This window comes from Carcharodon carcharias, chromosome 17 (genome assembly GCF_017639515.1).
Source record: "Carcharodon carcharias isolate sCarCar2 chromosome 17, sCarCar2.pri, whole genome shotgun sequence".
NCBI classification, from domain to species: Eukaryota; Metazoa; Chordata; class Chondrichthyes; order Lamniformes; family Lamnidae; genus Carcharodon; species Carcharodon carcharias.
In genome coordinates, this window is record NC_054483.1 from 74,337,079 (window position 1) to 74,409,167 (window position 72,089).

Below are 72,089 nucleotides of genomic sequence, written 5' to 3' on the forward strand. Positions count from 1 at the left end.
CCCTGATCGCGGGCAGAGATCAGCTTCCTGACCACTCCTGCCCGCCCAACGAGGGCAAAATTCTGCCCCACATATAGACATTTCCTAATATTAAGAATATCAGATTCATTTGACAAGCACTGCACCAGGCTTCTACCTTCTAAATAAAAACTTAATTTAAAAGCTTCATTTTGTAGTTGCTGGTGGCTTTACGAAAGACTGGTACTGAGATATGCCATGAAAAGCACTGAAGTTGATACCAGTGTTGTATGAGATAGTTGGGGGTAACTGTGTCCTCAGACAACCTGAAAAAGAGATATTATTTTATTGGAAATATGTTACTTCATGGCCATGAGCATATTGATCACCATAAATTATCTCGGCAATCAAGCTTTTTTCAAAATCATCAATCCACTTTATAACATAAATCCATCAACATAATGTTTTGCAAAATTTATTTAATTAACTGCACACTATTATCTCAACTTGGACACTCCCTAATACAAAATAACTTCCCATCATGCCCATTAAGAGGAGACCAGAGTTTGATTAAGTCTCAGGGCTACATACTCGGTTTCTTGCTGCTCCATTTATTGTGTCAGCCACTGAGACTTACCAGGTTTTGTGGTTGTACAAACATCCTTTTCTACAGCTGAAATATACATGATTGATACATTCCAAAGTCAACAAACATTTTTATTTCCAGTCACATCTTTAAGTAGCTGCATCCTTTTAAGTTTACACATCACCCATTGGAAAGAGCCCATTTTGCCATCATCAAGCCCGAAAAATGCTGGGTGCTTGCCTCGCCCATATAAAATAAGGTTGGGTTAACACATTAATAGCCAGGCTGGCTCTAACAATGCCTTACTGAAAAATTCCCCAAAAAGTATTATCACTGAGAAGGCAATTGTTTTAAAAAACGAATCCAAAGATCAGTAATGAGAAGTATCACAAATTTAGTGAGAGATGTAATTTTGTGCATGTTGACATGGAGATGTATGAATATAATTGGACACAAAATAGATAACCCTCAGTATGTTCATGTTAAAGAGCAGCCAGGCATAGATGAGAAATTTAATGAAATATTTGCTAGTCAGATAAAGATTGAGGGTTCAACAGGATAGAACCATTCCCCAAATCAGGCTTCAGTTGTTGCTAAACATTTTTACCATTTTGGTATGTTTTTATATTAATATCACTGGCTACAAGGTAGCTCAGACACTGCAAAAATATTACCATGTTCTTCCAGTAAATTTCAAAAGCTAAATTAACCCCATTAGAATGTAGGTAGATTGCAGATTTAAAAAATCAGCCATTTCCAACATCAAAAACGAGTTTCTAAATTTCCTGATGAGATTAGTGAAATTTTGGCCAGAGCAAGAGTTGGACAAATCCAAGTAAAATAGTTGCAATAGATTCCACTATTACAAGAGTAGATAAGAAAAGGAAAATGGAGTTACATATTGCCCGTCAAGAGTAAGTTCAGGAGAGGATGCTGCACATTGATGTAAATGATGAGAGGTATAATGATGAAGACAGTGAGCTAGCTATTTTTAATGGAAGCCTTTAGACTCGTGAACACCAGTTTTGGGCTACATGCAGTCCTGGGTACTGGGGGCAACATGTATGTAATTGTCTGACTGGTTGAATGTTGGCCTAACCACAATTGGTTTCAAGTTTCAATGTCACTCTTAAAGATAAAGGACTCACTGAAGATAATGCAGATATATGTTATCACAGCCATACTTGTGTAAATACCTGCCAACTTCTACTTTATACCTCTGCTACTCTGTTATGGGTGAAAGCTGCACATTATAAGAGGGAAAAGATACAAATTGGAAAAGGACATGCTTGACGGGCTGAATGGCCTACTGCTGCACCTATGTTCTGCTGCTAACTCAAGTCACTGAGTGGAAAGCATAGGAAAAATGTGCTAATGAGGCCCATCACCAGATCATGGTTAGTGCTTTCTTTCCCAGGCTCTTCCCTGCTCTCTAATTCAGTGCACCCATCAAGCAAGAGCAATAACACAACTCACTGTGCAGTATTACTGTTGCCTTGATGACCTTTGGCTGTTTTAGGTTTCACAAGGTACCTCCCGAGAACCACAGCCACAGATCATTGAGCCAAATATGGCCAGCATCATGCTGTCTGCTGTAACTGCAGTACCTGCACAAATAAACCCTCAAGAGGGTTCTCCCTCACCCCCAAGAGGTTCTTCTTCTTTTGTTCTCTGTCTGAAGACAGATCTGAACCACAGCAAGCACCATGACTTCTACCACAGGTAGAACGAGGAGGCAGGCCCTGAATCCACCCCAGCCAGAACAGGGATCAAACCCTGTGCTGCTTGCACCAATCTGATCCACATGCCAGCCGCCTGAGCCACACTTCCAAACCTGCGACCTCTACCACCTAGAAGGACAAGGTAGCAGATGGATGGGAACACCACCGCCTGCAAGCCCACTCCCAGTCACACACCATTCTGACTTGGAAATATATCATCATTCCCTCACTGTGGCTCACTTAAAATCCCTTCCTAACAGCACTATGGGTGTAGCTACACATGGACTGCAGCGGTTCAAGAATGCAGCACATCACCACCTTCTCAAGGGTGATTAGGGATGAGCAATGAATTCCAGCGACGGAAAGGACAGAGGAAATGGAACAAAGCAGATAGTTTAGCTTGCCCACACAAGCACAATGAACTAAATAGAATATTACAGCATGGACAGAGTCTGATTCAAACATGAAGACAAACTGCAAAGTTTTCAAATGCCTTACAAGTGAACAGAGTAACAGAATAAATTATGCCTTAAAATATGGAGGGAAAATGTTATTTCCAAACTTAGAAGAGAATTAGGAAAAATATTGAGTGATACATATTCAAGGTGAATTTACATGCAGTAATTTACATGCGCACAAATATTAAATGGATTACAGTAATTGGCTCTGACAATTCAAACTCAGGATTTTAAAGGAGTTGGGGCCAGTGATTACGGATTCACTTACATATTTGAAATGTACACTGGAGTTGGGGCAGATCCCAGACAACTAGAAAAATAGAAAATCATCAAAGTGTGCTGTGAATGGCCTCAATTGTACACCTGTGTGCCACAACGATTGTGGGAAAATTACTTGAAACTTTGCCAAAGGACAGTGTTCAATATATTGATTGACATGAGGTACCTAGCCAGGCTTTAGAAATGGGAGGCAGTGCCCAAATTGTCTATATTTATGGACACAAGACAGCGAATGTTATTTACCTGGATCTTAAAAATACTTTGTTCCATATGAGAGACTATTGCACTAAGTTAAAACCATGGGAAAGAACTGTATTTAGATAAAATGATCGGTTGAAAGAAAAAAGGAATGAGTAGTTGAGCCAGTACTTGTAAAAAGAGTTAAGAATAAGAGATAAGAATTTCCAATGACTGACAGAAAACATTGCAAGATAAGATTTCACGTTTTAAGACTTTTACTGTAACAAAAATCAATATTGGCTAAATGTAATTTAGTAGGCAACTAAAAACTAAACTACATAAAAGGTACTCCTCCCCGCCGCCCCAATAACCAATTAACACAATCAAAAACCCCATGCCATGATTATACATCACACAAATGTGCTAATGTCAGACACGGTAAAAAAAATTAGAGAAATTACAGATGCATGTAACGTGGGTAATATGGTAATAATTGGTAACTTCAATTTACACATAAACTGCGTTAACCAAATCAGCACTAATGCTCTGGAGGATGAATTCCTCAAGTGTATACAAGATGGATTTCTGGAGTAGTACATTGAGGAGCCAACCACAGAATGGATTATTTTGGAGTTAGTGTTGTGTAATGAGAAAGGGATAATTAATAGCCTTGCTGTAAAGGAGCCTTTAGGAAATAGTGACCATAATATAATAGAATCTTGCATTAAGTTTGAATGCGATATAGTTCATTCTGAAACTAGGGTCTAAATCTGAAGCAAATTATGAAGGTATGAGGGGAAAATTGGCTGTGGTGGGTTGGGAATATACACAAAAAGATTTGACAGTGGACAGGCAGTGGCTAGTATTTAAAGAAATATTACATGGTCCAGGGAACAAACACCCAAAGGGAAAGGTAAATCAACCGTGGTTAACAAAAGAAGTTAAAGATTGCATTAGCTCAAAGGAAGTGGATTATGAGGATGTCAGAAAAGGTGGTAAGCCTGAGGATTGGGAGCAATTTAGAACTCAGCAAAGGAAGACCAAGAAACTGATTAAGAGAGGGAAAAGAAAATATGAATGCAAATTAGCGAGGAACATAAAGGCAGACTGTAAAATCTTCCTTAGGTGTGTGAAAAGGAAAAGATTAGCTAGGACAAATGTGGGCCCATTATAGGTGGGGACAGGGGAATTTATAGTGGAAAACAGGGAAATGGCAGAGACACTAAACAGTTACTTTGCATGTCTTAATGGAAGACGATAGAGAAAATCTCTCAGAAAGACTAGGCGACCAAGGGACTTGTGAAATTGAGGAACTAAAAGAAATTAGTATTAGTAAAGAAGTAGTACTTGAAAAGTTAATTTGGTTGAAGGCTGATAAATCCCTTGGACCAGATGAACTTCATTCCAGAGTGTTGAAGGAGGTGGCTAGAGATATAGTGGATGCATTGGTGGTTACCTTTCAAAATTCTATAGATTCTGGTAAGTTTCCTGTGGATTGGAAATTGGCAAATGTAACCCCACTACTTAAAAAGGAAGATGAAGAATGGAGAACTACAAACCTGTCAGTCTGATGTCACTAGTAGGGAAAATGTTAGAACTTATTACTAAGAATGTGATAACTGGACATTTAGAAAAGAATGGTAAAATTGGGCAGAGTCAGCATGCATTTATGAAAGGGAAATCATGTTTCACAAACTTGCTGGGAGTTTTTTGAGGATATTACTTGTAGCATTGATAAAGGAAAACCAGTGGATATGGTGTATTTGGATTTTCAGAAGGCGTTTGATAGGGTACAACACAGGAGGTTAATAAACAAAATTAGAGCACATGGGATTGGGGGAAATATACTAGTATAGATTGAGAATTGGTTAACAGACAGAAAGCAGAGAGTAGGGATAAACTGATCATTCTCAGGGTGGCAGGTTGTTAATAGTCGGGTACTGCAAGGATCAGTGCTGGGTCCACAGATGTTCATAATATATACAAATTATTTGGATGTGGGGACCAATTGCAATATTTCCAAATTTGCTGGTGACACCAAACTGGTTGGGGATGTAAGTTGTGAGGAGGTGCAAGGAGACTGCAAGAAGACGTGGGCAGACTAAGTGAATGGGCTAGAAAATGGCAGATGGAATATAATGTGCATAAGTGTGAAGTTATTCACTTTGGTAAGAAAAACAGAGGCGCAGAATATTTCTTAAATGGTGATAGGTTGGAAAGTGCGGGTGTCCAAAGGGACCTAGGGGTCCTTGTTCATGAGTCACTAAAAGTTGGCTTGCAGGTACAGCAAGCAATTAGGAAGGCAAATGGTATGTTGGCCTTAACCACAAGGGGATTTGAATACAGGAGTAAAGATGTCTTGTTGCAGTTTTATAGAGCTTTGGTGAAACCTCACCTGGTCCTCTTATCTAAGGAGGGACATACTTACCATAGAGGGAGTGTAACAGAGGTTTACCAGATGAATCCCTGGTTGGTGTTATTGTTTTGTGAGGAGAGATTGGGGAGACTGGGTCTGTAATCCCTAGTATTTTGAAGAATGATGGGTGACCTCAATGAAACTTACAAAATTCTTACAGGGCAAGACAGGATGGCTGTAGCTAACATTTCTCCTAGCTGGTGAATCTAAAACCAGGGAACATAATTGCAGGATAAGGGCTAGGCCATTTAAGACTGAGATGAGGACGACTTTCTTCACTTAGAGGGTGGTGAATCTTTGGAATTCTCTACCTGTCATGAAGCTAACGTATATATTTTGGAAAATATTTTTCTTTTAAAATAGAGGTTTAGTCTGTAGCCGTGTCTTAATTGGATTAAAGTCAGCTAGTCTGGGTGCTTTGATGTGTACTAGTTTTGGTATGTAAGAGAGATAGACCATTCAAGAAGTGGGGTGAAAAACTAACACCTATCTAGCAGATACCAAGCAATATGTTCATATTACTAATAAAATTGGTACTATGAAAGGGGTTTTATTGTTAGAAGAGGCTGGTGATACAAAGAGAATTTATATTCAATGGGCGGTGGTAGGTAGAACTTCAGCATTGTGTACGCGCAGGGCAGAGGCAATGTGAGATTGAAAGGCAGCTGTAAGCCTCCAACTGTCTCCACAGGAACCAAAGTGAAAAGAACCTCATTTTGAATCTGTAAGGTGAAAATGCTTTGCCTGATGTCTGGTTATGTCCATGTGTTGTTGTTGCCTTAAGGGAGATTAGTTTGGGAATTTGTTAAAAGTTATGATGGTAGTAATTTGTAGCCATGTGTATATATATTTTAACCTGTGTAAATTAATAAAATGTTTCATTTAGTTTAATGTAAAACCTCAAGAACTGGTGGTCTGATTCCTGAATTTAGAGTCGCACCTCAAACATAACACTTAAAAATGATAGGTTATGACAGTTGTTTAAAGTTTCCTTCTGGGATTTTTAAATAACTCAGCTGTACCAACTGTATCAGTCATAACACTACCCTAGAGGGCTATGGAAGTGCAATCATTGAGCATGTTCAAAACAGAAATTAATAGATTTCTGGAGTCTAAGGACATAAGGGTGGAGATAGTGTGAGGAAGTGGTGTTGAGCTGGATGATCAACCATGATCTAATTGAATGGTGGAGCAGGCTCAATGGGTTAAACGGCCCACTCCTGTTCCTACGTTCCTACAACGCTCTCAGGAGGCAGATAACCTTCTGATAAAGTCCCAACTTCCTCCTGGTGATTCAACAGGCTTTCTTCTCCCTGCTCCACCAGGGTGAGTCTTCCAGGGCCCTTTTAAAAGTCCCTCTCAATCCTCCTGAACATAATCAAATTGAGTTCCAGCAGCAAGGCACCCTCTGGCAACTCCCGAGTCTTTAAATCTCCGTAGGTCCCATGACTTCAAAAAGGGACTTTGCTCTCACCAGCTTCTACTTGGTGGTTAACACAAAACCTTTTCCCCTATTGCCCTACAGTAAACACGGTTTATGATCTCACTCTTCAGGTCTGACTGACTGAGAACCTGGGCATCTGTTCAACCAGACCAGTTGCCCATCTTCTTTGTCAATGTATGGAAACTAGCACTCAAGATTCTCTGAGTTTCAACCTGGGCCTCTGCTGTCATGGCTTGTCTCTGGGCAGATTTCAACACAATTTGATGCAATCCCTAATTCTAGGATATTTCTCAAATTAAAAGACAGCTTAAAATATAACTTGTCTTATAAAGTCTTGCTTTCATTGTAAATTAGAAGATCTCAAGCTGCAAGTCAGTTTTTAGCTGCATATCACAAAATTTGTATTGGAACCATGCTGTTTATCATTTATATGAATTAAGGAGACTGGAATAAAAAGTGTTTAAATTTGTACATGGTACCCAAAATGGCAAACGAAGGCCAGTGTGCAAAACCACAGAATGATTTGAATATGCTACATTTGCGGCAGCAACATTTAAAGCAGGTGAAGGCAAAGTGGTGCAATTTAACAAAATTGGTAATGCGGCCTGTGCACTCATTGGGAACTTTCTCGATATCACAGCAGAAGAACCAATTTGAAATTGGTTGCCAGATCAGCCCAATGTTCCAAGGAAGTAAAGAAAGGAAACACTGGCTTTGATAGCAAACAGATAAAACCAAACAGGAGACAACTTTAAAAATTGTACATAGCCTTTGAAAGACCATGTTAATTCTCCAATTTAATCCTCTTACTTCAGACGTAATATTACATTTATTTGAAGAGTTTAGCAAAGGTTTAGAAGAATGTCAAACTTCAAAAAGACAGAGCAGAGAACCAACTTTGTATGAGAAGTAATTTGATAAAAGTTTACTATTATGAAAGGATGATTTATTGGAATTGGGAAACCATTTTTCCATGTAAGAATTTCTGAACTGGGTGTGCCAATTTAACACAGAGACCCAAATGGCTGTACAGTTCTGATAGAATTTCTTTAGAAATAAAAGCAAGCAATACATGGAACAAAGTACCCTGGCAGGTGGTTGACAGGAAACTTCAATAAGTTTCAAAACAGAAAAAAGAACTTGATGGCATCTAAAAATGCTCACGGTTATCACATTATAAAGATATCTTAGAGGAAATAAAGGGGATAATTAGATGGGTACAACTCAATTATTCAATGACTTTCTGCTTCAAAAGACCATGATTGATAAACACTTGTATTTCATCATGAGGGTTACTTTAGATGGAAAGAACTAATTATATCATACATTTGGTACTATATTTAACTTGCAAGTAGATTGTGATATGTTATTCCCCAATGCCTCAGCACTTTTGAAAATATAAACCATTTTGATATTTTAGAAGGCAAAATCTGCCGCTATCTGTGCTTGAGACCTAGCCTTTAAAGTTTATAGTTTGCAATACAGCAAAAAACTAATTATATGATTTACAAAATGATTTTTGACAAGAACTTCCAGAGTATATCTTAAATCAAAGGTCTTCCTTATACTGAAGTACTTAACTGTGGGCTAGCTACATTTACAAAATATTACAGGGGCCAGCATCTTAAAAATAACACAAGATTAATTTGAATGTTTAAACTTATTTTTTCTTTAAGAATGAGTATTAACATCACATCTGGATCTTATAATGCTTCACCCAAGAGAGAGATTAATCAAGAGTGGTTGCTTCAGGGCCTGGTTATGTGCATATATAAGAAACGTCATCTTCCTCACAGACAGGGAAAACAGCCAAAATGAGCCATGCTTCATTTGATATGATGAGAACATTCTCCTTGTAATATTGTATTGTGTCTAAAAGGCTGGCAATTAAATTAAATTTGAAAAACACAGAAGATGATTGCTTTCTCCAGTTCACTTCTCACACCTGTTATTAGGAAATACTGTGAAGCCAATGTTCCTATTGTATCTCCAGCACTTGTTCTTCAAAAATATTCCATTATACACTCCTGTGAAAACTTGCAATGCCTTAGTAGAGGGGACTATGCTTAAAAAAATGAATTCAGATCAAGGTCATGATTTTTAGAACTTCTCTATGATGTACCGAAAAATGAAGCTTCATCCCCTTTGTGCTGTCAACATGGAGTACGGCCAGTTCAGGTACTGTCTAAATTAAAATTCAGAGAAGAAAGCTCACTGTTATCCCAATAGATCACTTAAGTCCTGAACTCAGAAGAGCACCTCTAGTGAACTGGTGTGTCAAGTGGAAAGATAGAACAAGAAGCAATCCAGAGTAAAAATACTTAACTGGAGGAGGGCCAATTTCAGTGGTGTGAGAACAGATCTGGCCCAGGTGAGTTAGAATCAAAGACTGGCAGGCAAAACTGTTTAACAGCAATGGGCTGCTTTTAAAAACATGGTTCAGGTATAATTGAGGTGCATTCTCACAAGAGTCCTGGGCTACATGTGTACAAATCATTGAAGGTGGCAAGAAAGGTTGAGAAAGTGGTTCATAAAGACATTGAGATTCTGGGCTTTATAAACAGAGGTATAGAGTACAAAAGAAAGGAAAATATGGCAAACTATAAAATAATGGTTCCGCCTCAACTGGGGTACTGTGTACAATTCTGGTCACAACACTTTGGCAAGGAGGTGAAGGCACTGAGCAAGGTGCCTACAGGATTTGAGAACATTCCAGGGATGAGGTACATGAGTTTTGTGGATGAAAGCTAGAAAAGGGAAGGTTGAGAACAGATTTTGCAGAGGTGCTCAAAATCATGAGGGGTCCAGAGAGAGTAGATAGAGAAAAACACCTTCCATTAGTGGAAGAAGCAAGAACCAGGGGGCACTGACATAAGTTGAATGACAAAAGAACCAATAGTGACATATGGAAAAACTTTTATAAAAAAATACAATTGAGTGGCCAGGATCCGGAATGCAATGCCTGAGAGTATGTTGGAGACAGATGCAATAGTGGTTTTCAAAAGACAATGAGATAAACACCTGAAGAGAAAACATTTGCAGGGCAACAGGGTAAGGGCTGGGGAGTGAGACTAGTGGATTTAGTCTTGTAGAGAGGCGGCATGGACATGACGAGCTGAATTCCGTGCTATAACCATTCTACAGCAGCCATCCTGTGGGAAATCCAATGCCAAATATAACCCAAACGGACTGAATTTTAACCCTCAAGTACAACTCAAGCAGTTCTTACAATTCTGCAATCAGTTTCTATAGTATTAACTAAAACAAGGTTTAGTTTGAATTTCAGAAATGTAACACACTCCTGAACATTGTAGCAGCTGGAAAGAAATTAGAGGACAATAAACATAAGCATTCATACCTTTATTTAGAAGTGTATATGTGTATATTTGATAAGCATATAGTTAAAAATAGTTGAAGTCATTATCATTTAAACAATAAACTTAATTTTAAAAGATGTCACTTAAGTAGACTTTCAATTTAGCTTCTAGTACGTGGTTAGCTACTACCTCAATTTTAATTGGTCACGATTTTTTTTGCCAGATCTTATTCTTCTGGCTTGCTTCAGGATATACATATTTTTAAACAATGAATGAGCATTCAGTAGTATAGCATCCATCTTCATTTGACCGATAAAATTCATTGGACAAACATTCAAATTTAGTAGCTCAGACCTGGTGAACTTTAGTCTGACATCCAACATTATTAGGTAAAGAAAACATTCACCTCTGAATACTTATTCCAAATAGTCCAAAACAAAGTAATAAGTATACAAATTAGATGCTACTCCTTGACATTTGCAAAGTACTCCTTCGAACCTTCTGGAGAAGGCTTGATCTGTAAAATAAAATCACAAACGGAATTATTACACTTGTAGGTGGAATATGCTTCAGCAATAATAGTGTTAAAGTTCAAGTGGTTTAGAAATATTTTATTAATTATGTCATTTATAACATACAGAAAGCTGTTATATTCACCTTAATCAACCTGGAAGTTACATTGGAATCTAAATTCTAGTCAAAATCAGAACAGTGGTGAGGAAGGGAATTGAAAATGTGTATGTAAATTAGCCAAGCTAACAGCAACAAAGATGCAGCAAAATACAATCCCAACACATGGCCTATATAAAATAGCTTCAATTCCCCCAATCCATACAGAGTTGCTTATGTCAACCAAAATGTCATGCTGGGGTGCCAAATGACTTCCCAGATGACTGAAAATTGAGGGAGCAGCCTAGGCTTAATTGTTCATATTCTAAGTTATATGGAATATCTGTTTATCAGCTAAGTGAGATAGTATACTCAATAGCACCAGGGTCTGACTAGGTGATTGTTACTTTTGCCTATAATTTTATGTTTAACCTTATTGATTGAACTTTAAAAAGTCATGAACTACAGATTAGTGTTGCCAGGGGCACATTATACATTGAATTACATAGACATTACAGCACAGAAACAGGCTATGCTGTCCAAACGATCAATGCCAAAGTCTATGTTGCACATAAGCCTCTTCCCATACTTCACATAACTATTTTGTTTAAGATGAAACACCATACAGTCTAAAAGAACATGGGGCATTTAATGTTACTAACGCCTATATACAAACACTGAGACTAATTGAAACAAAATGTACATTGGAAGAAAGTGTTTAGTGTTCATCATAATCATCATGTATGTTATGACCATCAAGTATGTCAGTTATTTCTCATCAAATAAGTAGCTTGAAGATTGCTTTTTTTTGTTTTCAATTGTTTGTTTTCAAGCCATATGATTATAAACACTTCTATCCAATTTCAATCTTCTCTCAGTCCAATTACTAAAAAATTCCCTAATTTGACAGTGTGAAAGCTACCATCATAGCATTATTAATTATAAAATTAGATTAATAAAAGCATTTAAAATTTATGGAGAAATTTGGTTCCAAGTCGGTTTCCTCCTTCCCTCTGAGTAATACATACATATCAACACACAACTCTTCATTTTGGGCGTTGGATACACACTCCCCAACAGAGAAAAAAAATTGTATTAAATTTGTCCACTAGCAACTCAATACCCAGCAGGCACTTTTTTTTGTAAAATGAGCTTTCAGAAATCGTGTTTATTCCTCAATCTCTCCCGAACACAAACAGGAGCCTTCGTATGGAGGACTTGCTCATCTGCATCCAGACACAAATTCAAACTAGCATGTCCAGAAGAGACTATTTGATCTGATTTGCCATGACCCACACATTCACAACTTATTGGTGTTTTTCCATTATCTAGTATTCTTCCTCCTCCAGTCTCCCAATATAACATTAACATGCCTCTCATGATCTGTGGAACCTGTAAAGTATTGCAGAAACAAACAGAATGGGGGGAGGGATAAAAAAGGTGGTGGGTGGAGGGGAGAAAGAGAATGCGAAGGAATTAGAGAAAAACAATAGAAAGGAAAAAGGAAGTGAAGGATGAGAGGGCATGAAGCAGTAAAACACACAGAGTCAATGATGAGTAAGCTGTGATTATTTATTTCAGCACTGGATTAACAAACTACTGTTGTGGGAAATGAAGGAAAGAATAGAAAACAAGATGCTTGAGCTCTAAGTTGAGTGAATATAAATGTACAAAATTAAAACAGAATAGATAAAGAAAAAAATTCTCTCAATTTTGAGTGGGCAGCCAGAGAAAACATTTAAAGTGGGTAACAGAGGAACTATTGAGGGGAAATGGAAAAATGGAGAGAGAAATAGGTCAGCTGTATTTACTGGGAAATGGAGTGTTGCGTGAAGAAGAGGGAATGCATCTTTATTCTGCTGGGAGCAGGAAGAACAGATGATATCAGTGTTTAGTAGGATTGTATTAAAACACATTTTCAAACTCTGCTAGCCTGAATTTAAAAGCCCTCAAATGTAGACATTCATTTGAAGAAAATATTATGTTTGAATCACTCTGCAACAGAATTGACATGGTTTAGTTTTCACAAAGTTAAAAAACAATAACATCATTTCATTAGATTGCTATAAATTTTACAAACCGTTGGAGATTCAGGTGTCCACTCAGCTGGGCAAACCTCTCCATGGGTTTCCACAAACTGGAAGGCCTTAACTAAGCGTAGGGTTTCTTCAGCACTGCGACCTACAGGCAGATCATTGATGCTGATGTGCTTGATAATGCCATTAGTGTCAATGATGAAAAGACCTCTTGTAAAATTAGAACATTTTAAAAGTGAGAAAATCAGAAAATATAATTTTGTCAATTACATGGCAAGTAATTCATAAAACATATTTCAAGTTTATGATGTAAAAAAATTGAAATTTGTTACATTCAAGCATACTTAAACTGAAAAACACAGTTGAAAACATGCCTTAAGTGTTTCAGTGGTGGGGAAAAGGCATTAATGTTCAAAACTGAGGAGAAAGTAGGGAATTAGGCAGATAAAAGTGCTGGCACTTGGTTGTTTTATTTCTAAATCTGGAGTTCAAACCTTATTCCAAACTGGATAAATTAAATCTTCTACATGTGATTTAGGTGCCATAAGTGAAGTGAATGAGTGGTCTTTTTGGAGAAAAAAGCTGCCTGTAATATAGTACAAAGAGGAAATGCTGGCAACATCAAGTCACAGAATGACTGATAAAGAAAGTTAAAAGATATTCAAAGTCATTGGTTAGAGGTATACTTTTGTTTTACTCTGCAACTGGCAAGGTTAAATGATGACACATTCCACATTCCCCCTTTGCAAGAAGGATAAAGAGCTTGATAACCATTTTTAATTATGTATGCGTATCACACAAATACCACAGATACACAAGATGTGGCAATAGGGAGAGGAACTGATGAGAATAACCACTGGTTACTTCAGTAAGCAATTTTTGACCATTAACTTTTGAGAAATGTAGCAGAAATCACCTCATTTTCACCCTAAATTACAAATACAGACACAAATTGACTTTAAAGATACATACAATGTTCCTAAACAGGCTCTAGAAGAACTTGGTATCAAGGGGTGATCCATAGCCTGAGAATATAATTCTTTTTTAGATGTCCCCCTTTTGAGGGGCAACAGGAGGTGCTTTTTGTTTGCTCCTGCAGCTTTTATCTCAGGAACAGCAGCAGTGAATTCATAGAATCATAGGGCACAAAAGGAGTCTTTTAGCCCAATATGCCTGTACCAGCACTTCAAAAGAGCTATTGATTATAACTTACTGTATACAAAAATTTTCATCTCCTATCTACATATTTTGCCAGTTATCTCAAGTCTACATCCTCGATTACAGGCCATCCTGCCAGTGGAAGTTTCTCCCTATCTACTCTACTAAACCCATCCTAATTCAAAAACTGCTCTAAGCCTGCAAAAACTCTTGCGTCTAAATGGCTCCAGGTGTAGCACATCTGAGACTTGGCTGCATTCCTGATTTCTGGGACTCAGGTGCATCTCTACACTTTCCCTCACTGTCCTAAAACTTTGCATAATCATAACTGCACCTGAAGGCAACTCTTGTTAGCAAAACCTATCCTCCACAGCCTTTTTCATTGGTGAACTGACCATCCTTTTCCCACCTTTGTTGTACTGCTGCACTAATTCAATCTCAGTTAAAAACTGTCCTCGATTGTTTGAGTGGTTCAAGAATTAATTGCGGCAATGGAAGGGGGAGGAAAAATCTTGTCTGTGTGCCTCACAATCATGAGTGTAAGTAATTTGTGCGCTCAGATGTACTCTCCGATATAAACCTTACCTTAACGGTAGCACTCTTGCCTGTGCAGAATCCAAATGAACACTTCCAAGCAATGACGGCTGAGTGCTGCACAACGGGTGAATGTGAAAGGCACTATATAAATGCAAGGATTCTCTTTTGTTTGTCACTGCTCCATTGAAAATAGCCATGAAGCATTAATTCTGAGGTATGTGTACAAAAAAGGCTGGATTTTTCACCGACTTGAATGGAGTAAAATTAGAATGTGCAAAAGTGAGAACTGGCTTTTTAATTTCAGGTAGGAACAGAACACTAATAAAAAAAAAGTACAGTTTTGGCAGTCCAGAAATAAGAGCCAGTTAAAAGTTCTACTAACTTTACCCCACAAATTTCTAACATACTATTTAACTATTAAGAATACAAACGTTCTAACAGTTTGCGAGGATGGGAAGGAAGATTGCAGATCAACTTGAGTCAGAGGCTTCTGTCTCAGCCAGCAAGCAAAAAAATATACAAGTTCAAAATTTGTCAAACTTTTAATTTACATATGGAGAAGAAACAAAAAAAAAATCTTGATTTATACAGTGCCTTTCATATCGTCAGGAAATCCCAATGCCCTTTACAACCAGCAGATTATTTTTGAAATGTGAGACAAATTGAGAAACAATTTGCATACAGCAAAGCTCTACAAATAACATGAATACACATCAAGATGATCTATTTCTGATGGTGTTGGTTGAGAGAAGAAAATCATAAAATATGTTCTGTCTATCTGAAATCACAGGATTAACCTTTCATCTAAAGGTTAGCACCTTCAACAACGCAGCACACTCGCTTAGTACTGCATTAAAGATCTTTGCAACAGACATTGTTGCCAGATTCACAGAATGCAAACTGGATTTCTGGAAAACATTTTAATGCTAGCAATCCCAAAGTACTACTTAAATTTATAAACAATGATGTGTTGGCCTGGATTTTACAGTTGGAATGTCAGCAATAGCTTTCACCATCATTAGTCGATGAAACTAACAATGACATCTATAAATGCACAGTTCAACGTGAAAAACCAGAAGTTGCTATCAGTGATTCCTTCCTCCTCCACAGGGTGATGCTTTTGCAGGTGAAAATCATCTAGACATCACTGAATCGCCATAAAGTTCACTTTTTAAGGCTATTATTGGCGCTATAAAACCCCTTAAAAAAAGATTATTCCTTGTGGAATGAAGTGCAACTGGATTTTTAAACAGCAGATAGTTATAAATACTTCTGATCAACCCCTCTGGCTCTGAAAAACTAATTTTGTATTTGTGGAATTTCTCCAGTTGGGGGTAACAATTCCATAGATTTTTAATTTTAGTTTCTACCTTAATCCGATGATTATGTTCCAATATTTATTTTGTTTTCTGTAAAAATTATATAATTTGCTATAAGAATTCTTCAACATGATTGGCTGTTTAGCCTGCTTGATGACATCACTGTTGCTGGATGCCAGATATTCCCTATAACTGGCACCAGAATGAAATGAACATCTTGAAAGGGAAAATCCATGCCACAGAGCTCATTACATCTTTGTAGGTAGCTCAAGGTGAATGGTAAGCATCGTCACTTCCCTGCTAACTGCAAGATCCAGGCCAAAATAAATACTTTTTATAATATCCAAGCATACCTTGAAGATAACTTGAGAAGTTTGAAGGATGTCATTACTTTTTGATCCATTTGCAGGCAACTAATTTAAGGTGTTTGAATAAAACTAATTGCATTATTACCACATGGCACTGGTGGGGGAGGAGGGATTCCTAACATTTATCATTATGGCCACTGTAGATATGCTGACAAAAGAAATCAAGTTCTAATTTTATTTTACAGAACTACAGGATTTTTACCATGTTTTGGAAAATGTATTCTACATTCCCATTCATTTCAACATTAAAAACTGAAGTCCAGCATCCTTGTTGATACATTTCAAGATGTATGAAAGTGTCCTCAATCCCAACCCGGATCTAATTAGTATATCATAATCCTACTACCACTGATGTTAGACCACTATTTCAACTTTGCCTAATTTGCAACAATGCACAATTCACATTTTTTTTTTATAACACAGAACCTCTTACCTCAGAGCAATACCAGAGTTTTCCATCAACACTCCATAATCCCGAGAGATCTGCTTTGTTAAATCAGACAACAATGGTATATTCATATGCCCGAGACCCCCACTCTGAAATGCAAGAAAGAACATAGACTAAATTCAATTAAAAGAAAAATGACTCCCAGATGTTGAAATGTACTTATAAAAAACGTTATACAAAGTAGAAATAATCTTTTGAGAACTTCTGACTATTTCTGTGCCCATTTTTACAATTAAAAATTTGCTTCCACTCCAAAAGTTGATTACTCATGAACAAAGTCATGTTCTATGGATCTTAACTTTTTACATTTCCATAACTTCTCTATAACCATCTGAAATATTCTGTTTTTGTTGTCAATGTTTGATAAGACACTCCTTTATTTGCAGCACTCTAATTGGAAATTCTGAAGGATTGAAACAGCAATAGTTACCTTCTTCAAATACAAATTTCATAGAACTATTGCACCTAAACCTAATTGGAATCCCAATTTTTCTAAAAGACAAACCACAAAGACACAGGTTTTTAAAAATCTTCACCTTTATTTCCATACCTTTCTTGGCATGTTGATCCAGGCAAGATGGGAGAAATGAGAGTCTACAGACACACCAATTACTTCACAGTTTACATCATGGAACTCACTTGCTTTGTTGCTAAATGCAACGATCTCAGTCGGACAAACAAAGGTGCTGGGAAAATAAATTTTTTTAAAAACTGATTTGTTAAATCTCACAACTGTTTTTAAACTAATAATAACCAGAACAGTGAAAAATAAAACCTGATTAAAAGAAAATCCATAAGGGGATTTGACAGTCCATTCAGATAGATTAAATATCATGGGTAGGCACAGAAAATAAATCATAAAGGTTAAAAGAAGGCTGGCCTTTTTATCCAGAGGACTAGAATACAAAACGTTATGCTACAGCTATACAAAGCTCCAGTTAGACCATACCCAGAGCACTGTCAGCAGGTCCGGGCACCACATCTTAGGAAAAATATACTGGCCCTGAGAGTGCAGCATAGACTTACCAGAACGATATCTGGACTCCAGAGGTTAAATTACAAGGAGAGGCAATTATGGTTGTATTTCCTAGAACTTGGGTTTGCAAGATATTATGGGAACAGATAGTGAGGATTAGGAGGCATAGGCTAAAAATTAGAGTATTCAAAGAATGGTAGAGTATTAGAAATTTCTTCTGCAATTGGAAATTGATGCTAGATTATTTGTTAACCAAAGGCATTGAGGGATATAGAACAAAGACAGAAATACAGAACTGGGTCACAGAGCAGCCATGATCTCACTGAATGATGGAATAGGCTTGAAGGTCTAAAAAGCCTACACCTATTGCTATAAAACTGTCATCTTGAGTGAAAATGGGGACTGAGAATGAGGGAGTGTAAACTACCCAGATATCTTAACAACTCCCCAAACGTACTTTAGGAGCTACACATATGGGTACTTTCCAGAATTTTCATGTTCCACTTTAAGGATTTAAATAACTTGTTTGCATTTATTATCCTTAAAGATTTGTGTATTTAATACAGCATTAAAATTGCAACTTTAGGAATATTAGTGCACCAATATTAATAGAAGGGCTCACATTTTTGAGTTATCGCTTTACCCCAGAACAAAGAAATGCTGTTCAAATTTTAAACCTAGTGGCCATTGAAAGGGAGTTATTTAGTCAACTGGGTTAAACAATCTAAAAGCTGTTTTGAAAGCACACATGCAGAGTTCTCAGCAGGTTCATTTTCAAAAGTATCCCAAATTTTTAATGGGAGGAAGTCTTTATGATGATTCAAGTGTGAACAATAATTGAGAAAAAAAAGCAAAAAACTGGAAAGCACTGTAACATTACCAACATTCTAAAAGTCACTGTAGCTGTCTGATTATTTTTCACACAGCATTTATGGTTCCCCCTTCCCAAATATTGTAAAACAAGATGCTAAGGGACAAACCACAGAGTATGTAATAAACCAGTAACTCTCCATATCTTAAATAGTGGTTAAATGTATTTAACTTTGCACAAGAAACTAAAATCCCTTTTTTTTCAAATGCTACATTGAATAAGGCAAGGCAGTAGCGCACACTGGAAACCACAAAACCTGTCCTTCAATCCTTACAATGCAGCCTTCAACCAGGAAATCTGAAAGAAGAGTAGCCATGCATTATTGTTGATAGAGTGGGGATTCAGAATAATAGAAAACAAAGTTAAAGATCAGAGCAAACAAAACAAAGTAGAAGCAGAGAAAAGTAAAAGCAACAGCTAAAAAAAAATCCATATAGAAGTTAAAATCATTGATGAAACCTAACACACACCCACAGAATACAGTGAGCAATCAAGATATGGGAGCACAACAGTATTTGCTCCCCAAAAGATATACTCCACCCATCACTTGGCTAATATTTTCATAGCTGATAACACGACTTAAGATGTGCAGGGCATCCTCCTCCTCAACACTGAGCAGGATAATTTCTATCTGAAGTTTTTTTTTAAAACTTTGCTCAGAAAATACTTGCAACAATATACTGTTTGTATGCATTTCAATTGCTCTTGCAAGAGTGATCAAAAGAATAATTTTGAAAGCTGCATATGATGTGAAATTTGGCAAAAAAATACATTAAAATTTCTCTTACGTTCAAGCTTTAAGCAAATTGCACGTGCCAAGATTACTTACAAATCCAGAGGATAGAAGAAAACGACCAGATATTTTCCCTTGTAGTCATCCAAATTGATCTCTTTGAACTCACCATTGACTACAGCAGTACCCTTGAAAAATGGAGCAGATTGGGTAACAGCAGGAGTAAAGTTTGAATAAGCTGAAATACACAAGCACCAATTATCTATTAGGGTCTATCCTCCTCCTACTAATCCCACAACCACACACACAGATATTTTCATGAATGGAACAATTTCTGAATATTCATTTTCCTTCAGTCTGCCTACACAATTAATATTTTTAACACTGTTACACAGAAACTTCAATTTGCATTCTATGTAGACATAGTAAAATAAGATCCTTGGGGAGAAAAAAATAACCAAAGGTCAGCGAGATTAAGTACCCTAACAAAATGTAATTAATATTTTACAAATTGACTGGAGGATTTTTTTAATGGAATGCTAAAACAAAACATATGGAACATAGTATTTTACTATTCCCTCAAGATCCTGTTCATTCAGGAAGCTGCCATTTTGCAATAAATTAGACTGGAATGCATTCGAAGTACCACTTAACTAATCAATAAAAGTTTTTTTGGACAAATCAGAAACAATATTTCAGCATTGAAAATCCCCTTTATGGAAGACTGGCAAACAGATTAAATAAATCATATTAAGAACTCACTGTAGATTCAGTTATATTGCACGTACTAACTTCACACAATATGATACTGGGAATAGTATAAGAAAGCAGATCGAAGTTGTGCTTCCCCTTCTGTACAAAATGCAAAAAATCACAGCTTAGGACATATTCTTAAAAGCACACTCAAGAGTCCTGGCTGCTAGCATTCAGAGCAGGTCGAATTGTACTAGCAGTTAAACAAAAGCCAAAAGCAAAGCAGCATTTTTTTCATTTATATTTCTGAACAGAAGAGGGATCTCCAGTCATAGCTGATAAACCATGAAGTACATACAAGGCCACTGAGAAGGCAAACACAATTTGTATTGTTATGACAGAATAAAATAAAATGTAAGGTTACTGCAATTAGACTATGCACAGCTGCACTTAGAATTGTGTTCAGTTTTGATCCCCATGTATATCTGGAGATTAAGATGTTGCAGACAATTCAGGAGGGCAACCACAATTCAGGAGGGCAACCACAATGATAATCATTAGAAAAACTCAGGCTTAGAGGAGATATGATTTAAGTTTAAAAATGAAGGAAATGGGTTCTGTCTAGTTGAATAGATTATTTGAAAATGGATAGGGTTCAGAGAAATTAGGGCATCTGTATAAAATACATGGGCAAAAAGCTAGATTACATGTTAAGGGGAAGTCGACATTTCAGGTCATAATAAGTAAACTATGGAGCAGCTGACAACAGAAAGACTCGAGTTACCATGCTCTACTGCAGCTTGTTTGATTGCCTCGTAGTCAAGAGGAATCACCCAGAGTTTCTTCCCAAATTGGCCAGTTTTTTTTTCTCCTCATGTTGCTTCTTCTGGAAGATTTTAAATTTTTTTTCCATGGGATGTGGGCATTGCTGGCAAGGTGAACATTTGTTGTCCAATCCCAATTGCCCTTGAGAAAGTGGTACTGAGCTGTCTTCTTGAACCATTCCGATCCATCTAGTGTAGGTACACCCACAGTGCTAGCAGTTTGGTACAACTCAGTGGCTTGCTAGGCCATTGCAGAGGACAGTCATGAGTCAAGCACATTGTTGTGGGTCTGGAGTCATGTGTAAGTCAGACAAGGTAAGGATGGGAGATTTCCTTCCCTCAAGGACATTAGTGAACCAAGTGGGTTTTCATGACGATCGGCAATGGTTTCATGGTCACCATTACTGAGACTAGCTTTAAATTCCATATTTTTATTATTAATTGAATTCAAATTCCACAGCTGCCATGGTGGAATTAAATCGAGACCCCAGATCATTAGCCTGGGCTTCTGAATAAGGCCACTGACATTATCACTGCGCTGCTGTCTCCCTGTAGTATAGGTCTGTATTGTTTGTTGCACCATTGATCTGTTTGAAAATTCTTACTTGCATTACCAGAGCAATTTTAGAAAATTTCCCAAAGGTGCTCCTTCTGAAACACATTTCAGACTATGTTAAAATTAGAGGGAAAGTGGTGACAGGTTTGGATGTAAAAATCACTTAAGCCTTGTTTCTGCTTCTAACCTCTAACCCTGGGTCTCTCTGAAGAGGCTGTACTCCGTTTAATGTTTTCAGTCAAAATAGTTATGAGATCCGTCAGAGCATGCCAGTTTCCCAGGACACTTACTTGTGCTGAAGGTGCGTTTATGATTTATAAGAGAGGTTGAAATCCTCCAGTTTGCTGCATTTTTCTGAAGACAGTGCAATCGGAGAGCTTCAGGAACTTGCCTGGTGCGTAAACATGCTCGGTAAAGCTGCAAAGCAATAGAAGCAGGAGAGATAATAAATCATTCCAACTGAATGAACGCTTAGTCGCAACATAATCTAAATTTGCTGCAGACGTAAAGATTAACAACCTGGCTCCTAAACAGGTGAAAAACGCAATAAATGATCGGAATTCCAACCACTTTAAAGCATTTAACTTGCCAAAAAAAAAAGAATGGAAGAAACAGCCTTGACCTTCAGCAGCTCTGTGGCAGAAATGAATGTTTGGCAGTTTCAGATTTTTAAAAACTGTGACCTTTCCTGATGCTAAAACACCGAGCCACATCGCCACGTGATTGAAGGGGAGAAATCTATCTCACTCGTGGTAAAGCCTCCTCCCCTCCCCAAAACCCCCATGTTCACAACACTATAACACGCTTAAAAACACGGCAGTCGGGTTAATTAAAAGTCCCTGCAGAGAGCGGGGAGCCGCTTCTCCTCCCGGAGTTAGTTTAAATCTCACATTCGGAAAGTGTCAAGCAGCTGTAAATTTTAAATACAGACAACAGCCTGCTCTGATTCAAATTATCATTCGCAAGCAGCAACATTCCAGGTAGAGCCGTGAATTCACCACAGCCCGGATAAATAAAAGGCGACATAATTACAAATGAACAGAAAGCCCCTCCTGTCCTTAGCCGAGCCACCACCACCGCCGCCATCTTTGCTGCCCGGACGGAGCCGCCTCCCTCGCGACACTGGGTCCGACTCCAGACACCAGCTTCAATAATCAAAACCAAAATCACAAACACCACTTTTCTCAGATAACAAACGCGACTGCGGTAAACAAACTAATTACAAACGAGAGACAGGAATACTTAGAATCAGGTTCCGCCCACCCGCCATGCCGGAAGTAACTGATCCTGCGCTGGGGCCACTTCCGGCGGAGCAAGATGAACTACATGCCTGGTACAGCCAGCCTGATAGAGGACATTGACAGTAAGGAATTGTACTCACTCTGTGTATACTCTATTATCATCTCTAGTTGTATCCGGCCTGATAGAGGACATTGATAGTAAGGAATTGTACTCACTCTGTGTATACGCTATTATCATCTCTAGTTGTATCCGGCCTGATATAGGACATTGACAGTAAGGAATTGTACTCACTCTGTGTATACTCTATTATCATCTCGACTTGTATCCAGCCTGATATAGGACATTGACAGTAAGGAATTGTGCTCACTCTGTGTATACTCAATTATCATCTCTAGTTGTATCTAGCCTGATATAGGACATTGACAGTAAGGAATTGTATTTACAGTCTCTCTGTGTTCTCTATTATCATCTCCTCTACTATACAACGAAGTCTTGGTAATCTCTCCCTATGAAGAGAGATTACTCAAACTATTTAGTAGGTTCATGAGTGATTTGATCATAGTTTTCAGCATATTAAGGGGAACATAGAGGAAAGAAAGAGGGAAACTATTACTTCTGATTGGGGCATCTAGGTCTCAGTGACTTGTAAAAATTAAAGTCATACCATTCAGGAGTGAAATTAGAAAATGTTTTTACACACAAAGGGCAGAATGTATTGGCCCTCCAAGATGAGGTTAGAGGTGGAGGGGGTATTTAATTTGGCTGGGTTGCCGGGTGGGGACACTGCCCCCTTCGTACCTCTGTTCCAATTAAGTCCAGGCGAGAAGGCCTTTGGACGGCCTTCCCACTCTGCTGCTAATTGAACCCTTTGTGGAAAGTTAATGTTCATTTAAGGGCCTCATGCCCCTGCCATTGATGTTAACCCAGTGGTGAACATGTGTGCCACCACACAGGGAGCCCAAAAAGCAAATCCTGTCAATGCTTGATCGGGGTACCTGGAATCTGGAAAGGGGTGGAAGCCACGGCCCTACCTTTGCTACTGACCATCATCCCCATCTTGCTTCATCCTCCATTCCACCATCACACCTGTGGCCTGGGACCCTCATAGATCTTGGACCTCTGGCGGGCATATTGCTGGCAGTTGACACCACTTCTGCTGGCACTACCTGCAATGAACAGCTGCCAGCCTCTCATTAGCCAGTAGATCTCAGGGGCGGACCTTTGATTAGCAGTCCGCTTAGATGCTTGATTGGCACATAATACGGTAGGCCTCCATCAAAAGGAGGCGACACAGGCTATTGCTGCCTCCCAAACGGCAGTCAAGACCTGGACACCTGCATTAAATACCGCCCAAAGGTGGTGGAAGTTTGAAACTCTCTTCTGCAAACGGCAATTGATTCTAGCTCAATAGTTAATATTGAAACTGAGAATGATAGATGTTTGTTATCCAAAGGTATTAAAGGTTCTGGGGCAAAGACAGGAATTGGCTCGCAGTTGAGCCATGATCTCACTAAATCTCAACATACTTGAGGGGCTAAATGGCCTATTCTTGTTCCTATCTTCACAGTGATACAACTGTTTGAACTTTCTGTTCAAGGTACATAGTTGTATATGCTCCCTAAGCCAAGAAAAGGACCTTGGTTTACTGAATGAAACATAATAGCACCTATATAAGGGAGGGAGGATTATCTCCCTTTCCAGTCCTGATGTTGATGGTAATGTTATAAAGCAATTTTAAATAAAACTTCAGTCTAAATTAAACCTTGGTAACTGGATCATCCTAAGCAGTGATGATTTTGTTAATTACTTGTAGTACTATGACTAGCTTTCAGTACTTGGAGGGATAGTTATTTTTGCCACCGCATGAGAGAAACTTATTTACATTGATTTCTTCTAACAGATTGAAGAATTAATAAGCTTTGAGTCTTTATGCAGTAATCCCTGTTGTAAGGTGTTTAAGATCAAGCTGCCTGTATACATATAAAATAGATAAGTGTGTATGTATGTGTTAGGTGAGCACAGACTATCATAGAATGTCAGAACTATTATATTCTTCCATCACCAATGCCAGCATAACGCTGGCTAGCACTCACTGTTTTAGGATTATCGCTGAAAAATGGTCACTGCAGCAGGTTCCAGAGGGTTTTGCTACCCAACAAAATTTACTACTTTGAGCAATGAAAATGTTGGAAGGCAATGCTTGCTTTCCTCCTTCAATCAGCCAGGATCTTCTGCGGAGCGGCAATCATCGTCAGTGTCACAACCATGTAAAAGGCATTTCCTTAAAGTAGTCTGTCAGCTAAGAATTTTTGTGTATGTATATAGCCCCCTTTTAATTTGTGAGTGATTCAATTTAAACATAACTTAGCAGTGAAGCTTTATTCTTAAACAAGATAAAGATTAATTTATTATGAAATTACTGCTGAAAGCTACTTACGTAAAATAGAGTTATAGATATAAAGATTAAAATGTAGATAAAGGGAAAAAAAGTACTTAAAGTTGAAATTTCAAATCAGCCTCAGTGAGATATCATTGTGGGCCTGTTGCTTGAATTCCTTCTTTCTGAAGTGAAGGGGTTGAAACTTGAGGTTCGGTTTGGCATTTGTGATGGCTTCTGCAGTCGACTAGTTGGTGTTTGCTTTTTTTTTCAGGCAGACTCAGCAGGGCAGGCAGGTTTTGGGAGCGAGAAAAGGTTTTTTCTTCCTCACAAGTTCTGCACTTAAGATACTTGAAGATTGCTTAGATTTTTCTTAGCAGAACAACTGTTGATTTCTGGATATCCTTCCTCTTTGACCCCTGGTGCCAGAGAGAAAACCCCACTGATGATGTCTCTCAGTTCTTCCTGGAGGTTCTGCACCCTGCCTCCCAAGATGGCTTCTTACAGCCTTCTTTATACAGTTCAAAAAGCAAAATAAAAATGGCTGCTATGTTAATTTTCCAGAAGTCATTGTTTCACAAGGCAAAAAAGTTAATTACATTGTGGTTCTTTAAGGTCCCTTCCTGTCTCTCGGTCCCTCTGAAGTAAAAGGGTTTTTCACACCTTTTCGAATATCTAATGGACATACATGGAGGAATCTTTACATTTTAATGACTCTTCGTGGCCAGCTTTAGAAACAAGAGTCTGACAAGGTTTGAACAAACATAGAAAGGTGCCATGTTGTGCATCCATACTTCCATTTTGAAATAAGGCTTTTAAACTCAGTGTAAAGGTTTGCAAACAAATGCTCCTTTAAAACAATTGTCCTTAAAATCTGTAATATCATAATTATACATTCATGACAGTCAGATTGCCACTCCACTTGAACTTTCCCCCGATTCGATGCCGCTCGTATTTCTAGCAGAGTTTTCTGAGCCTGGCTTTACCAGGAATGTGAAGTATAGCATCCCTCAGAGAGCTCCACCACAGTGGAGTTGAGTTGGGGGGGAAAGACCCAACATGCCCCTTTTTTACAGTACTAGCTGCCTTGTGGTAAGTTTAAAGGTGCAATTTGAATGTTACTGAATGAGTGTTAGCGGATGGGTGAATGAATGTGTGGATGAATGAGTGAATGGGTAGGGTGGTAAGATGGATGAGATAAATGGGTAAATGAGTAGGTGGATAGGTTGGGTAAGGTGGCAAGTGGGTGAGGTAATAGTTATGTGGTTGGGGGGGTAGTCGGATGGTTGGGGGGGTGGTAGTCAAGAGGGCGCAGTCAGGGGCAGTTAGGGGGGTCAGTTTGGAGTGATCGGGGTGTGCTGTCAGTGGTGTAGTTACCCACAAGTTTTACTAGGTTTCTTCTATCTTAAATTTCCTGGGTAACTATTCAGGCAAGTAAATTGGAACTGTCTGGAGTCTTCGACTCTCATTCAAAATCAAAGACATTCACAGAGGGTCCGAGGGAACAGGGGAATTTCCCACTGGAAGTTGAAACTTCCTGGGCAATTCCCACGGAGGTCCTTGTGTCAGGACTTCCACAGGGCACTGACTCGCATCTTGATCATACGTCCTGTCTCTGACGATCCAGAGACTGGAAGATTTGGGCCATGTAGAACTACAAAGATGCAACAAAATAGTCTAGCTACTTCAAAACTCAGTTGTAAAATGTCAGTCCAGATAACGTTGGGGAAAAAAATGGATGTTTCTTTTCGTTCACATTCTCCACACACCACTTACAGCGAGCCATTCCCAAGTTACACTTTCCTAGGAGAAAATTTAACCTAAGAAAAGATTTTCTTTTTAAAGCTTGGATGATGTAATAATGGTACAATAGGGAGAGGGATCCCCAACACATGAGGCCTTTATCGCCAGCTCTGACCTTGTCACTGAGATATCAGTTTTTTTCCCCCCAAGTTCATACCATCTTTGACACCTATTCATCTGTTTACTTAGTTTGAACTATACTTTCTTGTTTGCCTCTCTGTTTATTTTATTTAAAAAATCTTCAGATCTAAAAACTTTCTTCACTGGAACAAGTCATATTTAGCTATATGTCTAATCTGTCCAATTTAATTTATTCTGGTCATTGTAATAGACTTGTAAATATTGTGGTCATTTTTTTCCAGCGCATTTCCTTAGGTTGATTGGCACAATCCTTGCTTGCTACGTCTGACTGCTGCATAGAAGATGGCAAAATGCCTAGGTTGGCTATTGTTTTTTTCTACATGTGCATAGAGATTGTTTAAAACATCTACAATCTATTATCCATCAGCAGATGAAACAATTTCTGGTTAATCCAACTTTGCTCAGCTACTGAACGCATGTCTGGCACTGCCCAATCACTGACTTTGTTGGCACCTACACACTTAAAAAAGAATATTAAAAAAAGGCAAAATGATGCTACAGATTCTCTTAACCAATGTTAAGTCATTCTATGCAAAAAAAATTTGCTAATATTTAGCATTCTGATTCTTGCATCCTCCCTTGCTTTTGCTAACATTAATCTGTTTCAATGACTTCAGTCTAGCTCTTTCTATACATCCAGTGCTTTTACACCTAGTTTAAACATGCTCAACATTGGTATAGGCCACGATTGATTTGTTCCCCACGGCAACTTAACCTTTATTAGCTGTTGCCATTTCTCCTTCTGCTGTTATCTGGAGAAGCCACTGTACATTGCAGTAGGGGGTTTCTCCTCTTAAAGGTCTTGCGTAGTCCTTTCTGCAGAGTTCAGAAGTTCTGCAGAATTGGTGAGGTGGTAAATAGTGAAGAGGATAGCCTTAGATTTCAGGAGAATATAGACGGGCTAGTCAGATGGGCTGATCAGTGGCAAATGGAATTTAATCTGAATAAGTGTGAGGCGATGCACTTGGGCAGGACAAACAAGGCACGGGAATACACAATTAATGGTAGGGCCCTGGGAAGTACTGAACATCAGAGGGACCTTGGTGTGCGTGTCCACTGGTCCCTTAAGGTAGCAGGACAGGTAGGTAAGGTGGTTAAGAAGGCATATGTGATACTTGCCTTTATTAGCTGAGGCATAGAATATAAGATCAGGGAGGTTATGCTCGTTTGGTCACAGCTAGAGTTTTGCGTGCAGTTCTGGAATCTGCATTATAGGAAGGATGTGATTGCACTAGAGAGAGAGCAGAGGAGATTTACCAGGATGTTGCCTGGGCTGGAGAGTTTTAGTTATAAGGAGAGATTGGATAGACTGGGATTATTTTCCCTGGAGCAGAGGAGATTGAGAGGGTGGGTGGTGGTGGGGGTGGTGATGGTGGTGGGGGGAATTTTTTCACCCAGCGGGTGGTGGGAATCTGGAACTCACTGCCTGAAAGGGTGGTGGAGGCAGAAACCCTCATAACATTTTGGAAGTATTTGGATGTGCACTTGCGATGCCATGGCATACAAGGCTATGTGCCTTGTGCTGGAAAATGGGATTAAAATAGTTAGGTATTTGTTTGACCGGCGCAGACTTGATGGGCCGAAGGGCCTTTTTCTGTGCTGTACACCTCTATGACTCTGAATCTTCAGACACTTCTGAACTAATTTCTACAAAGCAAGCAAATTCTCCTTTTGCCCTAACAGGATCTAATAATAGAGGCCTTTCAGAATTTGCCAGTGTTGTATCTGCTCCAATGAATTCACTGCAACTAATTGAGGATTTCCAATCTATTTGCAATAGAGCTGCACTTGATCCGCCAAGAACTATGCAGAAAGACAGGATAGAACTGGCCTCTCAGCTTGTGGGTAGTTTTGACTTTATTTGACTGTGTACAATGGATGGCAGTAAATCAGCAGCCTGATATAAATGATCTAGATCTTGATGTGCAGGGTACAATTTCAAAGTTTGCAAATGGTATGAAGCTTGGAAGTGTTGTGTTTTGCGAGGAGGACGGTGGGGAACTTCAAGAGGACATTGGTGGAGTGGGCAGATAGGTGGCAGATGAAGTTCAATATGGAGAAGTGTGAGGGATGCATTTTGGTAGGAAGAACATGGACAGATAATATAAAATAAAAGGGTGGAACTTTGAAGGGGTTGCAGAAGCAGAAAGACTTGGTCATTGAAGGTAGCAGGACAGGTGGAGAGCAGTTAATAAGGCATATAGTATCCTGGGCTTCATTAATAGGGGCATAGAGTACAAGAGCAGAGAGGTTATTTTGAATTTATATAATATTCTCATTAGACCTCAGCTGGAATGTTGTGTACAGTTCTGGGCACCATGCTATAGGAAGGATGTGAACTCATTGGATAGAGTGCAGAAGAGGTAAACAAGAATGGTTCCAGAGATGAGAAGCTTCAGCTATGAGGATAGATTGGAGGAGTTGGGACTGTTTTCCTTGGAGAGAAGAAGGCTAAGAGGAGATTTGATAGAGTTGTTCAAAATCATGAGAGGGCTGGATAGAGTAGATAGGGAGAAGTTGTTCCCACTCATAAAAGGATCAGGAACGAGAGGACACAGATTTAAAGTGATTTGCAACAGAAGCAAATGTGACTTGAGAAAAAACTTTTTCACAGAATGACTGGTTTGGGTCTGGAATACACTGTCTGGAAGTGTGGTGGAGGCAGGTTCAATCGAGGCATTCAAGAGGGCATTAGATGATTATTTGAATAGAAACAAGGTGCAGAGGTACGGGGAAAAGGCAGGGCAATGGCACTAGGTTATAATGCTCATTTGGAGAGCTGGTGCAGACATGATGGGCCGAATGGCCTCCTCCTGTGCTGTTAAGATCCTGTGATTCTGTTTTACATCCTCCTATTGCAATTCTTAAGAGCATTTTGTAACACTTGGATCCTTTGCTTCTATTGCAGAAAGGATTGTAACTGTTGCTTAGATGCTATCATGAAAATATATTTTTATAAGGTTCTTGGGATTTATTGTAAAGTAGGAATAGTGGGGTCTGGATAGAGTGTGTGTGTGTGTGGGACTTAATTGAATTAAAGACAGCTGGTCTAAAAGCTTTGATGTATCAGAAGAGAAGCTAGGTTTGAAATGCTAAATAAGTAAACATAGCCAAAGTTTTAGAATGTGAGGTGTAAAAAGAAAATTAGCATTTTCAGATAAACCAGAGTAGTCGTGAATATCAAAGAGAGGGTGAAATGTTACACTTATCCAGAAGAAGCCAAACAGTGTGTAATTTTTTTCTCAAAGCTTACTGATAAAATTGTTTCTATGAAAGATTTTTATTATTAGAAAGGTAAAGTACAAAGACATATTGAAACATTGGGATTTACATTATAAAGGAAAAAACATATATAAAGGAGATGAGGTTATGTGTAAGGAAAGAAGGAATCCTAAGATCTAACGTGTGAAAAGCCTCCAGCCTCTATGTACCAAACTGCTGCCAATAGGAACCTAAGCTAAGAGAATACAGTGTGAATACCCCTGTGTGCTTTGTCTGGGTCTGTTAGAATCTATTTTGTTTTTACTGTTGCTTTAACAGAGGTGTAACTGGGAGTTGGATTAATTAGGGAAGCTAGGAATTATAGTAGTAATTTGTAGACCTATGTATGTGCTTAAAATTATTTCTTTTATTAATAAATGTTTAATTTCATTTTATAAGAACTTCTAAGACTTGGTAGACTCACTACATTCAAGGCAAGCATCTCGAATTCAAAATACAAATTGTGAAACAGTTGGGGCAGTTGTTTCAAGTTTCTCTCTGGGGTTTGAGCAGCTTAGCATTTAATATCCACTGTGCCATAAGAAAATTGGGGGACCTCAGCAGGATATGTTTGATATTCCTTGGTTAGTTTGGAGTTGGTGAATCTTAAAGTTACAAGTAAGAGAAGTACTTTGAATTCAGGAGCTAGTGTGAGATTTTTTAAAAGTAGTTAGCCTGCAAAGTGGCTTTGGCAGTTGCTAAGACCTGTCTGGGAGTTGAAGTTGTAATTTTGGTTGGTTTACAAAAGGTCAATAAAGCTAAATTAATGGAATTGGCAGATAAGTAACAATTAGGATTATCTGCAGGGGTAAGGAAATCAGATATAATTGAAGGTATAACACAGCATTTAAAATTGGAATCAATACCCGAGAGACGGAGTTCCCCAAGGGTTGGGTCATGGGAATGGGCTCAAAATTGGAACTAGACGCAGCAGAAAAAGAAAGGGCAGAAAAAGAAAAGGAAAGAGAAGGGGCACTCCAAAGGGAACAGGCAGAAAGGCAGAAGAGAGAAAGAAAACAGGAAAGGGAATTAGAAATGGCGAAGTTAGAAATGGAGAAAAGAGAGAGAGAGAGTTCCAGCTTAAAATGCTGGCAGTTAAAGAAGAGACACCAGAGGGTGCAGAAGGACTTATTTCCAGATTAGACACCAGTGAGGATATGTTTAAATTTGTACAAGCTCTTCCAAAGTTTGAAGAAAGAGATGTTGAAGCATTCTTTATTTCATTTGAGAAGATAGCTAAACGGTTGAAATGGCCATAGGAACATAAGGAAAACTGAACATTGTTGTTTCTATGCAGGGTGGTGGGTAGAGCACATGAGGGTTATGCTTCATTGTCAGAAGAAATGTCAGTGAACTATGAGGTGGTAAAAGAAAGGCTGTTTTGAGTGCATATGAGTTGGATCCTGAGGCATACCGGTAGAAATTTAGGAAAATGAGAAATCAACCTGGGCAAACTTATATTAAGTTTGAGAGAGTAAAACGATGTAATTTTTATGGGTGGATATGGGCAGTAAAGATAGAGATGATATATGCAGTGCTTAGAGAAGAAACTCTTTTGGAAGAATGTAAAGATTCAATTCCTTTGGCAGTGAGAACTCGTGGAGGAACAGAGGGTTGAAATGGGAAGACGAGCAGCAGGAATAACTCAATCATCAGCTACTTCATAGAGCTAAACCTTTTTTTGTCACCCATTTAAATCAGAGAAGGATAGAACGTGGGAAGGTGAAAGGAAGGTGGGTAGTCAGGGAAGAGAAGGAGTAGGTAGAAATTCCCAGTAAGTGTTTTGTCAGAATAAAAAGAAAGACGCTGAGGGTAGTGGTGATACTCAAAAATTGAAGTGTTTTCTTTGTAATAAAGTTGGATACACAAAGCCAGTCTGCTGGAAATTGCAGGGAAAATCTGATGGGATTATTGGGGTGCAGAAAAGTTCTGGAAGTAAAAGTAATATGGGTTCTGAGATTCAGGCACAGGAAAAAACAGTGGTTTGTGTATAGGTAAACAAGAAGAATCAGTGATAGGTAAATAAGTGGGAATGTGTTCACAGTTTACCGAAGAGAATTCTGAGGAACAGGTTGCAGAAATATTCAAAGATTTATATGTGAAGGGAAAGTCTTTCCATGTATTCAGAGTGGAGTAGGTAAAGATGTTAACATTTTAAGAGATACAGGGGCTAGTCAATCCTTAATGTTGTGGGATAGTGACATTTGTTGTTCAGAAGGAACAGATGATAATAAGTGAGGTTCACGGTGATGCTAAACCTATTCCATTGTAGAAGGTAAATTTAAAAATAAATGGAAAACAAGGTGGAGTAGTGGAAAAAGTGCCCATTACTGGGGGTCAATTTATTTTGCGTAACAATATAGCTGGGTCCCAGATGTGGGTGATGTTTATGGTAGTTGAGCAGCCTGTAGAAGACTTTTCACCAGAAGTGTTGCAGAGGGAGCATCCTGGATTTGCAGATTGTGTGATAACAAGATCAGGCTCATAGGTTGAAACAAGAAGAACAGGAAGTTAAAAGGCAGAGAGAAGGCGTGGAAGTCCAATTAGCTGGCACTGTTTTTAAGAACATTGTTCAGGAAGAAAGACAGCAAGACAATGTAGCTGAGGTTTTCAACTCAAGGCAGTTGGTAGAGTTACAGAAAAACGATAGACAAAACAGTTCTATCAAACAGCTTACTCAGAAAGAGGCAGAATGTATTCCAAAATGTTATTACCTTAAGGGTAATGTTTTAATAACAAAATTGAGGTCTTATCATGATTCAGCAAATGAAAGCTGGAGGGAAGTGCATTAGATTGTTATACCATTTGCAAAATAAATGAGATTCTAAGGATAGCTCATGAAATTCCAATGGGTGGACACTTAGGAATTAGAAAGACACAGGCAAAAATACCGAAACGTTTTTATTGGCCTGGATTGCATATGGATGTAGTGAAATTCTGTAGTACATGTCACACATGTCATGTGATAGGGAAACCACAAGTAGTGATTAAGCCGGCACCTTTAATTCCAATTTTAGCATTTGAAGAACCTTTTACTAGGGGCATGCTTGATTGTGTAGGACCCCTCCCTAAGACTAAAAATAGAAATCAGTGCTGACTGACAATAATAGATGTGTCCACAAGATTTCCTGAAGCGATACCTTTGAGAAATATGACAACAAAGAGAATTGTGGAAGAGTTGACTAAATTTGTTGCAAGATATGTCTTAACTAAAGAAATACAATCAAATCAGGGTTCAAATTTCATTTCACAGCTGTTTAAGGAAGTAATGAACAGTTTGGGGATAAAACAATTTAAATCAACCTGAGTCACAAGGGACTTTGGAAAGGTGGCATCAAACTTTAAAAACTATGATGAGGGCGTATAGTCAGGATCATCCACAGGATTGGGATGGGGAATTCCATTCTTATTATTTGTTATTAACGATGCTCCTAATGCATTGACTAGTTTTAGTCCTTTTGAACTAGTTTATGGTTATGAGGTAAGGGGACCACTGAAAATGATTCATGAGAAATTGGTAGGTCAAAATTCAGAAACTGCTCTCCTGGATTATGTATCAAACTTCAGAGAGAGATTGGACAGAGCATGTGAGTTAGCTAGATATCACGGCAAGTGATGAAAGTGAAGGCAGACAGGAAAGCTGCAGCTCATGTTTTTGTTTCTGGGGTAAAAGTGCTAGTTCTGTTACCAGTACAGGGTGACTAGTTAAAGGCAAGCTTTAGTGGGCCTCACCAGATTGAAAAGAAACTGAGTGATGTAAATTATTTCATAAATACTCCAGATAGAAGCAAGAAGTAGAGGGTGTGTCATGTAAATATGCTTAACAAATATTTGACAGGGAAGAGGACCAAAAGGAGGTATTAGTGGTAGTAGAGAAAGAGGTAGAAATGCAGGATTCTGAAATTGATATTCCTCTAATCAAATTGGATAATGAGGGGGTACTTGAAAATTTAAATGTAATATTGAGTTACCTTCTAGACAAGTGTCAAAGTGATTTGGAGAAGCCATTTGTGGGAATAAGCTGGGGAGGACAAGTTTAGCTGTACATGATATATGTATAGAAGTTTCATCTTCGATATGGCAACATCCTTATAAATTAAATCCGGCAAAGTTATCGCAAGTACAGAGAAAAATTGAATTCATGCTTCAAAATAACATCATTGAGTCTAGTTGCTGTAACTGGAGCTTGCCTATCGGCACCCAAACTGGATGGAACACAAAGACTGTGTGGTCTATCAGATGGTGAATGCGATGTCAAAACCGGATTCATATCCTATACCACGGTTGGAAGATTGCATTGAGAAAGTGGGCAATTAAAATTTATCACAAAATTGACTTGCTAAGAGGATATTGGCAAGTACCGTTATCAGAGACAGCAAAGGAGATATTGGCTTTTGTGATGCCAGATGGACTCTCAAGTTTGGTACGAAACATGCACCTGCAACATTTCAAAGACTGACAAATAAAGTAATTGCAGGACCGAGCAATTGTGCTGTTTATATTGGCGACTTGATAGTTTTCAGTCATACATGGGAGGGGCATTTACAGCACCTGGAAGAATTGTTTTGCCGATTACAAGAATCTAATTTGGTGATGAACTTGGTTAAAAGTGAATTTGCAAAAATGCAAGTTACGTATTTTGGCCAAACCATTGGACATGTAAGGTGGCTCTGAGAGATGTGAAAGTCAAGGCTATTTTAGATTTCCCCATGCTTACAACAAAATGAGAAGTTTTGAGATTTTTGGGCATAAGTAGGTTTTACCAGAAATTTGTACCAAATTTTGGCCAATTGGTTGCTCCATTGACTGAACTATTAAAAAAGAACAAGAAGTTTCAATGGGCACAGGAGTGTCAGAAGGCAGTTAATAGTTTGAAAACTATATTGACTTCAAGAAGGTGACACTAGAATTGAGAAACCAACAGGGTATTTTTCACGGAGGTTGAATGTACAACAGAGAAGATGAAAAAGGAGATTTTGGGTCTGGTGTTAGCAATGCAACATTTTGTGATTCATATAGCAAACAATTCGTCAGAAACAATTGTTTGTGCAGACCACAATCCTTTCAAGTTTCTGGACAAATTTCGAGACAAAAGTGCAAGGCTATTCAGATGGAGTTTATTACTGCAACCATTTAATCTACAACTTATATGTGTGGCTGGATAAGAAAATCTGATTGCAGATGCATTGTCAAGAGTTTGAAGCTTTAAGGGGGAATGATTTTGATATATATTTATATATATATATATACTGTAATAATTATAGGAGATAATGCAAGATGGTTGAGAAAATGAAGGCATCTTTTAAAATTATGACAGTTCATTTTTCAAAAGGAGGAGAGTGTCATGAAAATATAATTTTTATAAGGTTATTAGGATTTATTGTAAAGTAGGAATGATGGGGGTCTGGTGTGTGTGCATGTGTGCGTCCTAATTGAATTAAAGACAGCTGGTCTGAAGGCTTTGATACATCAGAAGAGAAGCTAGGTTTGAAATGCTAAATATGTAAGCATGGCTGAAGTTTTAGAATGTGAGGTGTAAAAGGAAAATTTGCATTTTGAGATAAACCAGAGTAGTCATAAATTTCAAAGAGAGGGTGAAATATTACACTTAGCCAGAAGAAGCCAAACAGCGTGTTTATTTTTCCCAAAATTTGCTGATAAAATTGTTACTATGAAAGATTTTTTATTAATAGAAAGGTAAAGTCCAAAGACATATTGAAACAATGGGAGTTACATTAAAAAGGAAGGAGCATGTATAAAGGAGATGAGATTATGTGTAAGGCAAGAAGGAATCCTAGGATCTAACAAGTGTGAAAAGCCACCAGTCTCTATCTACCAAGCTGCTGCCTGTAGGAACCGAAGCTAAGAGAATTCACTGTGAATATCCCTGTCCAAGGTATCGAATGCTTTGCCTGGGTCTGTTAAAATCTATTTTGCTTTTACTGTTGCCTTAATGGAGCTGTAATTGGGTGTTGGATGAATTAGGGGAGCTAGAAGTTATCATAGTAGTAATTTGTAGACCTATGTATTTGCTTAAAATTATTTTTTATTAATAAATGTTTAACTTAGTTTCATAAAAACCTCTAAGTCTTGGTAGACTCATTATACTACTGAATTCTAGACAAGCATCTCAAAATCAAAATACAAATTACAAAACAATTGTGGCAGTTGTTTCAAGTTTCCCTCTGGGATTTGGGCAGCTTAGCATTTACCATCTGCTGTGCCATAGCAGATGCCATAAACAATGGAGAAAATCATTATAGGTTATGGATTTGTGGAATATTCTTTTGTGGATATGTAGCATTACAGCTACAGTCCATTCTTGAATCCTTGAAAGAAATACTAATGAGCAAGCCATACTTCTGATAGAAAATAAAGTACAAATTGCATCTAAACAACATCAAGCTGCTTTTAGTGCTATGGATCCCACTATTCAATACATAATTCAAGGAGCCACATTTTCCTTTTCAACTTTAAAGCAAAATACTGCGGATGCTGGAAATCAGAAATAAAAAATCAAAAACGCTGGAAATGTTCAGCAGGTCAGGCAGCATCTGTGGAGAGAAACATACTTAGCATTTCAGCTCAATGACCCTCCATCAAAGCAGCGAGAATTCTTGAGTCAAAGCGACGAATGTTTGGGCAGTCAAAGCGACGAATGTTTGGGCAGTCAAAGCGACGAATGTTTGGGCAGTCAAAGCGACGAATGTTTGGGCAGTCAAAGCGACGAATGTTTGGGCAGTCAAAGCGACGAATGTTTGGGCAGTCAAAGCGATGAATGTTTGGGCAGTCAAAGCGACGAGTGTTTGGGCAGTCAAAGCGGTGAGAGTTTGGGCAGTCAAAGCGGTGAAATAATAATAATATAAACACAGGCAGGACTGGAGCAATTAATTAAAATTTAATTAGTAAAATAATTGATTCACTGAAGGGGATGTAGCTGCATTATGTGGGAGCTTATGCCTGCCAGTGTGATCCAAGGCAAACACATAGCAGAAAGCGTCTGCAGCCTGAACAACTTCGTCTCGGAGATAATGAGCTGACGTCTGAGCTTCGGACACCAGGGAAAGTTACCTGGACGCTTTGTTCTAGGAGGAAATTACACCTCTTGGGCCAGGGTCTTCTGATTTGGTCCATGGTCAGGGACAGGATGGTGTGACTATGAGTGAGGCAGGAATGGGGATCGACAAGGTAGAAGTGGAGGAGCCTCAGTCTTTGCAATTATGCAACAAGTTTGAGGTTCCCCCAACTTGTATGGATGAAAATGGAGACTGCAGGGTGGATGAGTGAGCTGACTTTGGACCATGATACAGGAAGCTATTTAAATGGGGGGGGAGTTAATAACAATGTAGTGGTAGTATGGGACTGTATAGTCAGGGGATAGACGCAGGTCTCTGTAGCCAAGAATGAGTGTCCAGGAGGCTGTGTTGCCTGCCAGGGTTCAGGACATCTGCTCAGGGCTGGAGAAGAACCTGTGGTGGGATGGGGTGGATCCAGTTGTCATGGTCCACGTAGATACCAACAATATAGATAGGACTAGGAAAGAGATTCTGCTTAGGAAGTATGAGCAGCTAGGGGCTAACTTAAAAAGCAAAACCTCAAAGGTCTCTGGATTATTACCTGAGTAATGAGCAAATTGGTGTAGGGTAAATAAGATTAGAGAATTCACTGTGTGGCTCAAAGATTGGTATGGAAGAAATGGGTTTCAATTCATTGGGCACTAGCACCAGTACTGGGGAAAGTGGGAGCTACTGCATTGGGGTGATCTTCACCTGAACCGTGCTGGCACCAATGTTTTGGCAACTCATATAACTTAAGAACATAAGACATAGGAGCAGAAATTATTCCATTCGGCCCATCGAATCTGCTCCGCCATTCAATTATGGCTGATAGGTTTCTCAACCTCATTCTCCCGCCTTCTCCCCATAACCTTTGATCCCCTTACAAATCAAGAACCTTTCTATCTCGGTCTTAAATACACTCAATGACCTGGCCTCCACCGCCTTCTGTGGCAATGAATTCCATAGATTCACCACTCTCTGGCTAAAGAAGTTTCTCCTCATCTCTGTTCTAAAAGGTCTTCCCTTTACTCTGAGGCTGTGCCCTCGGTTCCTAGTCTCTCCTAATGGAAGCATCTTCCCCAAGTCCACTCTATCCAGGCCTTTCAGTATTCTGTAAGTTTCAGTAAGATCCCCCCCTCATCCTTCTAAACCCCATCGAGTATAGACCCAGAGTCCTCAAACGTTGCTCATATGTTAAGTCTTTCATTCCTGGGATCATTCTCGTGAACCTCCTCTGGACCAGCACATCCTTCCTGAGATACAGGGCCCAAAATTGCTCACAATATTCTAAATGTGGTCTGACCAGAGCCTTATAAAGCCTCAGCAGCACATCCCTGCTTTTATATTCTAGTTCTCTCGAAATAAATCCCAATGTTGCATTTGCCTTCCTAACTACCGACTCAACCTGCAAGTTAACCTTAAGAGAATCCTGGACTAGCACACCCAAGTCCCTTTGCACTCCAGATTTCTGAATTCTCTCCCCATTTAGAAAATAGTCTATGCCTCTATTCTTCCTACCTAAGTGCATGACCTCACACTTCCCCACGTTGTATTCCATCTGCAACTTCTTTGCCCATTCTACTAACCTGTCCAAATCCCTCTGCAGCCTCTCCACCTCCTCAATACTACCTGTCCCTCCACCTATCTTTGTATCATCTGCAAACTTAGCCAGGATGCTCTCAGTTCCTTCATCTAGATCATTAATGTATAAAGTGAAAAGTTGTGGTCCTAACACTGACCCCTGCGGAACTCCACTAGTCACCGGCCGCCATCCTGAGAAGGACCCCCTTATCCCCACTCTCTGCCTCCTGCCAGACAGCCAATCTTCTAACCATGCTAGTACCTTGCCTCTAACACCACGGGCTCTTATCTTACTGAGCAGCCTCCTGTACGGCACCTTGTCAAAGGCCTTCTGGAAGTCCAAGTAGATAACGTCCATTGGCTCTCCGTTGTCTAACCTACTCATTACCTCCTCAAAGAATTCTAATAGATTTATCAGACATGACCTCCCCTTGATGAAACCATGCTGATTTTGCCCGCTTTTACCATGCACTTCCAAGTGTTCTGAAATCTCATCCTTGATAATGGACTCTAAGATCTTACCAACGACTGAGGTCAGACTAATCAGCCTGTAATTTCCCATCTTTTGCCTTATTCCCTTCTTAAACGGGGTTACATTAACGATTTTCCAGTCCTCTTGGACCCTCCCTGATTCCAGTGATTCCTGAAAGATCACCACTAACGCCTCCACTATCTCTTCAGCTATCTCCTTCAGAACTCTGGGGTGTAATCCATCTGGTCCAAGTGATTTATCCACCTTCAGATCTTTCAATTTTCCTAGCACCTTCTCCTTAGTAATGGGCCACCATACTCACCTCTGCTCCCCGACTCTCTTGAACTTTAGGGATGTCACTCGTGTCTTCCACTGTGAAGACTGACGCAAAGTACCTATTCAGTTCCTTCTCCATTTCTTTGTTCCCCACTACTACTTCGCCAGCGTCATTTTCCAGCGGCCCAATGTCCACTTTTGCCTCTCTCTTACCCTTTATATATCTAAAAAAACTCTTGCAATCTTCTTTTATATTACTGGCTAGTTTACCCTCATATTTAATCTTCTCCCTCCTTATTTCTTTTTTAGTTGTCCTCTGTTGGTCTTTGTAGGTTTCCCAATCCCCTGGTTTCCCACTGCTCTTCGCCGCATTGTATGCTTTCTCTTTAGCTTTTATGCTGTCCCTGACTTCCCTTGTCAGCCATGATTGCCTCGTCCTCCCTTTACTATGCTTCTTCCTAGGGATGAATTTTTGCTGTGTCTCCCAAATTACTCCCAGAAACTCATGCCATTGCTGTTCCACTGTCTTTCCTACTAGACTCATCTCCCAGTCAATTCTGGCCAGCTCCTCCCTCAAGCCTCTGTAGTTGCCTTTATTCAATTGTAATACCGTTACATCTGATTCCAGCTTATTCCTTTCAGAATTTACCCTGCAACTTATCGTATTATGGTTACTTCCTTCTAAGGGTTTCTTCACCTTAAGCTCCCTTATCAAATCTGTCTCATTACACATCACTAAATCTAGAATTGCCTGTTCCCGAGTGGGCTCCACCACAAGCTGCTCCAAAAAGCCATCTCATAGACATTCCACAAATTCCTTTTCTTGGGATCCACTACCAACCTGATTTTCCCAGTCTACCTGCAAATTGAAATCCCCCATGATCACTGTAATCTTGCCTTTCTTACACACCTTTTCTATCTCCTGATGTATCTTGTGCCCCACATCCTGACTACTGTTTGGAGGCCTGTACATAACTCCCATTATGGTTTTTTTTACCTTTGCAGTTCCTCAACTCTACCCACACAGATTCTACATCACCTGACCCTACATCATTTCTTGCTATCGATTTAATTTCATTTCTTACTAACAAAGCAACCCCACCCCTTCTGCCAACCTGCCTATCTTTTCGAAAGGATGTATGTCCTTGGATATTTAGCTCCCAGTCCTGATCCCCTTGGAGCCATGTCTCCGTGATGCCCACCACATCATACCTGCCAATTTCAATCTGCGCCACAAGCTCATTTACCTTATTTCGTATACTGCGTGCATTCAGATACAACACCTTCAGTCCTGTATTTCCCATCCCCTTTCTCATTGTCGTCCCTTTATGTGATGTGCTTGAAGTTAGATTCCTAGCCCTTTCCAAACACTCTGTCCTATTTTGTGTTCTGGAGACTTTAATAGGTTCTCTTGGGCTCTCCTTTCTTTTCAGTTTTTTCATAATTTTCCATGAAGTTGAATCCACCCCCCGCCCTCCACACACTAACCTGCTGCTTTATTTCCCATTAGTCATACTTCTTGGAGTTTTACCCTCCTCCTCCTCCTCCCCCCCCCCCAACCCCCTACTTTCTAGTTTAAAGTCCTGTTGACCACCCCATTTACCCTTTTTGCTAGAACATTGATCCCAGATTAGTTCAGGTGGAGACCGTCCCAACGTTGCAGATCCCTCCTGTTCCAGTACTGATGCCAGCATCCCACGAAATGGAACCCCTCTTTCCCGCAACACTCCTTTAGCCACGTGTTTAATTCCCTTATTCTCGCGTCCCTATGCCAATTTGCATGTGGCTCTGGTAGTAATCTGGAGATTATAACCCTTGAGGACCTGTTCTTTAATTTAGTTCCTAGTTCCTGATAATCCCCAAACAGTCCTCTTTCCTAGTCTTACCTATGTTATTTGTCCCGACATGGACCACAACAACTGGATCCTCTCCCTCCCTCTCCAATATCCTTTCAAGCCGGTCAGAGATGTCCCTCACCCTGACACCGGGCAGGCAACATACCATGTGGGACTCTTGATCCTGCTTACAAAGGAAGCTATCAATTCCCCTAATTATAGAATCCCCTACAACTACAACTTGTCTTGGGCGATAGAGAGAGCTTTAAACTAAACAGTGGTGGCAATGGATCAAGTGAGGAAAGATGTGACAAAGGGAGAAGACAAGGCAAGAGAACAAGGTACCAATAAGGGTAATGAAAATTAGAGTGTGGCAGGAAGGGACGGAATATAAAAACTTAAGAGTATACCAGCAAATAAGGCTAGTGGTTGCAAAAGTAGTAAAAAAAAAAGACAGAATTAAAAGCTCTGGATCTGAATGCACATAGCATTTGTAACAAAATGGATGAATTATGAGCTTAAATAAAAATAAATATGTTTGATCTGATAGCCATTACAGAGATGTGGCTGCAAAATGACAAATACTGAGACCTGAATATTCAAGGATACGTGACATTTTGCAAGGACAGGAAGGAGGTAACCGGGTAGCTCTGTTAATTAAGGGTTACAGTACAATAGTGAGAGATGACCTTAGTTCTAAAGGTCAAGATGTAGAATCAGTTTGGGTAGAGATAAGAAATAGAAAGGTAAGAAGTCACTTGTGGGAGCATTTATAAGTCCATGAAAAGTAACTATGTGTAGGATGGGGTATACAGGAAGTGATAATGCGGGCTCATGAGAACGGTAAGGTGAAAATTATGGGTAATTTTAATATATGTATGGATTGGACGAATCAGATTGACAAAGGTAGCCTGGAAGCTGACTCCATGGAGTGTTTTTGGGATAGTTTTTTAGAGCAGCATTTTCTAGAGCCAAACAGAGAGCAGGCTATTCTAGACCTGGTAATGTGTAATGAGACAGGATTAATTAGTGACCTCATAACAAAGGAGCCACGAGGTAGCACTCGATCATAACATGATTGAATTTCGCATTTAGTTTGAGGGAGAGAGGAGCGGGTCTAAGACTAGTATTTTAAACTTATATAAAGGCAATTACAAGGCTATGAAAACAGAGTTGGCTGAAGTAAACTGGGAAATTAGGTTAAGGGGTAGGTCAGTAGAGATGCAGTGGAAGACATTTAACCAGATACTTCATAACACTCAGTAAAGATACATTCCAGTGACAAAGTAAAGACTCTAAGAGAAGGATCTATTATTTGTGGCTAAATAAGGAAGTTAAAGGTAGTATCAAATTGAAAGAAAAATCGTACAATTCCGTGAAGATTAATGGCAAGTCAGAAAATTGGACAGCACATAAAAAACAGCAAAGAATGACTAAAAAAAAATAGAGGGAGAAATTAGAATCTGAGAGAAAGCTAGCTAGAAATATAAAAACAGATAGTAAGAATTTGTATAGGTATTTTAAAAAGAAAAGAGTAACTAAAGTGGCATTGGTCCTCCAGAGAGAGAGTCTGAGGAATTAATAATGAGAAATAAGGAAATGGCAGATTCATTGAGCAGATATTTTGTGCCTGTCTTCACTGTAGGAGACACAGTATCCAAAAATAATTGTAAATCAAGAAGTGAAAGGGAGGGAGGAACTTAAAACACTTAAAATCACCAGCAAAAGGGTGCTGAGGAAATTATTAGAATTCATGGCTTACAAGTCCCCAGATCCTGATGGAGTTCTTCCTAGGGTCTTAAAAGAAGTGGCAGGTGAAATAAGTAGGTACATTAGTTTTAATTTTCCAAAATTCCCTAGATTCTGGAAAGGTTCCATTAAATTGGAAAATAGGGAATGTAACTCCTCTATTCAAAAAAGCAGGAAATTAAAGGTCAGTTAGCCTAACATTTGTTATAGGGAAATGCTGGAATCTGTTAATAAGGATGTTGTAGCAAGGCACTTAGAAAATCTTAATACAGTCAGGCAGTTTCAGCATGGTTTTGTGAAAGAGGAATCATGTTTGACTAATTTATTCTTTTGAGGAAGTAATAAGTGATGTGGGTAAAGGGGAATCTGTAGATGTGGTGTTTTTGGATTTCCAGAAGGCATTTGACAAGGTGCCACATGAAAGATTGCTACACAAAATAATAGCTCATGATGAAGGGGGTAACATATTAGCATGGATAGAAAATTAGTTAGCTAACAGGAAACAAACAGTAAAGAGATGGTGTAGTAGTAAAGTCACTGGAAGAGTAATCCAGAGGCCCAGGGGGCAAGGGTTCAAATCCCGCCACAGCAACTGGTGGAATTTAAATTCAATTAATAATCTGGAATTGAAAAGCCAGTCTCAGTAATGGTGATTGTTGTAAAAACCCATCTGTTCACTAGTGTCCTTTAGGGAAGGAAATCTCTATCTTTTCCATGTGTTGTCTGGTGTACATGTGACTCCAGAGCAATATGGTTGACTCTTAACTGTCTGTGAAATGGTGTAGCAAGCCACTCAGTTCAAGGGCAATTAGGAATGGACAACAAATGTTGGCCTTGTCAATGTTGCTCGTATCCCATGAAAGAATAAAGTTTTTAATAGGGTCATTTTCTGATTGACAAAATGTGATGAATGGAGTGCCACAGGGATCTGTGCAGGGGCCTTAACTATTTGCAATCTACGCCAATGATTTGGCTGAAGGGACCAAACATATAGTTGCTAAATTTGCTGCTGACACAAAACTAGGTAGGAGAGTAAGTTGTGAAGAGGACATAAGGAGTCTGCAAAGGGATATGGATAAATTAATAAAAAATGTGGCAGATGGCGCATAATGTGGGAAAATGTGATCTTGTCCACTTTGACAGGAAGAAGAGAAAATGGAGGGAGATTGCAGAACTCTGCAGTGTAGAGGGATTGGGGTGTCCTGGTACATGAATCACAAAAAGTTAGAATGCAGGTAAAGAAAGTGACTAGAAAGGCAAATGGAATGTTGTCGTTTATTGCAAAGGAAATAGGATATAAATGTAGGGAAGCTTTGCTACAGCTGTTTTGGGTGTTGGTGAGACCACATCTACAGTACTGTGTATAGTTTTGGTCTCATTAAGGGTAACATTTCATTGGAAGCAGCTCAGAGAAGGTTCACTCGACTGATTCCTGGGATGAAGGGCTTATCTTATGAAGAAAGGTTGAATTTAGAAGAATGAGAGGTGCTCTTATTGAGACATATAAGATCCTGAGGGGGCTTGACAGGGCGGATGCTCAGAGGATGTTTCCCCTTGAGGGAGAGACTAGAACTAGGAGAAACAGTTTAAAAATAAGGAGTCTCCCATTTAAGACGGAGATGAGGAGAATTTCTTTTCTCTGAGGGTCATTAGCCTGTGGAATTTTCTTCCTCAGAGAGTAGTGGAGGCAGGGCCAGTGAATATTTTTAAGGCCGAGTTAGATAGATTCTTGATTGCCAAGGGAGTCAAAGGTTATAGGGGTAAACAGGAAAGTAGAGGCCACAATCAGGTCAGCCATGATCTTATCAAATAGCAGAACAGGCTCGAGGGGCCAAATGGCCTACTCCTGCTCCTGATTCATATGTTCGTATGTCCTCTCCATTTCACTTGGTTACAGTTTATCGGGTTGTATGTGGAATTTCAATGGCAGTTACTAATCTTTCCTTTCACTGGAAAATGTTGCTTGGCAATTGTCCAAGTCTACAAGTACAGGGAACAATATTGTCTGAGTAATAGCATTAGGAGGTACCTGTCCTGCTTGTAGAGAAAATGGGGACAATTCCAGCAGCCTTTATTGTAATACAGACAGAACTGGACAACATTTACATCAGGAAACCAGGTATCAACAATGGCACCCTTGACCAAGGGGATCCTGGCTCAGTATAACTTGTTCTTCACAAAAATAATAATAAACAATGGACAAGCTATGTCTCCTTCTGGCAGTGGGTCATTTTATTCAGCTTAAATAAAATAGCTTCTAACTATCTTCCTGCGGTTCTCCTGAACCTGGTGAAAGTTTTCCCTTGCAGCTTTCTGCTTAAAAACCTGACTTAAAAAGGCCGAGGCCAGACAACCCCTGTCAATATGATGGTCTACCTCATTAGCAACTTAACTATTTTTCACTTTTAAAAACTTCAGCGTATATACTTGGTATTAAGTCAAAACGCGTAAATCTAACTTTTTGAGAAAATGCCACAAGCCCTTTTCTGCTTAATGACATCATAAGTCCTTCTTTCTTTTTATGCACAGGAGCTGACTGGTAAAAATTCAGATGCCCAGATAAAAGTATCAATTGTTCCCATCTTTAAATTTTAAATGTGATTTGATTCAGTAAAATGGTGGGCCCAGGTCTTGCAATCTCACTTATGCCACTGCCAGTTCAAGAGTTTAACAGCAAACACTTTTTCTGCTCAACTTCATGTTGACACTGTTTCTTCTTGAATTGAAACAATTTGTATTTATAAAGTACGTGGAAAAACATTTACTTTTAACATAGAAAACTAAACCAAAACATTTCACAGAGGTGTAATGAAAGATAAGTGAATGCAGAACCAAAGAAGATAATAACTGCTGGGGAATTTGAAAGGAGTTAGGAAAATGCTGTATTGTTGGAGTCAAAAACAGTTGTTGGACTATTTCATCAGAAGAAAGGTTCTTTAATTGCATGACCCACAAGGTCATTTCACAGATCATGAAATATTTCCAGATCAACAGCCTTGTTAAGTTGCATTCCACATGAACATAGTTACTGCCACAACTGCAGTGCATGAAGATAGAGTGATCTCCCTGGGCTGTGAGATACTTTTTTTCATATGTATCTGCTTTCAGATTTTCTTGACACATGAAGGAAACTCTTCAAAATGTTGGCATGCAGCATGTTGCTGGTGCTTTGATCCACATGACATTATTTGCAAACAAAAGAATTCTTCTTCTGCTTGTTTACTCCGTGCAAGTTAAAGGGTCACAAATGTTTGGTAAACTTTTTTGTTCTGGATAGAACAAATCCAAACTGCTGTGAATCGTTTTCATAATAATGGCCATTGTGTAAGTGACAGATTGATGTATTTCAGATCATTTATTTTGTTGTATTTTAAATTGAAAGCTGCTAATTTTCATCAAGGCAATGCTTTTTAATGCATGGGAGTAGAAAAGTTTCCAATCAGTGTAGCAGCAAAAGTGACAACACCTACTGAAATGGGTTCTGTGTTCATCCTGTGTTCAAAATTTCAAAGTGATATATTCTGTTTCATTGCTGAAATGAGTGCTTTTTCTTTTGTTATATTTGACCTATGCAGGCTTAATAGGTAAAAGAAGCAATATATCTAAAAACCAGTTCATTCTTTCAATATTAACAGCAGCCTAATTTTACAACAACAACCCCAATTTCTGTAGTGCCTTTGAAGTAATAAACTGTCCCAAGGTGCTGCTCTCTCTCTTCAGGTACCATTGGCAAGCATGGACTTCCATATGTTGGTCCATGGTTATGCTTGACAAGATACTGCAGTGGTTTGCCATTGCCTTCTGCAGGTTCTGGCTGGCCAGGATACTCTCCAGCTCTTACCGCCCACTATAGGCATATTGGAAGGATTTGCAGGTTGATAATTGACTTGTTTGCCCACACTATGAAAGCACCTTCCATGGTCATCAAGTTGTAGATGGGACTCGAACTTGGAGCTTCTGGCTCAGAGGCAGGGGCACTGCTACAGTGCCACAAGAGCTTGCTCCTTTATAAGAATGTTATATAGCAAAATTTGTCACTGAACCACTTAAGGCGATATGAAGGCAGATGATCAAAGAAGTAGGTTTTAATGAGGGTCTTAAAGCAAGGAAGAGGTAGAAGAAGGTAGAGAAGTTTATGGATGGAGTTCCAGGGCTAAGGGCCCAGCAGCTGAAGACATGGCCAATGGAGGAACAATTAAAATCAGGAATGTTCAGGATGCCAGCATTAGAGGAGCGCAGATATCTCGGACAGTTGTAGAACAGGAGGAGATTATAAAGAGAGGGAGAGGTGAGGCCATTGTGAGATTTCAAAACCAGGATAAGGATTTTTAAATCGAGGCATTGCTTAATCAGGAGCCAATGTAGTGAGAAGAGAGATAATAGGGGAATGGGACTGGTGCAAGTCAGGACTTGGGAAGCAGACTTTTGGATTACCTTGTGTTTGCGGAGGGTAGAATGTGAGAGGCCAGCCAGGAGTACATTGGAAGTCAAGTCTAGAGGTAACAAAGGCATGGATAAGGGTTTCAGCAGCAGACAAGCTGAGGCAGGGGCAGAGTAGGGCGATGTTATAGCGATGGAAATTGGTGATCTTAGTGATGGTACAGATCTGTGCTTAGAACTTCATTTTCAGGTAAAAATGACACCAAGGTTGCAAAGACTAGTTCAGCATCTGACAGTTGCCAGGGGAAGTGATGGAATCAATGCGAGCGGACAGAGTTTGTAGCAGGGTCAAAAGACAATGGTTTTGGCTTTTGCTTTATATTATTTGAAGCAAATTTCTGCTCATCCATTACTGGATATCAGATAAACATCTGATCATTTAGAAACAATGGAGGAGTCAAGAGTGGTGATGGTAAGATACAGCTGGGTGTTGTCAACATCGATATGAAATGTAATGCTGTGATTTTGGATGATGCTGCCAAGGAGCAACACATAGATGAAAAATTGAAGGGGCATCAGAGATAACGGTGCGGGAACAGGAAGAGAAGCCATTGCAGTGGTTCCCTGGCAACAATTAGATAAGAATGGAATGAGACGAGTGCAGAGTTCAGTACTTTGAAGGAATATAAATGCTTTGGATTCTAACTTGTTTGGTCACCATTATAGGTAGGTTTAATGAGGAAGCTTGTTGAAAGTTGAAAAATATTTGCTGTTAATATTTTAAGTAAATACCTAATAAGATTAGGTATTTTTTGAAAAAGTATTTTATGGAAACTAGATTCAATCAGTACGTACAGATTAACAGCTTCAGTTGCAGGGTTCAGAAAAGTAATTTTGGCTTTGGTGAAATGTTATTTGTCTTTGCAGATGGTTTTATGAGACAGCCAGATTTAGGAGTTAAATTGAGTGTTACTATATGGAAGGTTAACATGTTTGTAAAAAATTATTTTGCCAATTATTTTTGTGTTAATCCATTCAACATGAACAACAGTAACAACCTGAGGGAGACGGTGGCATAGTGGTAATGTCACTGGACCAGTAATCCAGTGGCCTAGGCTAATGCTATAGGGACACGGGCTCAAATCTGATCATGGCAGCTGATGGAATTTAAATTCAATTAATAAAAATCTGGAATTGCAATCTAGTCTCAGTAACGGTGACCATGAAACTATCAAATAAGCTATTGTCGTAAAAGCCCATCTGGTTCACTGGTGCCCTCCTTATCCAGTCTGGCTTACGTGTGATTCCAGACTCTCAGCAATGAGGTTAACTGCCCTCTGAAATGGCCTAGCAAGCCGCACACTTCAAGGCCATTTTGCCAAGGCCAGCATTTGTTGCCCCTCCCTATGATGCCCACATCCCATGAAAGAATACATTTTTTAAAAACTTAGCTTTATAAGGCACGCTTACCTTAATAAAATGTCCCACTGTAGTTCACAGTGTTATAATCCGACAAAAATAACACCAAGAGAAGGAGATATGAGAGATGAGCAAATGTTTGAACAGAGACGTGACCTTTAAGGGGGTCTTAAAAGACAAGCGGCAAAGAGGTGCAAGGAGGCAATTCCAGAATATGGGGACAAAGATGACTGAAGGCATGGCTGACAATGATCGGCGGAATAAGGGAATGGAAAGTTTGAGGGGGGAGGATAGGACTTGGGGGTGGGGGGGTGGTTTAGAGAAAGGGTGGGCTGAAGCCATGAAGGAGGATGAGAATTTTAAATTTGATGTGTTTGAGATGCGGTAGCCAATGTCAGTCAGCAAGGACAAGGTAATGGGTGAGTAGGACTGGGTTTGGGATATGATACAAGCAGCAAAATTTTGGATGAGCTGCAGGTTCAAGAAGGGGAAAGATATGAGGCCAACCAGGAAAGCATTGGAACAGTTGACTTTGAAAGTGACAAAGGGATGAATGAGGGTTTTAGCAGAAGATTGGCAGTGAGGGAGGTTGATGAAGTTACAGAGACAGAAGCAACAGGCAGTTTTTGTGATGGAGGAAATATGGGGCTGAAAGCTCACTAGTTAATTCCTTGGTTAAGATAGCAGACAAAGGAATTTCAGACATCATGTGCTAACCTTTGAACAGTGTAAGTTGAAGGCTTTAATGATGGTTTACTCACGGAGTTTAGAATTTTATGGCACAGAAACAGGGCACTTGTCTCAAGTTTGAGCTGGTGTCTTTAAGTATTCTCCAACAGTGAGTGGTCCCTTACTGATTATTGTGGTTTTGGGAACTTTAAAGGGCTCCAAAGTGCAGCTGTGCACTTGTGGTGAAGTACAATGTAAAATTAAGAGTAGTGCATGCCTATCAGTTTTTAAGAATGTTGTTTCACAGGACTGTTATCATTAATTTTACTACCTAAAATGTCTCTATTTCCTCTTACAGAAAAACATTTAGTAGTACTTCGGGATGGAAGAACATTAATAGGATATTTGAGGAGTGTAGATCAATTTGGTGAGTATTGTAACAGGAGCAAAAAAAGGTGTTTAAACAGTGTGGTGTATCAAGCATTTTTTATTGTGGAAAGTTGCAAAGGTCATGTGGCTAAAACTGTTAAATATCTCCTAGACAATTGAAAGAACAAGATGTTCCTGCAGTAATAGTTTTGAATCGTACAGTTATTGCATAACTCTAGAGCCAAGAGAAGATTTTAGCATTGAAATTATGAAAACACCCATCACAAGAATAGAGTAGTGTAGAATTGTACCCCCACATTCAGACATTGAATGCAGGAGCAATACAGATTTAATACAAATATCAGCACCCCTTTCAAAGTCAAAGAGGTGTGATTAACCAGAATGTCAATTTAAATTTTTTAGGTGGCTCAGGAGCAGAATGCAGCTTAACACAATTGGGGAAAAAAGCAACAGCTAGAATAAGAAATTGACACAGTGGTCACAGGGAGCACCAAGAGATTTGGATTTTCATTTGCCAAGCCAGGAATTTGTAATGACCTGACATGTGCTCCAACAAATGTCAAACACAAGGTCAACTATTGAGCTTCTAAGTATAAGGGGAAGAGTTCCAGGAAGTAGGATAATTAATATGCAAAGCTTTACTGCTGGTTTTACTATGCATTTGGATGATTGAGTTTTAAACCATGTTGAAAGCAAGATTAATTGTCCCTGGAGAGTGCCCAAATGTGGCATTTCACCCAAATAGGCCTGTAGAGCACTGAAGTTCAGAACTGGAAAATAAGGCTGAGCTTTTTTCAATAGTCTCACTCAAACCATCTTCATTTCTTGGCTCCTTAACAGTTCATCAAATGTGATTACCAAGCAGCTGAGGAGAGCTTACTGTTCTTGTACAATTCAGATGGGTGAGAAACATTTTGGGTCAACTTTCTCAGCTTTTCTACCCTGTTCTTTTCGATCCTGGGTATAAACCCACAATTTCTTCACCCACTGCCCAATTCTGTCTCTATCTGCTTAGAGTAGCTCAAGTCACTTCATGTTTTTCAACAGAGGAGTTCACCATTCTATAGGTGAGTATTGCTGTCAGTAAAAGGAACATTTTGATGACATGCCCCACATTGAAATTGAAAAATAAAATGGAGCCAAGAAGACTTCCCTGAGGATTCTCTGTGTAGGTGTTATGAAGAGAGGACAAGTGTCCTGGCTTGAATCTTTGCCTTCATCATTTGAAGAATTTGTGCAATAGCTCATCGGTTTGTAACATACTCTGCAAGATTTGAGAATCACTTTATTTCTAGATTTTGAAATTGAGAATGGTATCAGTTGACTTGCTTTAAAATCAATTTGTTCAGGAAGTAGCAGGTTGTTCTGCAATTATGTCAAAAAATCAGAGTGAATTATACAGTCAGCAATAGAAATAAGTGATCTGCAGTTGCTCAGGGTTATTGGCTTGGGGCTGTATTTTCATCCTAGAGATGGATAGCAGGAGTTGTGAAATTTCCTGGCCTGCCTCACGATAAAGTCCCTGCGAAGGGTGGCATTTTCATTCCAGAGCATGCTGCACTTGAGCCTATCACCTCCAGAAAGAGTTCAGAGGTAGCCACAGCGGCTGCCAGGTTTGGAGGCAGGCTGCTTAAAAGGCCCACCTCAGTGCTCTGGGACTTGGTCCCATTTGTAATAAAAGCAATAAAACAGAAAACAGTCCTCTAGCCGTTGCCCCTCACAACCCCACACACACTCCTCATGCCCCCTCCATGCCAGCCTATGCCCCTCCACCCAACCCCCTATAGCCTTTCATACCCTCCATGCCAACCTGTGTCCTTCCACTTAACCCCTATGGCCCTTCTTTAAATTAGTCTGTTGAAACAGCTGGTTCAAGGGAAAACATTTCTTGATTGATCGCATTTTGTCTTAAATCTATTTCTCAATTGCTTAATGTGTACTTAGACACGATAAAGAGGTGTCAAGTACTTGCAGTTTCTGCTATTGATACTTTAAAGTTCTGCTTTTACTAAAATTGCTTTTACTACAAAGTAGTCCTTTTTTATAAGAAATTATGAATGAATTTTTTAAAAGCTTTTTCACATACGGCATTATTACTATAGTGTTTGTTGGTTGGCGCTGTACAACGTGTACACTGGGTGAATGGACATGGAGGATAAGAGAGGTCATGGGGACTGGGTGGAGGGCTATAGGTTGGCATGATGGGTATGGGCAAGACTTGAGAAGATCAGCTGAGGGCAAGACCTTTTCAACTTACCTTTCAAAAGTTCCTCTCATCCAGACTATGGTTTACAACACTTCTAAGTGGCTGTAAACCACGACTCCTTGAAAAGCTGGTGCAACTCCAGGAAAATTGCAGTGGGCTAGGAGATGCCTATCCCTGCAATGGAGCTGCTGGGTCAAGAATGCAGGACGTGGGCTTGCACCAGCCCGCACCCTTATCCCGGCTTGATGAAATTTGGATGCACCAGGAATTGGTCCAGGCCATGATATTTAAAGGTCCACAGAGCCTCCCTGATTCCACAAAAGTCCAGCCCATGATGTTTAATGCTTTCCATTCAGAATTGATTGTCAAAGTAGTTGAAACAGAGAAGTGGCTGAAACAAATGAGTAATTGGAATTTGAAGAACCCAATCATTATCGAGCTTATTGTGTTGATTTTTGTATGAAAAGTTTAATACAGAGCTGTGATTTCTGCTGATCTTTCAGGAAATATGTCAAAATTTCACACGTGCCGAGGCTACAGCCTTCTTGAAGACAATATGTGGTGTTAGACCCTAAGTTGCAGACATGTGGACCTTGTAACACTAACTACTGTAGTTAATCTGAGAATCATATAATTTGGAATTGACCCTGGGTTTTACCTTGGGTAAACTTGAGAGCTGCTCTTGAATTGGAACTTGCCACAAATTAGCTTATTTTGTCCACTTGTTCAGCTGATCTTCTCAAATTACAAATGTAAATTTACTTTAAACAGAGAGTATTTAAATGACACTGTGTAATTCAGTTACAGACTATTAATACATGCAGTTGTGAGGAAGTTACATTCACTAAATAGTACTTCTCCTTTTGTTAAAAAAACTACTGATTAAGGTACGGTTGGTGGATTTCTGGAACTTTGGACCTAGTAAAAACATTGCAACAGTTTTCGTAATTGTTTACCTACCTGTTTCAACGGGTAACTTTTCAGGAGTTAAATACGTTTTTATTTCATACAATTTTGATTATAAAAGCTGAAGGAAAAGTAAATAATTAATATTATATATGTATGTTATAAAAGTTCAAACATCCCAGTACAAATTGCTGTGCGATATATCAAATAGCCCTGTGAGTTAAATTAATGAGGCTAATCCTATTGACATTTTCATCCTAACAGATCTATGTTAGTAATGTTATGCTGTAGTCTCTTATGCCTGAGATTCTTATTGTGCATTTCACTGTATGATTTTTCAATATATCATTTTGAGAGAGTTAGATTGGGTTGAGACTGGAATAGTCCAGCTCCAGTGCATGCAATTGTAACTTAAAAAAAAGTTTTGATTTTGTTGAAAGCATGTAATAATCTTCTTCATTGATTTATAATCTCTTAAGAAAAGAGTCTTTGTTAAACCTAAAGCAATTATGCTTACCTTACTGTGTTGCAGCTAATTTAGTTCTTCATCGGACAGTGGAACGAATCCATGTAGGAAGGAAATACGGTGACATTCCCAGAGGAATTTTTGTTGTCCGAGGAGAAAACGTGGTGCTTCTGGGGGAAATAGTAAGTTTAATCCCTGATTTCCTATTTCATTCTTTTTGAACAAGTATCAATAACTGCATTACCAGAAAATTGAAAAATAACTTTAGATGCAGATTCAGCATTGAACAATTTAATTAGTTGTTAATTAGGCCACCTATTTCCAACTCTGTAAAATTGCCTAACTTCCCCAGAAGCTCATCTTCTGCTGATACCCCTATTCATGCTTTCACTACCTCTGGACTCAACAGTTCAAACACACTCCTGGCTGGTCTCTCACATGTTATCTTCTGTAAACTTGAGGTTATCCAAAACTTTACTGCCCTTATATTAGCTCACAGCGAGTCCTGTTCCCTATCACCCCTGTGCTAACTGACCTACATTGGCTCCTGGTCAAGCAGTGTCTTGATATTAATTCCTCATCCTTGTCTTCAAATCCCTCTAATGCCCCTATCTCTGTAATCTCCTCCATCTGCACAATCCTCCAAGATTTCTACTCTCCTGTAATTGTGGCCTCACGTGCATCGCCAATGTTAAATACTCTATCACTAGCAGTTGTGCCTCCAGTTGCTTAGGCCCCAAACTTTGGAATACTTCCCTACACCTCTCCACTTCTCTACCTCATTTTTCTCCTTTTGGACACTGCTTAAAACCTACCTCTTTGATCACGTTTTTGGTCATCTTCACTAATATCTCCTTATGTGGCTTAGTGTCATATTTTGTTTTCTAATCCTCCTGTGAAGCGCTTGGGATGTTTCATTATGTTAAAGACACTATATAAACATAACTTGTTGTTGTTGTCATTATGAGATTGAGATCTGCCACACTTTTCCTCTGGTTTACTGTCTAAAGTAATTGTCTCACTATGTTTAAACCCGTACTGTATTTGTACCCCTTAAATGGCTTATGTTACCTTTACAGGATCTGGAAAGGGAGACTGATACTCCCTTACAGAAAGTGTCTATTGAGGAGATTCTGGAAGCTCAACGAGTTCAGCAGCATGAAAAACAAGAAGCAGAAAAGGCAAAAAGTGAAGCTTTGAAAGAACGAGGATTATCTATCCCCCGGACAGATACCCTTGATGAATACTGAAAAAAAGGTCACTTTTAAGAGTACGATACCAGACTTTGGCGCAACACCTTTTTTTCTAAGTAACTGGACTTTAAGTGACTAAGTTTCCCTGATGAAATGGGAGAGATTGTATCTATAAGATGATTGAACCGCATATGTAAAAAAATAGTTTTTAAAACTATTTTACAATGGTGATTACAGACGAGCTGTGCTTTTTTTTTCAAGTCAAAGCAACAATGCATTAGAAAGAATGCGTTGAGTTAATTTACAGGTTCTCGGAATCCACCCTATTGGCCTGAAAATTTAACAATAAAGACCATCACCACAATGAAGCTTTAGTCACACATGATGGGTTTTCCCATCAACGAAAGGATGCGCCATACCAATCAATGTATTATTTGTAGGTAGGTTTTTCTTACATAGATTAACTTTCCATGTATTTACCAAAAATAAAAATATCATTTTTTCATAAATTATAGTTTCAATTCATACCTTTGCTAATTGTGGGACTTTGTGCACAGATTAGCTGCCGCCTTTGAATGCAAATTAATAGTGAAAACACTTCAAAAGTAAATCATTGATTGTGAAGTATTTGCGACATCTTAAAGGTTGTGAAAAGTGACTAAATACAATTATTTATTGATGAATTAATATATAGTAATCTCACTATAACATTTACTGATATACACTCATCTATGACCTAGTTTAACACTGTTTCTGGCTACTTGCTAACAGATAAATAGTATTAAGATATTCCTTTACATACAAAAGTTGTATTACTCCACGGGTAACACTCTAGATGGTCAGCTTTTTTCGATGTAGTTTTGTAAAGATGGGCAGTTTATTATCTTTCCTATTTTTCAGTTACAGCATTAGATGCAAACAATAATCACTACATTAATTTGCTTAAACAGATCCAATATTACTTAGTTAAATCTTAGTTGAGCATTTACATTTACTTCACAAAGTTTTTATAGTGACCTAATGGTGAAGGAATGCCTTCAGTTGACATGCAATATATATTGCTCCATAAATAACGTGTATTGCTCTGGAAGTAGCACCAGACATATCTTAAAATAAGGTACCAGTGTTGAAGTTACTTCAGATGAAATTGTTTGGTCTTGTCTTTGGAAAGATTATAGAAACAAATGTGTAAAAGATAGGACTATCCAGTTCAGATCTCAAGGTATGATTTTATACTTGGGTTACATAAAGGTAGATATAGCAGTGTAAGCCGATAGAGCTCAAAGATCTCGACATAGCAGTACACATTTATTTTAAGACAGACAGCAGCCTCTTCAATCTACAAAGACTCAAAGCTTGCACAAAGATCACAGAACAGCTACTAAGTTTGTCGACAACTGTGCTTCCTTAGCACACACTCTGGAGGACATCCAACTCCTCGTTGACTGCTTTGCCCAAGCTTCAGAATGCTTCAGCCTTATAAGTCTGAAAAAGACAGAGACCGTCTGTCAACCTTCCCCTGGCCACGAGACCCCCTAGCCACATTCAACTATACACCCCTCAACACAGGCATCCTTTCCAACAACACCAAGTTGGGTGATGAAATCACCCACCACTTATCAAAAGCAAGCTTAGCATTCAGCAGGCTCACCCACAGCCTTTGGAGAGAGCATGGAGTTTGTCTCAAAACAAAGGTCAAAGCCTACCAGGCAGTGGTTCTGACATCAATTCTCTATGGCTGTGAGAAATGGATAACCTACCAATATCACGTATAGCAGATGCATTCCACCTTCACTGCTTATGATCTGACTGCAACTTCAGGTGGCAGGACAAAATCCCTAACACTGAAGATCTTGCAAAGTGCCATGTACCTGGTTTTGAGAGCATGCTTATCAGATCTCAGCTCCACTGGGTCGGCCATGTGGTTCGCATGAAAGATTGCCATATACTGAAGGTAGTATTCCACAGCCAGCTGAGCATGGGAACCCGCACCATAGGACATCCCAAACTTAGATACAAAGACATTCTGAAAGGCAACTCGGAGTCAGTAAGTTGTACTCCACTGCATGGAACAAACAACCCTGGACAAATCCAAATGGAGAAGTCTCTGTCATCAAGCAATCTCGACATCTGAGGAGAACAAAGTTGGGACCCTACAGGACAGATAAAGTCAGTGCCTTCACGCACCCCTCCATAAGTGACTTCATATGTAGTGCTTGGAATTGGATCTGCAAATCACTGTTTGGTTTAACATCATTCATAAGACGACACCAATCTAAGCAGTGAACATTTGGTCTCCTTGCTGAACACTCATCTGTCGAAGCGACAGAAGAATCCATCAAGCTGATTAGAGCTTGAGTAATAAAGACAGGAAGCAGAGCATTGCCAATAAAAAGAAGAGTGGGAATAAAATAATTTGAGCTAGACTGAGTTACAGTGGCACTATGGGGCCAATGAAAAGAGGCTACACCTGGATGATTGCGACAAGTGAGAAAATCACAATGTTCTGCAAATAGCAGAGAAATGTGCATCAGCAACAAGTCTGGTAAATGGAGTCCCAAAACTCTGGGACTACCACTTTATTAAGTCTAATTCCAAATTTCAAAGTTGCGACGTTATTGATAGTCTTAACCTGATATTTAAATTGAATGGGTTACAAAAATGGAATGGGCCATCCAACTCATAATGTAATTAAGCAGAAAAATGCTTAATTTAATACATGAAGGATACAGGCAGAATTTAAGAAAGCGAAGAAGTGATTTTAACCCTGCCTACCTGGCAGAAACTGTCTATGAACAGAGGAAGATAAAAGTTCTTGCCTAGATTTTAAAGTGAATGCTGTGAAAGCTTTCATTAAAATTAAAGTTAGAAAAACTGGAGCACAGTATTAACCTTTGCTCTACCACCTCCAATTCAAGTATGTCATTCCTTAAATATGGAGACCAAAACCGCGCACAGTATTCCAGGTGTGATCTCACCAATCCCCTGTACAATTGTTGCACGACTTCCTGATTCTTGCACTCCAATCCCTTTGCAATAAAGGCCAGCTTGCCATTTACAATCCTAATTGGTTGCTGTACCTCCATGCTAACTTTCTATGTTCCTTGTAGAAGGACAGACAAGCTCCTGTGAATATCAACATTTACAAGTTCCACACCTTTTAAAATAAGTTTCTTTTCTATTTTTACTACCAAAGTGAATAACCTGACACTTCCCCACAATATACTCCACCTGCCACCTTGTTGCCCTTTCATTTAACCTGTCTATACCTCTTTGCAGCCTCTTTGTGTCTGTCAGGAAAATATAATAGTTTTCATAATGTTATTGGAATTTATTATAGGGTGGGAATAGTGTGTGTGTGTGTTGCGGGGGGACTTAATTAAAGACAGCTGGTCTGAAGGCTTTGATGTGTCAGAAGAGAAGCTAGGTTTGAAATGTTAAATAGATAAATATGGCTAAAGATTTAGAATGTGAGATGTAAATTTTGAACTTTTAGATAAACTAGATTAATTTGAATTTCAAAAGAGGTGGTGCAATATTACACTTAGCCAGAAGAAGCCAAACAGTCTGAAGGATTTTCCCCTCGGCGATTTTGGGGTGGGGGGGGCCTGCTCGCCGAGGGGAAAATGAGTGGGATGACATCAGGAGGAACCCCAGATGTTATCCTGGCCATTTAAGTCTTCAGGAAGGCAGGTGGATAGCGAAATTAGCTGTCCACCCACCGACCTGTCAATGGCCAATTAAGGCCATTGACCGGCTAACTAATCTTGTTAAAGACCCTGCCCGTCCAACCTTAAGGCTGGCAGGCAAGCCAGGAGCCCCAGCGGGCTCCAGATTATTCATGAAACTTCATCCACTGGCGGGATGAAGTTTCATGTCCGTTTTTTAAAAATTTAATAAACTTTGTGTTTCTTATTAACATGTCCCATCTCGTGTGACATTGTCACATGAGAGGAACATTAATAATTTTAATATTTCTCTATTTTTTGACTTTTCTTACCTGTTAGTAAACTCCATGAGATAGCACTTTGCCTCAGGGAGCAGTGCGCTCTTTCTCACGCACGCGCGAAAGAACGTACTTTGACAGTTGGGGAGACCCTCCCCCCCCACTCCCAGCACAGGGTATCGTGTTACTTTGTCTTTTAAAATCTATGTGTTTTACTGTTGTCTTAATGGAGGTATAACTGGGAGTTAGATTAACAAGGGGAGTTAAGAGCTATCGTCATAGTAATTTGTAAAGCTATGTATGCACTTAAAATCGTTATTAATTTGGCTTTGTAAGAAACCTATAAGACTCGGTGGTCTTATTACTACTGAATTCAAGGCATGCATCTCGGAATAAATACAAATTGTAAAATAGTTGGGGCAGTTGTTTCAAGTTTCCCTCTGGGGTTTGAACAGCTCAGCATTTACCATCCACTGTGCCATAACAAAATTGGGGGCTCTTTGTGGGATATATTTGAAATCCTGGATTGTTTTGGAGTTGTTGAATTTAAGGTTACGAGTACGAGAAGCGCTTTGAATTCAGGAGTTGGTGTGGTATTTTTTTTAAATGGTGAGACTGCAGTATGGCTTTGGCAGTTGCAAAGACTTGTTTGGGAGTTGAAGTTGTAACTTTGGTTAGGGTACAAAAGGCAAATAAAGCTAAGTTAATAGAGTTAGCAGATATGTTACAATTAGGGTTATCTGCATGGGTAAGGAAATCAGACATAATTGAAGGTATAGCACAGCTTTTGAAATTAGAAGGAATAGTTCTCCAACGGGTGGTTCATTGGAATGGGCTCAAGTTCAGTTGCAAATGAAAAAAAAAACTTGAGCTAGAGGCAGCAGCAGAGAAATAAAGAGAAAGGGCATTTCAAAGGGAACATGCAGAAAGGCAGGAAAGAGAAAGAGAATTCCAGCTTAAAATGCTGGCAGTTAGAAGAGACACCAGGAGGTGAAAAGGGACTTATTTCCAGATAGGAACCCAGAGGGGAGATGTTTAAATTTGTGCAAGCTCTTCCAAAATTTGAGGAAAGAGATGTTGAAGCATTCTTTATTTCATTTGAGAAGGTAGCTAAACAGATGAAATGGCCACAGGAAAACTGGACATTGTTGTTACAATCCAGGTTGGTAGGAAGAGCACATAACGTTTATGCTTCATTGTCAGAAGAAATGTTGGTGAACTATGATGTGGTTTAAAAAAAAAAGGCTATTTTGAGTGCATATGAGTTGGTTCCTGAGGCATACAGGCAGAAATTTTAAAATATGAGAAAACAGCCTGGGCAAACTTATATTGAGTTTGAAAGAATAAAACAAAGTAATTTTGACTGGTGGATATGGGCCTTAAAGATAGAAGTGGCATATGTAGCTCTTAGGTAATTATTTTGGAAGAATTCAAAGATTCAAGATCCTTCGGCAGTGAGAATTCATGTGGAGGAACAGAGGGTTGAAACGGTAAGACAAGCAGCAGAGATAGCTGATGATTATGAGTTAGTTTATAGAGCTAAACTTTTTCAATCACCCTTTTAAATCAGAAAATCATAGCAAATAGAAAGGTGGGTAGTCAGGGAAGAGAAGGAGAAAGTGGAAATTCACAGGATGTTTTTTTTCAGAATGAAAAGGAAGACGCTGAGGGTGGAAGTGACATTCAAAAATTGAGGTGTTTTCATTGTCCTAAAGTTGGACACTGAAAGTCACTGTTGGAAATTGCAGGGAAAATCTGTTGGGATTATTGGGGTACAGAAAAGTTCTGGAAATAAAGTACTGTGGATTCTGAGGTTTAAGCACAGGAAAAAACACTGGTTTACATACAAGTAAAACAGGAAGAATCAATGATAGGTAAAGAAGTGGGAATGTGTTCACAGTTTACCCCAGAGAATTCTGAGGAGCACGTTGCAAAACGTTTAAAGATTTTGTATGTGAAGGGCAAGTCTTTCTATATGTATGGGACGGAGTAGGTAAAGAATTTAAAAATTTGAGACACAGGCTAGTCAATCCTTAATGTGTGGGATATTGATATTTTTTGATCAGAGGGACTATTGCAGTAGCAGGTGTTAATAAGTGGGGTTCATGGAGATGCTAAACTTATTCCATTGTGGAAGGTAAATTTAAGGAGTAAGTGAAAAACAGGTGAAGTGATTGTTGGAGTAGTGGAAAAATTGCCCATTGCAAGGGTTCAATTTATTCTGGGTAATGATATGGCTGGGTCACAAATGTGGGTGATGCCTATGGTAGTTGAGCAGTCCGTAGAAATGTGTTTAACAGAAGTGTTGCAGAGAGAGCATCCAGGATTGTTTCCAAGATTGTGTGATAATATGATCACAGGCTCATAGGCTGAAATAAGAAGAACAGAAAGTTCAAAGGCAGGGAGAAGTTGTAGAACTCCAATTAGCTGGTGCTGTGTTTGATAACATTGTTCAGTAAGAAGGAACAGAAGACAATACAGCTGAGGTGTTTAACTCAAGGCAGTTAGAGTTACAGAAAAAGGATTTACAAATAAAACAGTTATGTCAGGCAGCTTACTCAAACAGAGGTAGAATGTATTCCAGAATTACCTTTTTGGTAATGTTTTAATGAGAAAATGGTGCCTAATCATGCTTCAACAAATGAAAGCTGATGAGATGTGTATCAGATTGTAATACCATTTGGATATAGAAATAAGATTCTGAGGATAGCTCATGAAATTCCAATGAGCGGATATTCAGGAATTAGAAAGACACAGGCAAAGGTACAAAAACATTTTTATTGGCCTGGATTGCATAGAGATGTAGTCAAATTCTGTAAAACATGTTACACATGTCAAGTGATAGGAAAACCACAAGCAGTGATTAAGGTGGCACCTTTAATTCCAATTCCAGCATTTGAAAAACTTTTTACTAGGGTCATGATTGATTATGTAGGACCACTCCCTAAGACTAAGAGTGGAAATCAGTACTCACTGACAATAATGGATGTGTCTACAAAGTTTCCTGAAGCGATACCTTTGACAAATATTACAACAAAGAAAGTTGTGGAAGAATTGACTAAATTTTTTTACAAGATATGGTTTACCTAAAGAAATACAATCTGATCGGTGTTCAAATTTCACGTCCCAACTGTTTAAGAAAGTAATGAACAGTTTGTGGATAAAACAATTTAAGTCAACAGTTTATCATCCTGAGTCACAAGGGGCTTTGGAAAGAAGGCATCAATCTCTCAAACCTATGATGAGGGCATATAGTCACGATTATTCACAGGATTAGGATGGGGAATTCCATTCTTGTTATTTGTTATTAGGGATGCTGCTAATGCATCAGCTGGTTTTAGTCCTTTTGACTAAATGGTCATGAGGTAAGGGGACCACTGAAATTGATTCATGAGAAATTGGCGGGTCAAAATTCAGAAACTACTCTCCTGGATTATGAATCAAACTTCAGAGAGAGATTGGACAGAGCATGTGAGTTGGCTAGGGAACTTTTAAAGATATCACAGTAAGTGATAAAAGTGAAAGCAGCCAGGAAAGCTACAGCTTGGAATTTTGTTGCTAGAGAGAAAATGCTAGTTCTGTTATCAGTGCTGGGTGACTCATTAAAGGTAACATTTAGTGGGCCTTACAGGATTGAAAAGAAATTGAGTGAAGTAAATTATTTAATAAATACTCCAGAAAGAAGAAAGAAGCAGAAGGTGTGTCATGTAAATATGCTTAAAAAGTACTTGACAGGGAAGAGGACCAAAAGGAAGTAGATATTGAGAAAGTAGATATGGTAGATATTGAGAAAGAAGTAGAAATTCAGGATTTTAAAATTGATTTTCCTCCAATGAAATTGGATAATGAGGAGGTACTTGAAAATTTAAATGTAATATTGAGTTACCTTCCAGACAAGTGTCAAAGTGATTTGGGGAAGCTATTGCAGTCACACAAAGTTATTTGTGGGAATAAGCTGGGGGGAGGACAAATTTAGCTATTCATGATGTATGTGTAGGAGCTTCATCTTCAATAATGCAACATCCTTATAGATTAAATCCAGCAAAGATATCACAAGTACAGAAAGAAATCGAATTCATGCTTCAAAATGATATCATTGAGTCTAGTTGCAATAACTGAAGTTTGCCTATTGTGCTGGTACCAAAATCGGATGGAACGCAAAGAAGGAATATGCCGGCGGCAGGCGAGATGGATGCCGTGCACTGGCGTGAAGGCAGGTCCCAATCGTCCGCTCAGCCCACCAATGGCGAGCCGTGTTTCCCACCAAGAGTTGACAGGGAGCTAATTGTAATACATCAGCATATAATTAAATGGCCATCTCACCAGGCACTTGGAACCCCGCTGTATTATCCGTCTATATCGGCGGGAAAGTACATCGACATATTTCGCAACAACATGCGGCCTTCACATTGGGAGAACTGAGTTGAGTGAGCAGCATCATTATCTACAGCTTGCCTGTTGTTTACAGGCCTCAGGAGCACCAGGGGATGGGGGCCACTGATGCCTGGCCATGGAGGCGACTGCTGAGGGGGGTGGGGGCTAAGGCTGGCCAGCCTCAGAGGTGACCGTTGTCAGTGGGTGGGAGGGAGCAAGTGCTCCCATGGCACTGCATCCCTCACACAGCTAATCGAGGTGGGGAGCAGGGTAAGTGAGGGAAGTGGCCACGTATTAGGTACACCTGTATAAACTGACCATGCTTCTGCAACTGAGACAGTTCAGGTACAGCCACAGTTACATGATTGGGATCGGGCTCCTAGCCTGTCCGCCCATGCAAGCATCACAGAGGCACAAAGGGCCACCAAACATGGAAGAGAGAGAGATATGGTTTTCATGGCTGTACTTAGCACCTTTCCTGGCCCTGTGTGACTGCCCCTTAATGCTTCCCGGAGTGTGCTGGTCACCTCCTGAATGGCCAGACATGAGTGCACTGCATGGCTGCCCTGTCAACCTGCGACATGGGGGACACTGGTCCAAACCGGGATGCTGAGATTGCAAGGGAGGGCTGTGAGTGCCTTACCCCCCACCACCAAACCACTACCCCACCCCCCACCCCACCCCCCATCCCCGTAGCACAGACTTCAAGTGCACCACCACTTTATTGGACCGCGGAGCAGTTGGACTGCACACGTGGTACGATCTCCTCGCCAACGCAGGCCATGTAGCAGTCACTGCTGGAGGCCACAGGAAGAGGGGATTCAGATAAGCCAGTCATTCCCAGAGTCACGGGTGGATGGCCCTGGAGTATTCACCTGCTGATCCTCCTCCCTATGGGCCTGAGGGCCCCTCCCTGACTCCGTGAGCAGAAGGGGTAACTGGAGTGAGATTGAGCTGACCAGCACCCCTTTCGCGTACACACTGTTGGAGGCCAACTATAGCATCAGCAATGGAGTTAAGCCTGTGCAGGAGTGATGTCCTGTACCAAGGTCTCCATGTTGGCCACCATCCTGCCAGTGTTGACCTCGGTGCGTTGCAATGCCGGCGCTATCACCTCAGCCTGAAGACAGACAGACTCCTCCATCATGACTTGCAATCTGAGGAATGCAGCAAACATCCCTTCCTGATGTTCCCTAGTTTGCTTTTGCAGCTCCAGCAACTGTGACATGACCAAGTCCAGAGGCTCGTCATCTGGCTCAGACTCAACCTGTTCTGGCATCCAGCAATCCTCCATATGCCGGGGACCTGGGAAGTCGTTTCCTCTGCCTGCTGTGGATCAGAAAGTGCGGTATGCTCACCTGATAGTGATCCCGGGGAAACTTTAAAGTTATGTCCCACCAAGGTGTATGTCTCTGCGCTAGTGAAGGGTGTGGGTGAGCACTGTGATGGGTTTTCAGGGAGGGTACCTTCAGATTCCTCTTAAGAGGTTTCTTCGAGGCTTGATTGGAGGCCCTGGGTCATGGACTATGTCAGCTGTTTGGCAGATGTTCCTACGGAAGCAAGGAGAGATAATTAGTGCATAGCAGTGGCCTGTGAAAGAGGACACATCATTCACAGCATGGTTGGTTGATGGATGTTGCACTGCTGGATCCTCACTTGGTAAAGCAGCATCAACCTCACTGTCTGCACAGTACCGGTCCCAGTCATCGCTGGCCAACTGGATAACTTTGTTTTCAAATTCTGTCATAACTTTGATTTCCGGCATTCCTTGACCTGTCTGCGGCCTTTCCCTCCTGTTGTGAGCCAGTTTGTCCTGCATGGATAGAGACAGGGAGAGTGTATCAGGATACCTGCTGGGCCAGATGATAAGTATACCTGGCCTGTGTGGGTGGTGAGTGGTCCTATGGACAGGATGAGGACAATGACGGTGAGTGTGAAAGAGTGAATGGTGATGTCCCTTGCACTGGCAATGAGTGAGGATCCTGTGGATGTGTGATGGGTTTGTGAGTGTATGAGTTGGGAGGTTGGGAGTGATGAGAAGAGTGACTTATCCTGGTGGAATGGAGGAGATCATTCAACCTTTTGCGGCACTGGGTGGCTGTCCTCCGCTGCAGGACATTTGTGCTGACCACCACTGCCACCGCCTCCCAAGCTCGGTTGGTGAATTTGCTGCACATCTTTCAGCCAGAGCCGGGGTAGAGCACATCTCGACGGGCCTCCACGGCATTTAGCAGTCACTCGACAGACTCATCATTGAAGTGGGAGGCCGCAGTCTTTTTTCCTTTGCTGGCCATGTCTTCCAGGCAGCGGTGGTGAGCTGGTGGCAATGAGCGCTTTGCTGGCAGCTGCCTTTTAAAGATGGTGCCGGCGTAATGCAACAACAGGGTAATGGTGAATGGGCAAATGAGAGCCCGCTCACCTTAGAAATGGCATGTTTTGCGGGAGTGAATAAGTAATGAGTCGGGTTCGGGACGATACGTTGTGAAAACTCGCCATTTTTGTCAGTGGGTAGGACTCATTTTTACCCGCCATACTTAGTACATTTTTGGGAAAATTCCACCCTGTCTGTGGACTATTGAAAGGTGAATGCAGTGACAAAAGTGGATTCATATCATGTACCGTGGTTGGAAGATTGCATTGAGAAAGTGGGACAATCAAAGTTTATCACAAAGATTGACTTGCTGAGAGGATATTGGCAAGTACTGTTACTGGAGAGAGCAAAGAGGATATTGGCTTTTGTGACACCAGTTGGACTATATCAGTTTAACGTCATGCCATTTGGTATGAAAAATGCACCTGCAATATTTCAAAGACTGACAAAGTAATTGCATGTCTGGGCAATTGTGCTGTTTATATTGATGACTTGATAGTTTTCAGTCAGACGTGGGAGGAGCATTTACAACAACTGGAAGAATTGTTTTGTCGATTGCAAGAAACTAATTTGGCAATGAACTTGGCTAAAAGTGAATTTGCAAAAGCACAAGTTATGTATCCAGGCCTTAACATTGGACATGGTAATGTGGCTCCGAGATGTGAAAGTCAAGGCCATCGTGGATTTCCCAGTGCCTACAACAAAATGAGAAGCTTTGAGATTTCTAGGCATGAGTGGGTTTTATCGGAAATTTGCAGCAAATTTTAGCCAGTGTGGTTGCTCCATTGACTGAACTATTAAAAAAGAACAAGAAGTTTCAACGGACACAGGAGTGTCAGAAGGCATTTGACAGTTTGAAAACTGTATTGACTACAATACTAGTTTTGGCAGTACCCAATTATGCCAAGCAATTTAACATGGCCTTTGATGCAAGCAATATAGACACTTGGGCAGTACTGTTACAAGAAGACGAAAATGGAATTGAAAAACCGATAGGGTATTTTTCAAAGAAGTTGAATGTTTCAAAGAAGTTGAATGTACAACAGAGAAGATATTCAATGATCGCAAAGGAAACTTTGGGCCTGGTGTTAGCATTACAGCATTTTGAAATTTACGTTGCAAACAATTCATCAGAAACAATTGTTTATACAGACCACAATCCTTTAAAGTTTCTGGACAAACTTTGAGACAGAACTACAAGACAATTCAGGTGGTGTTTATTACTGCAACCATTTAATCTGCAGGTTATTAATGGGCTTGATGAGAAAATCTGATGCATTGTCGAGAGTTTGAAGCTTAAAGGGAAAATTGGACAATTAAAACATGGACACTGGACTGGAATGATTTCTGTTGATACAAAGGATTTGTGTATATATATTGTTATGTTAATGCATGCATCTGGTTATGTAATCGTGTAATAAGTACAGGTGGTAATGTAAGATGGGTTAAGAAAATGAAGCCATTTTTTAAATTGTTAGTACATTTTTTAGTAAGGAGGGGGATGTCAGGGAAAAAAAATAATTTTCATAATGTTATTGGAATTTATTGTAAGGTAGGAATGGCGTGTGCATGTGTGCGCATGCATGCGTGACTTAATTGAATTAAAGGCAGCTCTTCTCAAGGCTTTGAGGTGTCAGAAGAGAAGGTAGGTTTGAAATCTTAAATAGGTAAACATGGCTGAAGATTTAGAATGTGAGGTGTAAAAGGAAAATTTGCGTTTTTAGATAAACAGGAGTAATTTGAATTTCAAAAGAGGTAGTGAAATGTTACACTTAGCCAGAAGAAGGCAGTGTGTTTATTTTTCCCAAAGATTATTGATAGAAATTGGTATCATGAAAGATTTTTATTATTAGAAAAGTAGAATTGACAAGACATATTGAGACAATGGGATTTATGTTAAAAAGGAGGAACATTATAAAGGAGATGAGGTATGTGTAAGAGGAAGGATTTCTAAGATCTAAAAAGTATGAAAAGCATCCAGCCTCTAAGCTTCAAGTTGCTGTCTGCACGAACTGAAGTGAAGAAAACTCACTTTGAATTCGATTGTTCAGGGTATCATGTTACTTTGCCAGTGTGTTTTAATATCTATGTGTTTTACTGTTACCTAAACAGAGGTGTAAATGGGAGTTAGATTAACAAGGGGAGCTAGGAGTTATCATAGTAGTAGTTTCTAAGCCTATGTATATGCTCATTTTTTTTATTAATAAAGGTTTAATTTAGCTTTGTAAGAAACCATAACACTCAGTGGTCTTATTACTACTGAATTCTAGGCATGCATCTCGAAATAAATACAAATTGTAAAATAGTTGTGGCAGTTGTTTCAAGTTTCCTCCTGGGATTTGAACAGTTCAGCATTTACCATCCGCTGTGCCATTACAGTGTCCTCCTCACAGTTTTCATTCCCGCCTAACTTTGTATTGTCTAAGTGATTGAGGTAGATTGTAAACAGCTGAGGCCCCAACACTGATTGTTGCAGGACATCACTAGTCACAGCCTGCTGTAGTATAATGGTGCATGTTTGACTGAGTCCCATTAAGGGTTTACTGTAACAGTCTTTAATGTCATGAAAGGAAGTTATCAGAGACTCAAAGAATGTAAGCATGGTCAGAAGATAGTGTAGGGTGTACTTATAACTGTAAATATCTTACAATAATGTTAGTGTTTTGCAGCCAGCAGTCCTTAAGAATTTGTTGAAACTACTCCTACCCAACAGTACTATAATATAACTGCCAGATTAAAAGTGCCCTGTTTACTTCTTCTCTTTGTCTCCTGTCCATTAACCTGTTCTCTATCCATGCTAATCAATTACTCCTAACCCCATGAGCCCTTATCCTGGTGATTAACCTTTTGTGTGGCAACTTATTCAATGTCTTATGGAAATCCAAGTATACCACATCTAAACAAAGAGATAAAAACAAAAAACTGCGGATGCTGGAAATCCAGAACAAAAACAGGATTATCTGGAAAAACTCAGCAGGTCTGGCAGCATCAGCGGTGAAGAAAAGAGTTGACCTTTCGAGTCCTCATGACCCTTCAACAGAACTGAGTGAATCCAAGGAGAGGGGTGAAATATAAGCTGGTTTAAGGTTGCGGGTGTTGGTGGGGGGGGGGAGGTGGAGAGAAGTGGAGGGGGTGGTGTGGTTGTAGGGACAAACAAGCAGTGATAGGAGCAGATAATCAAAAGATGTCACAGACAAAAGAACAAAAGAACACAGAGGTGTTGAAGTTGGTGATATTATCTAAACGTATGTGCTAATTAAGAATGGATGGTAGGGCACTCAAGGTACAGCTCTAGTGGGGGTGGGGGGGCATAAAAGATTTAAAAATAATGGAAATAGGTGGGAAAAGAAAAATCTATATAAATTATTGAAAAAAATAAAAGGAAGGGGGAAGAAACAGAAAGGGGGTGGGGATGGAGGAGGGAGTTCAAGATCTAAAGTTGTTGAATTCAATATTCAGTCCAGAAGGCTGTAAAGTGCCTAGTCGGAAGATGAGGTGCTGTTCTTCCAGTTTGCGTTGGGCTTCACTGGAACAATGCAGCAAGCCAAGGATAGACATGTGGACAAGAGAGCAGGGTGGAGTGTTAAAAAGGCAAGCGACAGGGAGGTTTGGGTCATTCTTGCGGACAGACCACAGGTGTTCTACAAAGCGGTCGCCCAGTTTACGTTTGGTCTCTCCAATGTAGAGGAGACTGCATTGGGAGCAACGAATGCAGTAGACTAAGTTGGGGGAAATGCAAGTGAAATGCTGCTTCACTTGAAAGGATTCTTACCTCTCTCTCTACCTGGACCCCTCCCTCTGGATTCTTACTTTCTCTTGATCTTTTCATTGAGAACTGTTGGCACGACATTAGTCGTCTCAATTTCTCTGCTCCTCTCACCCATTCTAATCTGTCTCTCTCAGAACTTACTGCACTCCGTTCTCTCAGGTCCAACCCCAACATTGTCATCAAACCCGCTGACAAGGGTGGTGCTGTTGTTGTCTGGTGCACTGACCTCTACCTCGCGGAAGCTGAGCGTCAACTCGCAGACACTTCCTCCTACCTCTCCCTGGACCATGACCCCACCACTGAACATCAAGCCATTGTTTCCAGGACTGTCACTGATCTCATCTCCTCTGGAGATCTTCCTCCCACAGCTTCCAACCTGATAGTCGCCCAACCTCAGACGGCCCACTTCTAACTCCTACCCAAAATCCACAAACAGAACAGTCCCGATAGACCGATCGTGTCAGCTTGCTCCTGCCCCATGGAACTCATTTCTCGTTATCTTGACTCCCTTCTCTCTCCTCTTGTCCAGGCCCTTCCCACCTACATCCATGATTCCTCTGACACCTTACGTCACATCAACTATTTCCAGTTCCCTGGCCCCAACCGCTTCCTCTTCACCATGGACGTCCAATCCCTCTTTACATCCCTCCCCCACCAGGATGGCCTGAGGGCCCTTAGCTTCTTCCTCGAACAGAGGCCCGAACAATCCCCATCCACCACTATTCTCCTCCATCTGGCTGAACTTGTTCTCACACTGAACAATTTCTCCTTCAACTCCTCTCACTTCCTCCAAATAAAAGGTGTGGCTATGGTTACCCGCATGGGCCCCAGCTATGCCTGTCTCTTTATGGGGTATGTGGAACATTCCTTGTTCCAGTCCTACTCCAGCCCCCTTCCACAACACTTTCTCCGGTACATCGATGATTACTTCGGTGCTGCTTCATGCTCTCGTCGGGACTTGGAAAAATTTATTGATGTTGCTTCCAATTTCCACCCCTCCATCATTTTCACATGGTCCATCTCTGACACTTCCCTTCCCTTCCCTTCCTTGACCTCTCTGTCTCAATTTCTGGTGATAGACTGTCCACCAATATCCATTACAAGCCTACCGACTCCCACAGCTACCTCGACTACAGCTCCTCACACCCCGCTTCCTGTAAGGACTCCATCCCATTCTCTCAGTTCCTTCGCCTCCGTCGCATCTGTTCTGATGATGCTACCTTCAAAAACAGTTCCTCTGACATGTCCTCCTTCTTCCTTAATCGAGGTTTTCCACCCATGGTCTTTGACAGGGCCCTCAACCGCGTCTGGCCCATCTCCCGCGCATCCGTCCTCACGCCTTCTCCTCCCTCCCAGAAACATGATAGGGACGCCCTTGTCCTCACTTATTACCCCACCAGCCTCCGCATTCAAAGGATCATCCTCCGCCATTTCTGCCAACTCCAGCATGATGCCACCACCAAACACATCTTCCCTTCACCCCCCTTGGTGGCATTCCGTAGGGATCATTCCCTCCGGGACACCCTCCATCACCCCCTACTCCTCAACCCCCAGCTATGGACCTCCCCATGCCCACGCAAAAGATGCAACAGCTGCCCTTCACTTCCTCTCTCCTCACCGTCCAAGGGTCCAAACACTCTTTTCAAGTGAAGCAGCATTTCACTTGCCCCCAGCTTAGTCTACTGCATTTGTTGTTCCCAATGCGGTCTCCTCTACATTGGAGAGACCAAACGTAAACTGGGCAACCGCTTTGTAGAATACCTGCGGTCTGTCCGCAAGAATGACCCAAACCTCCCTGTCGCTTGCCTTTTTAACACTCCACCCTGTTCTCTTGCCCACATGTCTGTCCTTGGCTTGCTGCATTGTTCCAGTGAAGCCCAACGCAAACTGGAAGAACAGCACCTCATCTTCCGACTAGGCACTTTACAGCCTTCCGGACTGAATACTGAATTCAACAACTTTAGATCTTGAACTCCCTCCTCCATCCCCACCCCCTTTCTGTTTCTTCCCCCTTCCTTTTATTTTTTTCAATAATTTATATAGATTTTTCTTTTCCCACCTATTTCCATTATTTTTAAATCTTTTATGCCCCCCCACCCCCACTAGAGCTATACCTTGAGTGCCCTACCATCCATTCTTAATTAGCACATTAATTTAGATAATATCACCAACTTCAACACCTCTGTGTTCTTTTGTTCTTTTGTCTGTGACATCTTTTGATTATCTGCTCCTATCACTGCTAGCTTGTCCCTACAACCACACCACCCCCTCCACTTCTCTCCCCTCACCCAACCCACCACCCCACCCCCCAACCTTAAACCAGCTTATATTTCACCCCTCTCCTTGGATTCACCCAGTTCTATTGAAGGGTCATGAGGACTCGAAAAGTCAACTCTTTTCTTCACCGCTGATGCTGCCGAACCTGCTGAGTTTTTCCAGGTAATTCTGTTTTTGTTATACCACATCTATTGGTTCTCCTTTGTCTACCATACTAGTTACATCCTCAAAAAAACTCCAATACATTTTTCAAAAATGATTTCACTTTCGTAAAACCATGTTGATTTTGATCATTCTATGATTTTCTAAGTCAATTGTTCATACTTATTAAGAGAAACATGGCATCTCCTTTCATTTGTACTCTTATGCAAGGATATGTTATACTGATTACCTGACCATAACTGCTTTCTGTGTATTGACTAATAGAGCAACCTAGAAATT

The 72,089-nt window shown here is 39.9% G+C and overlaps 2 protein-coding genes across 3 annotated transcripts; one reads left to right on the forward strand and one right to left on the reverse strand.

Annotated features, from left to right (window-relative positions):
• Nucleotides 1-10,387: 10,387 nt before the first annotated feature.
• On the reverse strand, nt 10,388-22,706 carry LOC121289724 (thioredoxin-dependent peroxide reductase, mitochondrial-like). Its single transcript, XM_041209375.1, has 7 exons — nt 22,520-22,706; nt 21,778-21,904; nt 19,511-19,652; nt 17,385-17,520; nt 16,820-16,923; nt 13,049-13,214; nt 10,388-10,876 (listed from the first exon to the last, which is right to left on the reverse strand). The coding sequence occupies exons 1-7, from the start codon at nt 22,571-22,573 to the stop codon at nt 10,823-10,825; spliced, it is 783 nt and encodes a 260-aa protein (XP_041065309.1). The 5' UTR covers nt 22,574-22,706; the 3' UTR covers nt 10,388-10,822.
• Nucleotides 22,707-22,757: 51 nt separating this feature from the next.
• On the forward strand, nt 22,758-55,420 carry LOC121289725 (U6 snRNA-associated Sm-like protein LSm1). Of its 2 annotated transcripts, none has more exons than XM_041209376.1 (4): nt 22,758-22,850; nt 50,109-50,177; nt 53,785-53,900; nt 54,798-55,420. In XM_041209376.1, the coding sequence occupies exons 1-4, from the start codon at nt 22,805-22,807 to the stop codon at nt 54,966-54,968; spliced, it is 402 nt and encodes a 133-aa protein (XP_041065310.1). In that variant the 5' UTR covers nt 22,758-22,804; the 3' UTR covers nt 54,969-55,420. The 2 variants fall into 2 exon arrangements, with proteins under 2 accessions (XP_041065310.1, XP_041065311.1); XM_041209377.1 differs by lacking the exon at nt 22,758-22,850 and adding an exon at nt 27,285-27,348.
• Nucleotides 55,421-72,089: the final 16,669 nt, after the last annotated feature.

Excerpts from the sequence above, each read along its gene's own strand:
- LOC121289725 (XM_041209376.1), top strand. The coding sequence starts at position 22,805 with ATGAACTACATGCCTGGTACAGCCAGCCTGATAGAGGACATTGACA. Across the intron at positions 50,178-53,784 it reads GAGGAGTGTAGATCAATTTG|CTAATTTAGTTCTTCATCGG; the intron begins GTGAGTATTGTA and ends ACTGTGTTGCAG. Across the intron at positions 53,901-54,797 it reads TGGTGCTTCTGGGGGAAATA|GATCTGGAAAGGGAGACTGA; the intron begins GTAAGTTTAATC and ends TTACCTTTACAG.
- LOC121289724 (XM_041209375.1), bottom strand. The coding sequence starts at position 22,573 with ATGGCGGCGGTGGTGGTGGCTCGGCTAAGGACAGGAGGGGCTTTCTGT. Across the intron at positions 19,653-21,777 it reads TAAACGCACCTTCAGCACAA|CTTATTCAAACTTTACTCCT; the intron begins GTAAGTGTCCTG and ends TGTGTATTTCAG. Across the intron at positions 10,877-13,048 it reads GGACACCTGAATCTCCAACG|ATCAAGCCTTCTCCAGAAGG; the intron begins GTTTGTAAAATT and ends TTTATTTTACAG.